A 70,997-nucleotide genomic window follows, 5' to 3' on the forward strand; every position below is an offset into this window, starting at 1 on the left:
AAATATATAAAAGTAAAATATGTTGGTGTTGATGAAAAGTGACGAATACGACGAGTCGTGTGCATGGAACATTGTCCCTTTGTTTTTCTTTGTTTCTGCATTTAATTGTGTTCTCATTATTATCATTTTTTGTGGATTGAACAAATCCACCATATGACAGTTACTATTTGATAACCATTGAGTTAGTGATTTCGTGTAATTTATTTTTTAGAACTATTTAGTTCTTGGTTTTGACGGTTGTTCAGATGATGCAACCATTTTTTTAATTAATCTAAATAATTTGGATATCTTTTGAATTTTCTAGACTTTCACATGGATAGATGTGTTTTCCCGAAATAAAATCGGCCAAATGCAAGGGTTCCAAATTTTTCTGTACATCACAAATTAGAAAATAATACGACTTTCTACAAAATTCTTAAGAATTTTTACTTATCAGTTTATCAACATATCCATTTTACGCCACATTTTAATATCTTCTTCTCTTTCTAATGAAACCAATTGCATATGCTGTATAATTATATTGCTACACTTACATATCAACATTGCTTGTACAATTGCTTCATGAATTAAGTCGTTTTACGTCATTATCTATCTTTGATACAGTCACAATGAAGCTTATTGATCAGTCCTCAAAAGTAAACGGCTTAAATTGCCAAAATAAATATTAAAATAGGTAATTTATTTAATAACAAACGTCCTAATTCATTTGACTTCAGAGCAAGTCATAGACTCATAGTCAAATATTTCTTAACCAAAAGTAATATACATATAATCTCTACAGAAGATTTTAATATATGGCTAATAAAATTAACCTGTATGATCTCAGTTACTTTATATTTTATAGCCATTGCCATTTATATGTATCGGTCTTCTATTTTATGTTATAACAGTTGTATACTACTGTTCATAGTTCGATATTAAAATTAATGCACGGAAGCTAGTAATATATCAATAAAAACTTTATTATATTCTGACGTACACGCATGGACGAGATTATAGCTATAATGAAAAATGGACATAATATTCAACGTGCATGTAATCAATATAAAAAGTACTAAAGCCAGAATATATATATGCGGGAATAAATACCCACATATATACTTTATTCAGAATGCCGATTTACTATACTATATAATATCGTCCTCAATTAAGTCCTGGTCTTCTTCCTCAAGCTTACTTCACGCTGCAATGCAAAACAATTCACAACCATTAAAAAAAAATTAATGATTATTTTTATAAACTGAAAAAAATTAATTGATTACTGATTAACGAAATTAATCGCTTAATAATCCATCTATATTAAGTAATATATAAAATCGTAGGCGGTTAATTTTTATTTTTTTTCGGTTAAGTATATAAACGTCCAAGATAATTAGCTAATAATTCAATTAAAAATAAATAAGAATGCCGACACAAGTCCTATGACGCTGAATTTTATATTTTGTTTTCCCAATTTTTTTAAAAACCTTCATTTTCCAATTAAAAAAATTATTCACCGAAAAGTCGTTGATTTTTCGCCAGAATTTCAACGATTTTAATTTTATTTTACACCAAATAATAATAATAATAGCAGTAGTAGTTTACGTGTTGCAGTTGGTGGAGGGGCTGATCTTGTAGGGAATGCTGAGACCGCACTTTCCGGGAAGTCCGGCGGCGAGGCCGGCGTTGACTCCTCCGCTGGCGGCTTTGATGCATTTGCATGCAGTCTGGCGGTCGGCAGTGGTCTTCGCGGCCGAGTTCAGCGACCGGATTCCACTGCAGCACTGCCCCGGAACCGCCGCCCCGCCAGAGGACTTCAAGTACCCCAAACACGGCCCGAGCCCTCTCGCCACGTCACCGCATGTCAGCGCTTCCGTGCTCACGGCCATCGCGGCTATGGCCGCCACGACACAGAGAAGCTTCACGGTGCTTGACCTGCTCATTATTGCCATTACTATTCTTTTGTAGTAAGAGAGTACTACGTCCGTACGGTAGGACAGGGATTGGTATTTGATTTTGTTTGTGGAAATCTATGTGTGAGATTGTGAGTGGATGTTGTTTTGAGGGGCTTCTTGAGAGGGGTTTTATAGGAAGGAATTTGTGGGGTATATATATGTGGTGGATGGTTGTTTGGTGGTGGTTGTGATAATTAATTAAATTTCAATTTGGATGACTAATTAGACACTACCATGACTACTATTTTGGTATTATTTCGGTTCGCAATAAACACTCTCAACTAGTTTGATGGCGATATACAAAATTATAGATACCACCGGATGTTTTGCGAAGATCCAAATTTCTTATGAGCATTTGTGTTTCTCATTTTTTGTAAAATATAAAAACTACATGCGTTCTTCACACAAAATTGATTCCCTTGATTTTATATATATGCTCAACTATTGCTGATTAAATGTTGTTCGTTATTAATTATGTTAATAAAGGTTTAAAAATGTGCATCATTATAAAAAGAGAAAAAAAATGTTTAAGCTACCATAAATTAAGCTCAACAAACATCTACTCTTCATTAATTATTGATTAAACGTAAATCACAAACACAATCACAATATTAAACGTAGACCACATATAAAAAAATATACGTTTTCAAATTATATTTACATCAATTTTTTCGTTGTAATTTTTATCGATCATATCAATTATTATTAGATACTGCAATTTTCACTAACAAATTTTTGTAAACTTTACATAATATTTTGTCGCAATTTTCATCAACCACCAAAATTTTAATTATCGCGATGTTGAATACAAATTCAACCACAGACTTTTTGATCATTTGATGTAACTACAAATAATAAGATAATCGACAACCTCTTTTGTATTCGCATGTTAATAAATTAATAGAAATTAGGAAAGTTTGACATTGCTAAATAGTCAACGTTTGGTAATAAATCTTAGGTAAATCATCACTTTCAGACGTAAATCTTATGTAAATAACCAACTTTTGTATATAAAGTGGTTATTTACATAAGAATTACGTCTAAAAGTGATTATTTATCTAATATTTACCCAATGTTAGGCTATTTAGCAATGTTAAACGTTTACATCGGCTATTTTACTAATGGACCCATAAATTTATAAATTAATGAAGGATAATTTTGATATTTATTAATTGATTTGCTTAGTATTTTTTTTTATATGAAATCAAGTCATTTTTACGATTTGATTTAAATGGAATGATACATTTTGAAATGTCTTTAATTTTTTTTAATGAATTTAGTTTATATTTTTATATATATAATTTATATATTCGTTATTTTACAAATATATATATATATATATATATATATATATATATATATATATATATATATTTATATTGTCATCCAGTTCCTGATTCCGCCCCTGATAATATAGTCCTCGATTAAGTCATGGTCTTCCTCCTCAAGCTTACTTCAAGCTGCAAATGCAAAACAATTCACAGCCAAATAACCTTCAAATGATAATTAATTAAGGACAATCACTTAATAATCTATATATATATATATATATATATATATATATATATATATATATATATATAAATAATCAATAATTATTGATCGAGCCCTCTTCACTCCGAAGATTCACTTCATTACCTGTATATTGTGATGCTCGATCTGCTTGTGCTCTTCTCTCTGAGGATCCTTTTCCGCTCGGTTCTACCGACGAACTTGCCAACTAAGTTTAACGTTGAGCTCCCCCTCTTTCTAGCGTCAAACTTTTTATGTCAAGAAATAAATACAACAATTTTCTCAGTCATCACACGTATATGCCGAACAAACTCGGTTTTGTAATGAATGTGAAGACCGGATTGCTCCAACATTAGACGAATCTCAAAATAAGTATAAATTCCAAGGAAATTCAATATAAAAGTTAATAAAGACGATAAGTTGCGTAGCGTAAGTATATTTTACGAAAGAGTGTCTAGCATTTCTTATTACGGGTCTTGTGCTTTTTATAAGCGGAGGTCATGTCTGGATGTGGGTTGATTAGGTCCCTCGTCTTAAACGGTTATTAGATGAGTGTTAAAATCGTGTGATATAACTGCTCTTTGATAACTATTTGTGGGTTATCAACACAGTTATTGGTACTTACGATACCATTATGAGTGTTAGTTCGACTAGTCTGTATTGTATCAAGTGTTTCTCCGACATTTTCGATTATGTCAGTCAATATTCTAAATTTGACTTATGTTTCTGGTCCTTTCTTACATATTCACACTTTAAACAAGTCTTATTCTGTGTTTCATGGTAGTTAATTAGGTGATAAATTCTCATAATAGCAGCTATATATATTAACATCTATGAATTTCATTTTAAAAATAAATTCATGATAAAGACGAATAACATGTCTTTCTTTTCTTATGTATCTTTTAATTAATATTTGACGTTAGGTTCTATTGTATCAAATATTTGCATGGTACCATATCGGTGCCTACGTAGCCTAGCGCTATAATGACGGGTCATATCAAATATCACCACGTGATGTGAAGTATTTAATTTTGTGAAGACTATGGCCAAAGCTGAGATAATGTGTCTTTGCCGTCCCTTGTTATGGGTCTACCGTGTATCTTATTTACAATGGATACTATTTGACATTTTTCGTTGAGTTTTTAACTTATTAGCAAGCACTTTTCTATTGGGACACGTCTATAACACCGACAACAGATAAGAGTTCCAATATGATGAAAAAGTGTTGTATTGATAACCACAAATTAAGCAACCCTTTCTTCTGGTCGGCACACAGACTGTCTGATGCAAAAGAGTTACATCTTGATTTATGGTAAACATAGGATATACTATATAGTTTATAAGTTTGTTTTAAGAAAAATAACTATTTTACGCCACATTTTAATATATCTTCTTCTTCTCTTTATAATCAAGATTCGAACTACCGTTTTTTATACTGTTTCGACTTTCCTGATTTATGAAAAATTGATACACCAACGAAAAATCGAACAGAAAATGTGGAAAAATAAAAATAAATGTCGTTTTCGATGGAAAACCACATGCCAATAGAAAATCGAATAAAAATAATGTTGCTTAATATGTTAAATATATATATATATATATATATATATATATATATATATATATATGTGTGTTCTAATTTTTTAACCTTATAAAATATATAGAATTTAAAATGTAGTTTAATATGTTATTTTATTTATATCATAATGTATATAACTTACTGATGATCTTTTCCCTTTCAAAATTTTTATTTTATTTTATATTTTTAAGTTTTGTGCTAGCAAAAACAATTAAAGAAATAAAGAAAAGATATGAACAACAAACAACAACACGTAACACACATATATATCTGTGTACAATATTATTCCTATAACCATTATTTCTTATATACCACATATGCAATAAGCCTTTGGACAGGAAGAGATTTAAAAATAATAAATATGTGGAGTTAGTGGTGGGTTATTGAAAAGAAGAGAGAGAATACATTGTAAAATTAAATTTAATATTTTATCTATCTCTTTCACTTCTTTCAGTCTCTCCCTCCATCTTTCTTCTTCTGTTTCCTTTCTCCATCGTTGTTCTCTTTTCAAAACATACAGAACCAAATCTGGGTTCCACTTAGTTTAAAAACGAAACCCCAATCTTGAAAAAAAAAACTATTACATTTTGGGTACTTAATTAATTAGAATAAAAGGCTATTTGTTTAGTCTGATCTGTGTTATTTCTTTTAGTTACTAAGCAGCTTCTAGAAGACTTTATAATAAGTTGACCATTGCGCTGGTATAGCTGGTTTTCTATTTTTTTTCTTTTTCCTTATACATTGTACCTACCTAGTAAGTAATTTGAATGTACTGAGAATCAAAATAATATCATTCCCCTAATTCGTTTTCTCTCTCTGGAGTTTTTCTCTCCTTTCTTCATCTTTTCTAATATGGTATCAGAGCAGTAAAGCTCCTTACCTTTTCTCATGGCTCGCGGCGGAGGAAATCAGAATACCGGTGGAGGAAATCAGAATAACCAAACTAACAACCGCTTTGGTTCCCTGAACCCATCGGGATCTGTGAATACGATGGCGGAGCAGTCATCTCTCTCTGATTCTGGAAACCCATTTCTCTTTCACAACGGAGACCACCATGGTTTGTCTCTTGTCAGTCATCTACTCACCGGCTCGAACTACCATACCTGGAGCAGATCTGTACGTATGGCGTTAAATGCGAAGTTCAAGCTCGGATTCATAGATGGATCTATCATTGTGCCTCTGTCATCTGACTCAAACTACGGAGCCTGGTCTCGGTGCAACAGTATGGCACTACTACAAATGTTGGATTATACAACCCACTTTCTACAACGCTTAACATAAGGGTTGTAGAAACTAGGGATTCTACAACGCTTAACATAAGCGTTGTAGAAACATAGTGTTTCTACAACGCTTATGGCTAAGCGTTGTAGAATCTCGGTGTTTCTACAACGCTTATGGATAAGCGTTGTAGAATCTGATGGTTTCTACAACGCTTAAAGCTAAGCGTTGTAGAAACTTAGTTATTCTACAACGCTTTTGTTAAGCGTTGTAGAAGTACATAAATTTCAGATTTTCCACAACGTTTACACTATCCGTTGTAGAATCCTCGCCACGGCACCACGTGATTTATGCCTCGGCGAGAACTTTCTACAACGCATGGTAAAAGCGTTGTAGAAGGATGGACCTCGCCGCGGCACAATTTCAACATCGCCGCGGCGAAACTTTCTACAACGCTTGTTACAAGCGTTGTAGAATCTATTCGCCGCGGCGATAAATATTTCTCGCCGCGGCGACATAATTTCGCCGCGGCTAGAAATATCCTCCGCCGCGGCGAGGTGGATACCGTGGCCAAGCAGTTTTTTAAGAAACTGTCTCGCCGCGGCGACTGAGGAATCTCGTCGCGGCGAGACGTTCCTACAACGGTTATAATATTCGTTGTAGGAACACCTCGCCGCGGCGAAGACATATGTTCGCCGCGGCGAGGGTTTTTAGGTTTTCACTATAAAAGGCCGTTTTCAGTTTTTTTTCTCATTTTTTCCAATACCCACACACGAGACAACCATTTTCGGCCGCATCTCTCCAGTTTTTTCTTTCAAAATCCCTCGCCACGTCCTCGCCGCCCCAAAATCTCGCCGTCGCCTTGTCCTCGCCGCCAACTCTCTCTCGCCTTGTCCTCGCCGCCATTTTTCTCTCGCCGAGTCCTCGCCGTGCTTCCTCTCGCGCCTCTCTCTCTCTCTAGCCGCCTCATTGTAAGGTATGATTTTAAAAGTTTTTTAAGGTGTATATTGATTTAATTTCGTGTTATTGATATGGATTTCTTGTTGTTTACCCGAATTGCATATAGTTTGATTTTTTGAATTCACAAATTTAGGGTTTTGTTTGATTTTCTCTTTTTAGAACAAGAAATTAGGGTTTAGGTTAGTGGAATTTGAATGAGTGAATTTAGGTTAGTGGAATTTGAATGAGTGAATTTAGTGAAATTAGAGTTTTGTTGATATGAATGAATTTGAATGAGAATTTGAGTTAAATTGAAATGTCCGGATTGTGTTTGACATATTGTTACATAGGTTAGTGGTTAAAATGGTTATGTATATTAATGTTGAGATTGAATTGTTTATGAATTTGTGATTGATCGAATTGTTCATGAATTTGTGATTGGTTGAATTGTTTATGAATTATTTGTGATTGTTGGAATTGTTTTAATTTGTCATGTTTAAATATATATTCTTGGAATTGATATATAATTTGTTATATGTTAATTGTAGAATTGTTTATGATTATGTTTTGTAGGAGCTTGAAAATGCGTCGAACTAAAAACACGGCTGTCCCCAAGGCTCCGAGCTCTTCCAGAGGTCAGAGTAAAGGAAAAGGCAAGCGACCTCGTCAACAGTCTCCCGAAGAGGAATACAACTCGAGTATCTTTACTAGCAAGGTCGCGGAGGAACGCTACAACAAAATCTTGCCGCGTAACATTATCCATGAGAGAGGATTCAATGTAAGCAATACGTCGGATATAGGAAAGCAAATCCGCAATAGCATAGTTGGTAATGATTGGTGGAGGTACTGTGATGTACCCGAGTTCGATTCGAACGTCAACTTCATGTACGAATTCTACGCAAACTTGCCGGACTCCCAAGGTGATGTTGTGACGGTTCGTGGGAAACCGGTCGATATGAGTATCGAAGCTATCAACGATCTTCTTGGGACCCCAGATGTGCCTTTCGAGAACGAGGGCTATCGAGAATGGATAAGAAGTTGCAGCCATCAGGAGATGTCGCGGGTGTTGTGCATTCCGGGAGAGGATTGGGTCACTGAAAAAGGAAAAAGGGTACTCAAGCGTGACCAACTCACCAGGATCGCTAAAGCGTGGATTTACTTTGTTTGCGCTCGTCTCTATCCGATCAAGCACTTCACCACTCTCGACAAGGATCGTATCCAGGTGTTGTTCTGCATTGTTAAAGGCCTTTCCATTAACGTCGGTCGATTCATCTATAATTGGATGAAGAAACTCGACTATACTAATGAACGACACGGTTTGCCATATCTGTCGATCATTACCGGCCTTTGTACAAATGCGGGGGTACCACGCTCGAAAAGGGATACGATCAACAGTCCAATGGGGCCTATTACGGATTCCATTATCGAGCGGTACAAGATTAGGGAGGATGCACAAGCGGAGGAAGCGGAGGAAGCGGAGGAAGATGGGGAAGCGGAGCCATTATTGCGCTTACCAGCACCTCCGGTAATCGACCCCGCCACCATCGACTACATTGCTCATTGCTCCAACTATCTCGTCGGCGGGTTCCAACACACGCAACAGTACATGCACCAACAAGCGGAGTATGCCGCCTCTCACATCAACCAATTGAACGATCTCTACTCTCGGTGGGACATCAACCAAGAGAATCAGGTGTTATTTCCTCCATATCCTCAGTACTCCGACTATCCGTACCCACCACCACAGTGGCCACCGCATATGGCACCTCCTCAATATCCGGAGAACCCACCACCACCACCACCGAATGACGAGTAAATATCAAGAACCAACAACACCGACTCTTCCATATAAATTTCAAACTCTTTTTAAATTTAAGTTTCAGTTTAAGACTCGCTTGGTTTGTTTGTTTATGTTTATGACTCGCTTGGTTTGTTTATGTTTATGACTAAATTTAAGTTTCAGTTTAAGACTAGTTTGGTTTGTTTTATTGATTGTAGAAATTTTAATTGAATGATCATTTTTAGTTGGAGAACATGTTAAATATTGGAAAAAAAAGTGAATGATTAGGTGATAGAGTGCTTCTTTGCCGCGGCTAGGTACCTTTCTCACCGTGGCGTGACTATTCTCGCCGCGGTACAGTATATTCCCCGCCGCGGCTAGTGCTCTACGCCACGGCTAAAATATTACTTCGCCGCGGCGAGATTTTGATTTTTTTTAATACCGAGAGTCTGTGTTTTTTAAGAACTTGTCTCGCCGCGGCGAGTTGATATTCCCGCCGCGGCGTAATAACCTCACCGCGGCATGGAATATACGTTGCCGCGGCAAGGTTTCTACAACGCTTGTTTAAGCGTTGTAGAAGGGTACTCGCCGCGGCAGGATTTGTATGTCGCCGCGGCGAGATTTTGATTTTTTAATACCGAGAGTCTGTGTTTTTTAAGAACTTGTCTCGCCGCGGCGAGTTGATATTCCCGCCGCGGCGTAATAACCTCGCCGCGGCATGGAATATACGTTGCCGCGGCGAGGTTTCTACAACGCTTGTTTAAGCGTTGTAGAAGGGTACTCGCCGCGGCAGGATTTGTATGTCGCCGCGGCGAGATTTTGATTTTTTAATACCGAGAGTCTGTGTTTTTTAAGAACTTGTCTCGCCGCGGCGAGTTGATATTCCCGCCGCGGCGTAATAACCTCGCCGCGGCATGGAATATACGTTGCCGCGGCGAGGTTTCTACAACGCTTGTTTAAGCATTGTAGAAGGGTACTCGCCGTGGCAGGATTTGTATGTCGCTGCGGCGAGATTTTGATTTTTTAATACCGAGAGTCTGTGTTTTTTAAGAACTTGTCTCGCCGCGGCGAGGTGATATTTCCGCCGCGGCGTTATAACCTCGCCGCGGCATGGAATAGACGTTGCCGCGGCGAGGTTTCTACAACGCTTGTTTAAGCGTTGTAGAAGGGTCCTCGCCGCGGCAGGATTTGTATTTCGCCGCGGCGAGATTATCCTGCCACGGCGAGAGTTGTACTCAGCCACGGCGATGTCGGAGAAATGTAATTTTAATGTAAATGACATTGTATAGAGAAATTTTGAATGAAAAATAACGTTGTCCACAGGAGAATAACATAAAATCCAAAATGAAAATACATTATCTAAATGTTCAATATCAAACAAAAATAGGATCTATATCCTTACGAAGTAGATGTGAAACATCGTCATCATCAAAATCATCCACCTCTTGATCAATTGGCGTTAATCCTGATGTGAACGGAGGAATGCTAGACATGTCTTCGTCTTCTTCTTCGTTACCGTTTCTCGCTTTCATATGAACCACTAACGATAACTCAGGATTTGCTGGATCCGAAACATAAAACACTTGACTTGCTTGCGAAGCCAAAATAAATGAATCATTCTCGTAGCCAATCCGTCTAAAGTCGACAATTGTAACTCCGTCATTATCAACTTTAACGTGATTATTGTCTGCCCATTTGCACTGGAATAATGCGACTCGCAACCCGCAATAATCAAGTTCACAAATATCTTCAATGTATCCGTAATACTTCATAAAAGCATGTTTTGGATTCTTATCTTTTGCCGACGAAACATGTAAAGCTTCAGCAAACAATGTAACACCACTATTTTGTACGGGATGCTTATTGTCTCGTTCCCTTGTGTAAAATGTAAAACCATTAACAGACCAAGCAGTGTACCTTGTAACCATTGAGGAAGGCCCGCCAGATAGTTTACTCAACGTAGATGAATGTCCTGCCTCTTTAAATATGCGTTTTCCAAGCCAGTTTTGAAACAAACGGTTGTGCTCTTCTTGCAACCATTTTTCATTTCTACCCTTCTTTGGATTATTCACTCTCAACTCATTCAAATGAATATCCACAAATGGCTTGACCTCGGAAACGTTGTGTAGCACATGGAGACTTGCTTGCTCCCATTCTTTTCGGTTGACGATCGAATAAGTACCTATAATGAAACAAATACTTAAAAATAATGTTCATATATAATTTAAATAAACAAATAAAGTGTTAAAAAAATACCTTTAGATATAGCTTTTGAATCAAAATTGGTATTCTTGGGTAACCCAATTTCGTCTGTTTTAGCTAAATACTCAGAACAAAACTCAACCGACTCTTCTGCTATGTAATTTTCAACTATGCTTCCTTCCGGCCTATTGTAGTTCTTCACGTAGCTTTTCAACACTTTCATATAACGTTCGATTGGATACATCCACCATAAAAACACGGGCCCTCCTAATTTCACTTAACGTACCAAGTGGACGGTTAAGTGGATCATTATGTCGAAAAACGAAGGTGGAAAGATCTTTTCGAGCAAGCACAGAGTTTTCACCAATTCTGACTGCATTAAATCCAATCGAGTTGGATCGATGACCTTCGAGCAAATCGAGTTAAAGAATACACATATCTTTGATATTGCAAACCTCACATCTTTTGGCACAATTCCTCCCAAAGCAAGAGGCAACATGTGTTGTAGCAGCACATGACAGTCGTGCGTCTTCATTCCAGTAAGTCTCAAATCTTTCAAAGACACGAACCTCTTATAGTTTGACGAATGACCTTCGGGGACTTTAATAGAAGCAAACCAGTTACACAATTTCTTTTTCTCCTTTCGATCTAGAGTGTACTTTGCCGGTGGTAATTTTGTTTTTTTCCCACCCCCCTCCTCGGGATGCAAAATGCTTCTTATATTCATCTCTTTGAGATCCAATCGAGATTGTATTCCGTCTTTCGATTTATTTGGATCATCAAGAAGTGTACCAATAAGCGATTCGCAAATATTTTTCTCGATGTGCATAACATCCAGACAATGCCGGACGTAGTGTGTCTTCCAATAAGGAAGGTCGTAGAAAATCGATTTCTTCTTCCAAGGATTCTCTTTGAACGATTCTTTAGTACTAGCACTCCGCTTTCTTTTCCCAAGCACTTCATTGATGTTTTTAACCATCTCATAGACATCTTCACCAGACAAAATTCTAGGAGGGGGTCGTTCTTCTGAATTTCCATCAAACGCTTGTTTCAATCTTCTATACGAGTGATCTCTTGGTAAGAATCTTCTATGACCCAGAAAAACAGTTTTCTTACCATGCTTCAAACGGATGGAAGATGTGTCTTTCATGCAAATCGGACAACCAATCGAGCATTTCACAGAGTATCCTGACAAGTTTCCATAGGCCGGAAATCGTTAATAGTCCACATTAACATTGCCCTTAAGTTGAACGAATATCCACGGTAAGCGTCTTTAACTTCCATCCCTTTCTCCCATAACATCTTCAAATCATCGACCAACGGTGCCAAATAGACATCAATATCATTTCCTGGTTGATTCGGTCCTGAAATCAAAAGCGTTAACATCAAGAACTTTCTCTTCATACATAGCTTTGGAGGGCGATTGTAGTTCACAAGTATAACCGGCCAAACACTGTATTTACTGCTCATCATGCTGAACGGGTTCATTCCATCAGAAGCTAGACCAAGGCGCAAATTTCGAGTATCAACACTGAAATCCTTATACTCTAAATCGAATGATTTCCACTGTGCAGCATCAGCAGGATGTCTCAACATACCATCATCGATACGCTTTTCGGAGTGTCAAACCATGTTCTTCGCGTGTTTGACACTATTAAACATTCGACGAAAGCGCGGCATTGGAGGAATGTACCATAACGACTGAAATATATTTAACGAAAATCAGTAATAAATAATGAATATGAGCTACATGTATTTTCTAATCAAGTGATGAAAATGTACGTACCTTAACTGGAACTCCTTTAACCCCGTTACATGGAATTTTACCCTTCTTCCACCGTGACTCTTTGCACGTCGGACATTCATCTAGATCTTCATACTCGTGTCTATATAAAACACAATCATTTGGGCACGCATGGAATTTCTCGTACTTCATGCCTAATGTACCCAAAGTCTTCTTTGCTTCATACATACTTAAAGGTACTTTATTGTCTTTCGGAAATGCTTCTTTCAGTGTTTCCAACAATAGAGTAAAACTAGTGTTTGTCCAACCCCCCGACGCCTTCAAATGAAATAATGTAACTAAAAATGACAACTTCGAATAGCTTGTACACCCTTCATATAATGGTGTCTCCGCATCATTCATCATGGACTCAAACAATTCCGGTCGCTCAACAAAATCGTCCTCCAAATCATTCATCATTCCGCACATATCATCAATATCATCTTCAACATCATCCTCATTTGCCGTAGAACGAAAAACCTCACCATGGTAGAACCATCTTTGATACGAGGTCATTATTCCATATGCAAACAAATGGGTCCGAACGACATCAATCGAAAAATGTCTATGATTTCCACATTTAATACAAGGACAACGAATAGATTTCAAATCTACCATGTTCTCTCTAGCAAAATCACAAAACTCATCTACACCTTTCCGATATATCTCATTCAATCTATTCTCCCACATCCACTTTCTCATATTCATAGAAAAATCCTAATTATACAAAAAATTGCCAATTCTAATTAGTAAACTATCAAGAGAACAACAATTAGAACAAGTTAAAGAAGAACTTACAAGATTTGAATGTGTAGATGAGACTAGTAAACGAGGACGCTCTAGAATGAGTAGGAAAGGTACTGGAAATATTTTTTCGAGTGAGGTTATGAGAGAGTTCAAAGTGAAAAACACTAGAAACGAGAATTTATATCACCATTCTCGTGTCACTCGCCGCGGCGACATTTCTACTTCGCCGCGGCGAGACATTCTACAACGCTTCCAAAAGCGTTGTAGAATGTCCTCGCCGCGGCAAAAATATGCGTTCGCCGCGGCGACTACATCACGCCGCGGCGAGGTACAAATCTCGCCGCGGCAGGAGTCCTGCGCCGCGGCGGGAACACGTCGTCGCCGCGGCGAAAATCTTACCGAGAGCACCATGTTCCAGACATATAGTCTCGCCGCGGCATCATAGATTTTACGCCGCGGCGAATGTATTCCTCGCCGCGGCGACAATTCGCTGTCGCCGCGGCGAGGATTCTACAACGCTCTTTTAAGAGTTGTAGAAAGGTGTCGCCGCGGCGAAAATTGTATACTTCCGCGGCGAGGACATCTAGGGTTACCTCGCTGCGGCGATGGCACATTTTCGCCGCGGCGAGAATTTTCTGGGTAACCCTCGCTGCAGCGAGAATTTGGTTTCGCCGCGGCGAGGCTCCTACAACGCTTATTATAAGCGTTGTAGAAGCATCTCGCCGCGGCGAGATCCTACAACGCTTAGAATATGCGTTGTAGGAGCGTTTTAAAATCTGAAAATTTCAAATTTTTTTAACTACCCGCCCATTTCATATTCTATACTTAGCGTTTTTTTTTTCAATTTTCCCTCATTCTCATTCCTTATTCTACTTCATTTCTTCTCATCTATCTCTCCACTACTCATCTCTCTCGTCCCTCTCTCTCTCTTCGCCACTCTCTTACCGCCCCGCCCCTCTCTCGCCACCACTCTTTCTCTCTCTCGGCCCTTCTCTCTCTCTCCGTCCCTCACCTCGCTGAGCCCCCGCGCCCTCGCCCCGCGCGCTCTCCCTCACCTCGCCGTGCGCCCACGCCCCCGCCCCCTCCCTCACCTCGCCTCACTCATCTCTCTCGGCCCCTCTCTCTCTCTCCGTCCCTCACCTCGCTGAGCCCCCGCGCCCTCGCCCCGCGCGCTCTCCCTCACCTCGCCGTGCGCCCACGCCGCCCTCCGGCCCTCACATTGCCGCGCGCCTTCCGGTCTCACCTCGCTCGCGCCCACACTCGCCGTGCGCCCTCACCTCGCTGCCTTCGGCCATTACCTCTCCGGCCCTCATCTCACCACCTTCTCTTCGCCGCCCTTGTGCTCGTCCAACTCCGGGTAATGTTTTTGAACATTTTTACATGGACTTATTTAGTGTGAATTCGATATTGATTTGAAATTAGGAGATATTGTATTGGATTTGAGTTTATTGAAATTAGGAGAAATATATTTGATATTAGATTGAATTGGGATTGAAATTGTGTTTTTGTTTAGAATCGGATTGGATTTGAGTTTATATTATGATTGGAGTTGAGTTTATATTGGATTTTTGTTACATTTTAGTTGAAATTTTGATTACATTTGAGTTGAAAATTGAAATTATGTTTTGAATTTTGTTTATTAGATTCAATGTCGTCCACTACTACTACTTCTAGCGGTAGTGGTAAAAGAAAAATTAGAAGACAACTAGCGTTTAACTCCGATGAACAAGGAAAACGAAGAAACACTCTTATGGGTCGGGTTAATAAGGCTAAAACACTTGGTAAAAAAATCCCGGTACGATTTGATGATAAAGGGCAACCAATCGGTAAAGAGGGTGATGAGTTGTCGAGTTACTTTGGCGTGTTAGCAAGAGAACACGTTCCACTTTCGATGCGTGATTGGAGATGTAAAGACAACGCCCAAATTAAAAAACGGATTTGGAACGAAATGCAAGAAGGATTTACGATTCCTATCGAACAAAAACACGATTGCCTTATGAGAGTCGGAGAAGCCGCAAGGTTATTTCGTCATGAGATATACAACAATCTACTCAAAGACATAATCAACGAACCAATCGCCTTAAAGAGACCGGCTTGTATTTTGAAATACTATACAAGTATCACCGAAGAAGATTGGATAGCATTTGTTGAGTATAGACGAACCGAAATGTTCAAACAAACATCGGAACATGGGAAATCAAATATCGGAAAAAGTGTGTACAAATCTCGAACGGGCCGAAATGGATATCGAAAGCTTGATCAAGAAAAGGTTAGATTCATTTTTTTCTTTTAGTTATTTCAAATGTTGCAATTATTTTTTAATTTATTATATAATTACTTCTTACTAGCATGACGAAACGGGGGAATGGCCTACGAAAGAGGAACTTTGGATTGACTCGCGAATGAAAGACGTAGATAACTACAAGGATGAGAAAGAAAAATTGATGGGAGAAAAAATCGTAAGTTCTTTACCTTTGTTATAACAATTAACCTTGTAATTTTATTTTTAAATAATTTTGTGTGTAGAAAACGTTATCACAACAAGCATCGCAAGGGAGATGGTTGCCGAAATCGGGAAAGAGTGTTTTGCAAGAAGCTTTGGGAACGTCGCGAGTTTGCGGTCAATCCAAACACACGTCGCGTTTTAAGTACTTTGTTACTCCAACGCCCAACGAAGAAGTAATGAAGATCCGTCGGGAAATGAGCGAGTTAAAGTCTTTGGTGATGAAGACCTTCGGTGGAAATGGTAGCATTAATGTCGAGTCGCCTAGTGTCGAGCAAGTGGAAGAGAATCTCAACGCGAAGGTTGTTGATGATAAAGAGATGGAAAATGTTGAAGAACACGTCAATGAAGCGGTCTCTTTAGGTATGTTTAATTTTTTTTTATCTATTTATTAAAGATAAATGTTTTGGTATTAAGTTATTGATAAAATTCTTGATTCGCTTAGAACACGACGATGTTGATGATCATCCGAAGATCGATCCTATCATTGTTGATGATCGTCCGAAGATCGATCCTATTGTTGTGGAAAAACCCAATAGTGTTCGTGCTAGTTGCTCTTTGAATCCAACCACGCCGGTGACACCGAGTTCGGATGAAAGCGTCGAGTGTCTTCTTTTCATTGATGACACCGAGTTCGGAGGCACAATTCATGTTGCAAATGGGCGAGCGTACATGAATGGAGGTGTAGTTCATTTCTCACCTTTGGAGGAAGGAAATTTACGCGTGGCCGTTTTGGGGGTTTTGATTAAAAAAGCAAAATTGTCAATTCCCACCGAGGAAGCTCAAACCATTGAAGATGCTATAGGCGAGTTTGTCTCGTGGCCGAAGAGACTCATGGAAATGGACACGGGAATAGAGAGTCGCGGTCCGGTTGTCAAACAACTCTCAAAGCTCGGTTTTGAGAGTGAAGCTAGCATCGATGATGCTAAGAAGATTCCGTACAAGGTGATTAATCCCAAGTATCGATTGCTCGCTCAACATGCCAACAAAGTAATGTTACCGGAAGGGGATGTGATTATGGTCAATGTTAGTCCAAGTCTCGCGGCTATACCGATTCCGGTGTCATTTGAAGACATTTCCGATTTTTTGCAATACTTGGAAATTGGCGCGGGGAGCATAACGGTTTATATGGAGTAAGAGTTTTCTTTATATGCGTTTTTTAATATCAATATTCAATATTTAGTGTTTTGATCAACTAAATATTTGTTTGTTCATAGCTATCTACACTCGAGGCTAGAAAAGGCGAAGAAGACTCGAAACTATTGTTTTATAAATCCGAGCTTAAGTTCGTATATCGAAAATGACGACGAGGAGGCTTATTTGTCAAAACGAGTCAAGGACGTTGGAAACGTGGTACGAGATTGCAAATTTGGTGAATTAGTTTTGATGCCGTATAACAAAGGTGCGCATTGGATGCTCGTTGTCCTCGACCTTTGGAGAAATAGCGCTTTGTTCTTTGACCCGTTGAGAAATAAAATCCCAATCGATTTAAATCGATTGATAAAAAGGTAATATTTTGATTTCTTAAATAATTTTTATTATAAATCATTCTAGATGTTTTTTCTCTTATAATCTCCGTGTTATATAGGGTTCTTGTTGATTTCAAGCTCGAGCATCAAAACGCCATAGTAACGGGCAATCAACGTACATCAAGGCTTGGGACGCTCCGAGACAAACGGGAAACACGGAATGCGGGTATTTTGTCATTTCTTATATGCGTGATATAGTCGTAGGAGGTGTAGGAAAAAAAATAAGAAATCCTATACAAAGGAGGATTTAGAGAGAGTTAGGGAAGAATGGGTAAGTTATGTACAAACATTCATTAACTGTGATGATTAGCTAGTTTTTTTTATTGAATTATGGATTGGTTGTAGATGTATATATTAGATTTTGAATGTTTTGAAGATGAGGATATTTGAAGATGAATGTATATATTAGATATTTTTTGTATTGAAGATTATTTTCAGGTGCTAGTATCGTGTAAAAACAGATTTTGGATTGAAAATAAATGATTCTCGCCGCGGCGAACTATACTTCTCGCCGCGGCAAGTAATTCGAGCCGCGGCGGGAAATATTATTCGCCGCGGCGAGAAAAGATACCGAGAGCAGGCAAATTAGAAATCTTAGTCTCGCCGCGGCGAGATTTTTTCTTCGTCGCGGCGAGTTTTAATAAAAAAATCCATCGCCTTCCTACAACGCATAATTATCTGTTGTAGAATAATCTCGCTGCGGCTAAGATTTGACTTCGCCGCGGCAAAGTGTAATATTCGCCGCAGCGAGTTGATTCTACAACGCTTGGAAATCCGTTGTAGAATGTTGTCGCCGCGGCTCGGAACGTACCTCGCCGCGGCGAGAAATATACTTCGCCGCGGTGAGATGTTTGAAAATATTTAAAAATTACACAATGGATTCTAACCGTTGTAGAAGCTTCTACAACGCTTAAAAATCCATTGTAGAATCTTAGTTTCTACAACGGATAATTAAGCGTTGTAGAAAGCTGTTGGATTCTACAACGGATTTTTAAGCGTTGTAGAAGCTTCTACAACGCAGGATTCTACAACGCTTAAGAAGCGTTGTAGAATCATTCTACAACTTTTTTTAAGCGTTGTAGAATCCTAGTTTTGTAGTAGTCTGGTCACCTCCTGACTACTCAATGATGTGTCGAAGGAAAGAGGTGACAGTCTTCTCTACCACGAATCTGCTCAAGCAGTTTGGGAAGATTTAGCAGCTCGCTTCCAAGAACGAAACGCTCCTCGTATTTTTCCGCTCAAGCAAAAACTCCAAAGCCTTTCGCAAGGTACTCTGGACGTTAATGGGTATTACACCCAGCTGAAAATCATATGGGATGAGCTGAAGAACTACCAACCAGTAATAACCTGCAACTTATGGAGGAATGTGGATCGGGATGCAATACCTCGAACAAGGGTACATGATGTAATTCTTGATGGGTTTAAACGAATCATTTGCAGCGATTCGTGCTCAGATCCCCATGGCAGATCCAATGCCACCCATTGCCAAGGTCTTCAACCTCGTCGTTCAAGAAGAAAGACAGAGAATCATTGGGGTTTTCTCATTGCCCTCGAATCCTTCTGCGTTCTACTCTCAATCACAATCTCAAACCCCATCTCAGCCTTCGATGGCATCTGTTGGAAAATTTCGATCTGGGAAACCAACCTTTGCCTTCAACCTTCTTAGCGTTAGCTCACTTACTCTCAGCCTTAAATGTCGCTTCATTTTTTATGATTACCACTGTTTCATCCAGGACCGTATTCAGGCCTTGACGATTGGGAGGGGTAGAAGACACAACAATCTCTATGTTCTAAGTTTGGGATCAGATGTTTTAAATTCCCCTGTTCTTTGTTCTGTTTTGTCTAAGACCGATTTATGGCATTGTAGGCTTGGCCATCCATCTCTTGTAAAACTACAAGTCCTTAATGACATTTTGAGAATTCCAGGATCCTTATCTCTTTCAAATTCTCATTGTTCTATTTGTCCTTTAGCAAAACAACGTCGATTACCTTTCCATAGTCAAAATAAAATGTCTGAAATTTTTTTTGATTTGATACACATTGATATTTTGGGTCCTTTTCATATCCAAACACATGAAGGTTTTAGATATTTTGTTACCATCGTTGATGATTGCAGCCGAGTCACTTGGGTATATCTCTTACGAGCAAAATCTGATGTTGTTTCCATTTTTAAAAACTTTTATGCCATGGTTCTCACTCAATACAACACAAAAATAAAATCAGTTCGTTCAGACAATGCACCTGAGTTATCTTTTCATGATTTTTTCTCATCTAAGGGAATAAACTCTACTCATTCATGTGTTGAAACCCCTGAGCAAAACTCTGTTGTCGAACGAAAACACCAACGCATCCTTAACGTTGCTCGAGCCCTCCATTTTCAGTCAAACATTCCTCTACAATTTTGGGGGGATTGTATCCTTGCTGCAATATACCTCATAAATCGTACCCCTTCACCCTTATTACACAACAAATCTCCGTTTGAAATTCTTCAAAAGAAAACCCCAGCCTATACTCATCTTCGTGTCTTCGGTTGTTTGTGTTACGCTTCCACACTTCATAAACATCGAACCAAGTTTAGTCCTCGTGCTCGAGCTTGTGTTTTCATTGGATACCCACCTGGATACAAGGGTTACAAGCTTTTGGATATTGAGTCACACCGAATTTTCATCACTCGCAATGTTGTTTTCCATGAGCACATTTTTCCTTTTAAATCTGTCCATGACCATAGTGATTCTGATGCTCTTTTCACTGACCGTGTCCTTCCCTCAATAACTCCAACTGATCCACATTTCTCTTGTCCATCTAAATCTCGAGACACCACATCTCCTGAGCCAAACTCACCTCATTTACCTTTCACTACCCGTCCCTCTCGAGTCTCACACAAACTTGCATATTTCTCTGATTATCATTGTTACTCGACATCTACTCCATCATCCTCTTCTTCCGCTGTCTCTCTTCTTTACCCCATATCTGCCTTCCTAAGCTACCATAGACTCTCAACATCACGCCGAGCCTTTACCTTATCCATTACCAATCACATTGAACCCGAACATTTTCATGAGGCTAATGAACATCAAGTTTGGCGTGATGTTATGTCTAACGAGTTGCAGGCCTTAGAAAGCAATGGGACTTGGAGCATTGTTAGTTTGCCAGACGAAAATCACCCAGTTGGTTGTCGATGGGTATACAAAATCAAGGTTCACGCTGATGGGAGACTCGAGAGACATAAGGCGCGATTGGTGGCCAAAGGGTACACTCAACAGGAGGGCGTTGACTACTTCGACACTTTCTCTCCCGTCGCCAAGTTTGTAAGTGTAAAACTCCTTCTGTCTCTTGCTGCAGTTTCTGGCTGGACTCTATCCCAGCTAGATGTCACAAACGCCTTCCTCCATGGCGATTTGAATGAGGAGATATACATGACTCTTCCTCCAGGTTACTCCGGTCGTGATGGGGAGATTCTACCACGCAACGCTGTTTTTTGCCTACACAAATCTTTATACGGATTGAAACAGGCGAGCCGGCTATGGTTTCAGAAATTTTCCAACACATTACTTTAGATCGGGTTCACTCAATCTTCAAATGATCATTCCCTTTTTACCAAAGTCCATGGTAATACCTTCTTAGCCTTGCTAGTATATGTCGACGATATTATAATCGCTAGCAATGATCAACTGGAAGTTGATTTGCTGAAGAAGACTTTGAGTGAAAAATTCAAAATGAAGGACGTGGGTGCGTTAAGATACTTCTTAGGTCTCGAAATTGCTCGATCTGCAAAAGGGATCTCTCTCTGTCAGCGAAAATATGCCCTCGAAATTCTGAATGATTCGGGTCAGTTGGCTTGCAAACCACAATCCATTCCCATGGATCCAAACCGGAAATTATCATAAGATGAGGGTTATTTACTGGAAGATCCACTGCAGTACAGGAGACTAATAGGAAGGCTACTCTATTTGACCCTCACACGACCAGATTTGTGCTTTGCAGTGAATCGTTTGAGCCAATTCATGGCAAATCCACGCAAACCACATCTTCAAGCAGTTTTTAAGGTGCTTCAGTATGTCAAAGGCACACCAGGTCAAGGTCTTTTCTTCCCATCCGATTCTGCTTTGGAACTGAAAGCATTCATAGATTCCGATTATACAGGCTGTCAAGACTCTAGACGTTCGACTTCTGGTTTTTGTGTCTTTTTTGGATCATCTTTGATATCTTGGAAATCAAAGAAACAGACAACAGTCTCGAAGTCGTCAGCGCGGAGGCTGAATATCGTGCTATGGCTGCTGTAACCTGTGAATTGGTTTGGTTAAAGTATTTGCTTCGTGATTTTCAGATTGATCACAAATCCCCAGCTATCCTGTTCTGCGACAATCAGGCAGCGTTACATATCGCTGTAAATCCCGTGTTTCACGAGCGCACCAAGCATATCGAGGTGGACTGTCACATAGTGAGGGAGAAGATACAAAGTGGCCTCTTGAAGACTCTACATATCAAGTCAATTCACCAACTGGCCGATATTTTCACCAAGGCATTACATCCGACACAGTTCAAAACGTTATTGAGCAAGATGGGAATTCTTGATATATTCTCTCCATCTTGAGGGGGAGTATTACATTTTGGGTACTTAATTAATCAGAATAAAAGGCTATTTGTTTAGTCTGATCTGTGTTATTTCTTTTAGTTACTAAGCAGCTTCTAGAAGACTTTATAATAAGTTGACCACTGCGCTGGTATAGCTGGTTTTCTATTTTTTTTCTTTTTCCTTATACATTGTACCTACCTAGTAATTTGAATGTACTGAGAATCAGAATAATATCATTCCCCTGATTCGTTTTCTCTCTCTGGAGTTTTTCTCTCATTTCTTCATCTTTTCTAATAAAAACCACGAAGTTTACCGATTTTTTTTTTGTTGCTTTTGAACTGAAACGTATCAAAATGACAATGATTGAACCGAATATCGCCGACTCTCGCCGGCATTCAGAAGCTCTCCTCGCTTCCTCCCGGACTCCGAAAGTCACCAAAGCAAATAATTTACCCCGTTTTTTCACGTTTTTTTTTGCTTTGACAAGAACGACATCTTTGCGTCGTTATCGAACTGAGCAACACGTCATTTCACCGATTTTCGAACAACATTCAATGTTAAAACAACAAAATATATATTCGTCGACCGTTGTTACTCTGGCAGCGGCTTCACCGACGAAAATTGTCGCTTTCGCCGACATTTAAAACATTGAATCAACCAATTGCATATGCTGTATAATTATACTGTTACAACTTACATTTACATGTCAATATTGCTTATAGAATTGCTACATGAGTTACGTGGTTTACGTCATCATCTACCTTTCATACGTTTACAAGCTTATTAATCAGTCCTCAAAAGCAAACGGCTTAGAATTAATGCGAAAATAAATATCAAAATAGGTGATATTTTGATATAACAAATGTCCTAATTACTTTGACGTCAGAGTCATAGTCAAATATTTCTTAATCAAAGTAACATACATATAATCTCTGTGAAAGTATCATGGGTTCCATCTCAAAACCAATTGGTAATGAGAGGAGTAACTCATGACCTTTATAAGCTCTTGTTAGTTTCCATTCACTTTCGATGTAGGATTCCTAACACGCCCACTCAAGATGGCGGCTCTTTGCGTTCGCTCATCTTGGGCCGAATCCCAACGATTGGATCGGATACCCGTTTGGACTTAATGGGCTCTGATACCATTTGAAAGTATCATGGGGTTCCATCTCAAAACCAATTGGTAATGAGAGGAGTAATGCATGACCTTTATAAGCTCTTTTTAGTTTCCATTCACTTTCGATGTGGGATTCCTAACAATCTCGCGAATTTTTAATAAATGGATAAATCAAGGAGTATTCTCAGTTAGGTTACCTTTTATAGGCTTTGCAATTTATATGTATCGGTCTTCTATTCATGTTATAACAGTAGTATACTGTTCATAGTTAGATTAAACTAATGCACGGAAGCTAGTAATATATTAATAAAAACTTTATTATATTCTGACGTACACACATGGACACGATTATAGCTATAATTAAAAACAGACATAAACAGTCAACATGCATATAATAAACATGTAAAAAGTACTCCATATAAGCATGAAACCAGAATCTATATGCGGGCATAAATACCCACATATATACTTTATTCAAAATGCCGATGTTCTATACTATATCATATCGTCCTCCGTTAAGTTTTGGCCTTCTTCATCAAGCTTACTTCACGCTGCAACGTAAAAAAAATCAAAACCATTAAAAAATTTCAAATGATTATTAATTAACGAAAATCACTTAATTAATAATTCATCTAACTAATGTTAATAATCATACAGCGATAAAAACCAAGCCTTAAAATACAAAGAAAACCCTTCGTTCCCTCGTAAGAATTATTTAAAATTTTACAATTTATAAAAAAATTAAAAAAAATTGACTACATTTTTTTTATATAATAATAATAATAAAAATAAAAATTATATTATTAATAATAATAATAATATATTTACGTGTTGCAGTTGGTGGAGGGGCTGATCTTGTAGGGAATGCTAAGACCGCACTTTCCGGGAAGTCCGGCGGCGAGGCCGGCGTTGACTCCTCCGCTGGCGGCTTTGATGCATTTGCATGCAGTCTGGCGGTCGGCAGTGGTCTTCGCGGCCGAGTTCAGCGACCGGATTCCACTGCAGCACTGCCCCGGAACCGCCGCCCCGCCAGAGGACTTCAAGTACCCCAAACACGGCCCGAGCCCTCTCGCCACGTCACCGCATGTCAGCGCTTCCGTGCTCACGGCCATCGCGGCTATGGCCGCCACGACACAGAGAAGCTTCACGGTGCTTGACCTGTTCATTGCCATTACTATTCTTTTTTAGTAAGAGAGTACTACGTTCGTACGGTAGGACAGGGATTGGTATTTGATTTTGTTTGTGGAAATCTATGTGTGAGATTGTGAGTGGATGTTTTTTTAGGGGTTTCTTGGGAGGGGTTTTATAGGAAGGAATTTGTGGGGTACATGTGTGGTGGATGGTTATTTGGTGGTGGTTGTGCTAATTTAATTTGAATTTGGATGGCTAATCGGACACTACCATGACTTTTATTTTGGTATTGTTACGGTTCGCAATTAACACTCTCAACTAGTTTGATGGAGATTGACAAACTTATGGTCATTGCAAAGATGCAAATTTCTTATGAGCATTTTGTGGTTCACCTTTTTTGTAAAATATAAAAACTACATGTATTCTTCACATAAAATTGATTCCCTTGATTTTATTTATATTCTCAATTATTGTTGATTGAATTTTTTTATTTATTAATTATGTTTATATATATAAGACCTCCTCGTGAGAATATGTTAATAAAGGTAAAAAAAAATCGTTTATCATCGAAAAAAAGTAAAAAAAAAAAATGTTTAAATAAATTAAGCTCAACAAAAATCTATTGCTCATTTCAAATACTATGGTTAATTCTTTTACTTTGGACCGTCATACTATGCTTAATTTTTTTACTTTAGAAAACAAATGTGGAGAGTTTTTTTTTTAACATCATTTCAAATATTTATAAAACGTAGACTTTAAAATAAACCAACTTTGAAAATTACCACGATATTTAAAATCTTACAAAAACATTTGATGAAAATAAGAGAAATACTTAATTCGGAATTCCAAACCAAAGTAGATGGTTAGAATACTCTACGGAGATAAAACCATGAAAATTCAACTTGAGTTTTGCAAAACTAATTAAACTTGAAAAATATGTTAAGCATAAAAATCTCAAACCGAGTATTTAGAAATTTGCGTAATGGAAGTCTTTTAAATAAACGAGCGGAACCACAACCCGACCCCTTAGCCATCGAACGTTGCTGACCTACCTTCCTCACTTGTTCAAGTGTTGTTTACCTACAACGCGGATGAATACACATAGAATGAGCTACGCTCAACGAGAATAATTTTTTTGTTGTAATTTTCATCGATCATATCAATCATTATCGGATACTGCAATGTTCGTTGACAAATATTTTTAAACTTTTCATAATATTTTTTCGCAATATTCATCAACCACCAAAATTTTAATTATCGCGATGATGAACACAAATTCAACGACATAATTTTCGATCATTTGATGTAACTAGTAATAATAAGAGAATCGAAAACCTCTTTTGTATTCGCATGTTAATAAATTAACAGAAAATTATGAAAATAACCAACTTAAACGTTTGACATTGCTAAATAGCCAACGTTTTGTAAATCTTAGGAAAATAATCACTTTCAGACGTACATCTTATGTAAATAGCGAACGTTTGTATATGAAGTGGCTATTTACATAAGAATTACGTCTAAAAGTTGTTATTTACCTAAGATTTACCAAACGTTGACTATTTAGCAATGTCAAACGTTTAAATTAGCTATTTTCCTAATGGATCCATAAATCAATAAATTAATGAAGGATAATTTTGATATTTATTTATGGATTTGCTTAGTACTTTTTTTTTATACGAAATCAAGTCATTTTTACATTTTGATTTAAATTGAAGAATACATTTTAAAATGTCTTTAATTTTTGTAATGAATTTAGTTTATATTTTTATTGATGATAGATACAATTTATATATCGGTTATTTTACAAATATATATATATATATATATATATATATATATATATATATTGTCAGTCACCGTCAACTCTGATTCCAGATTCTGCCCCTGACAATATCGTTCTCGATTAAGTCCGGATCTTCTTCCTCAAGCTTACTTCACGCTGCAACGCAAAACAATTCAAAAAAATTCCAAATGATTAATGAAAATCACTTAATAATCCATATATATATATATATATATATATATATATATAAAGTAATAAATAAAATCATTTATTGATTTTGATCGAGTACTCTTTCACTCCTAGGATTCACTTAATTATCTGTTGTGATGCTCGATTTGCTCGTGCTCTTCACTCCAAAGATTCACTTAATTATCTATTGTGATGCTCAATCTGATCGTGCTCTTCACTCCAAGGATCCCCTTCCGCTATAGGTCTCGCGGCTGCCGACGAACTTGCCATCTAAATTTAAGGCTGGACTTCCCTCTTTTTAGCGTCAAACTTTTGATGTCAAGAAATAGATACAACAATTTTCTCATTCATCACACGTTTATGCCGAACAAACTCGGTCTTATAATGAGTGTGAAGACCGGATTGTTCTTATATTTGACGAATCTCAATACAAGTATAGATTACAAGTAGGGTTATTAAGTTATATAGCCACACGGATATAGTGGATTGAGATATAGCCCACCTTTGGTTAATTTCTTGTAAATAGCCAAGTAAACTTATTAACAAATTAATAAAAGCCTTATTTAACACAATCAAACATATATTTTAGGTAGTTAATTGGCTGCCACGTATGCAAGTTGGCTATTTACAAATTATTTACCAAAGGTTGGCTAATTTACAATTCCTATAGTTTAGATGGCTTACGTAGCCAATTTTTTGTTACAAGTAATTCAATATAAAAGTTAATAAAGATGATAAGTTGTGTAGCGTAAGTATATTGTACGAAAGAGTGTCCAACCTTTTTTATTGAGGGTCTTGTGTTTTTTTATAACCGGGGTTCATGCATGTTTGAATGTGGGTTGATCAGGTCCCTCGTCCTAAACGGTTATTAGATAACTTTTCAAATCGTGTGATATAACTGCTCTCTGATAATTGTATGTGGGTTATCAACACAACTATTGGTACTTAGGTGGTCATTGTAAGTGTTATTTCGACTAGTCTGTATATATCAAGTGTTTCTCCAATATTTTTTATTATGTAAGTCGGTATTCGAAATTGACTTATGTTTCTGATCGTTTCTCACATATTCACACCGCAAACAAGTCTTATTCGGTGTTTCATGGTTGTTCGGTGATAAATTCTTATAATAGTAACGATATATATATATATATATATATATATATATATTAACATCTAAGAATTTAATTTTAAAAATAAATTCATGACAAAGACGAATAACATATCTTTCTTATGTATCTTTTAATTAATATTTGACGTTAGGCTCTATGGTATCAAATATTTGCATGGTACCATATCGGTGCCAACGTAGCCTAGCGCTATAATGACGGGTCATATCAAATATCGCCACGTGTTTTAGGGGAACATCATGTGAAGTACTTAATTTTGTGAAGACTATGGCCAAAGCTGAGATGCTGTGTCTTTGCCGTCCCATGTTATGGTCCAGTGTATGTTTTTTACAATGGATATTATTTGACATTTTTCGTCGAGTTTTTAACTTATTAGCAAGCACTTTTCTATCGGGACACGTCTATAACACCGACAATAAATTCAATAGATAAGAGCTCCAAAATGATGAAAAAGTCTCGCATTGATAACCACATATTAAGAAACCCATTCTTCTGGTCGGTGTTGGATGAAAAAGAGCTATCTTAATTTATTGTAAACATAGGATATACTTTTCAGTTTATAAGTTTGTTTTAAGCAAAATAACCATCTTGATCAGTTCTTGAAGTGGCTATATGATTAAAGGATCGTAGTTCACCACATATTCACTAAATTATAAAATAATATTATTAGTTGTTTTCTTTTCAAATATTTGTTAACATTAAACTATAGATTTATATTGTGACGAATTAGTAGTTTGGAAGAGCTCAATTAAAATATAAGAATCAATTTAAAGCAACTAATTTAATTGAGATAGTTAGTGTTTTAATAAATTAAATTCAACTTAATTGTGATTTAATTTATAAATATTTATTAATTAACTTAGAGAGAGAACTTATTGGCACTCGACTTTAGCGAAACCGTATAAAGTTTTGTTTAAAGTGTGACATGTGAGTGACACTTACATAGGCTATGAACTCAAGTGTACTAACGCAAATATTAGTAACGGTGATATAATAAAGAACCTTGATTCAAAACCAAGTAATTGTATGAATTTTGCTTTTTTTTAAATATCAAAGTATTTTAGGTTAAGTTGAAAAAAAATTGTGGAAATCCAACTCAAAACTAATTGGTATTAAGTGGAGGGTACCAACCAATATATAAACACATGTCCATTCACACACACAATCAATGTGAGACTCATTTCCCACTTCAATAAAATTGTATACTTTGATGATAACAAAATATACAAACAACTTTTCGAGTTAAATATCCACTTACATCGTTCAAAACAACTTAGCAAAGCTACATTTTAAACCCCGTCTCTAAAACAGATGAAACTATGGTAAAGAGAAAAGGTAAAAATGTTGAGGGTATTGATAGAATATGATGAATCTGATGAGTTGTGTATATGGAACATTGTATACTTCTGTTTTTCTTTGCTTCTTCATTCAATTGTGTCATCGTTTTCATTTTTTGTGGGTTTGATCAAATCCACGACTAGTCAGTAATTTGTTGATAACTATTGGATTTGTGACTTCGTGTGATTTATTTTAGAACTATATGACCGTTGTTCATATGATGCAAATATTTTTTAATTAATTTATATCATTTGAATATCTATTAAATTTTTCAGATTTTTACATCGATATATGTTATTTTGCCCGAAATAAAAAGACCAATGCAAGGGTCCCAGATTTTTCTGTACATCATAAATTTAGAAATAATACGACTTTCTACAAATTCTTAAGAGATTTACTTATCAACATATGATTAAAGTATATTCAGAGAGAAAAGACTGATAGAATAGTGAGAGAGAGAATTTGATTCTGTTATTCTACACAATGATTAACATCCGTACACAGGGGAATTTATATGGAATGTTATTAAGTGATTGAGGTCAGATTAGCTGACTCATCAATCTTACACGTAAGCAACCTAATGTAATACACGTAAGCAATATCTCAGTCTAACAGTCCCCCTCAAGCTAAACTCTCGCCACTGTAGAGGTTAGCTTGTTGCACAGATCTTGAAACCTTGGAATTGCCAACGCCTTCGTGAACACGTCTGCCAGTTGACTCTCAGTGGGCACATAGCGAATGTCAAGTACTCTCTGCAGCACCTTTTCATGCACAAAATGCACATCTACCTCAATGTGTTTTGTTCTAGCATGAAATACAGGATTTGAGGCTAGTGAAGCAGCGCCGACATTATCACACCATATAACAGCACTTTCTTTGCTCTGCAGACCAAGCTCATTCATTAGGCTTTGCAACCACACTACCTCAGCAGTAGCATCAGCCAAAGCTCTATACTCTGATTCACAGCTTGATCTTGACACCACCTTCTGCTTTCTTGAACACCAATTAACAAGACATCCACTCAGAAACACGCAGAACCCTGTAGTCGACCTTCTATCGTCTAATGACCCAGCATAATCAGCATCTGCATATCCCACTATGTCAAGTCTATCTCTGGCTTTGGCAGCAGTAAACTCAATGCCCTTGTCCAGTGTACCCTTCAGGTATCTGAGTATGCGCTTGTAGGCACTCCAATGCTCAACTGTAGGCGCTTTGAGAAATTGACTCAACTTATTCAAAGGAAAAGCAATATTTGGCCTTGTCAAGGTCAAGTACTGCAGTGCTCCTATGGTGCTTCTGTAAATTTGGGGATCATCAAGCTCAATTCCTTCAGCTCCAAGCTTCTTACTTTGACACATCGGAGTTGGACTGGAGTGAGCAGTGTCCATGTTGGTTTTGGCTAGCAGATCAAGTGTAATATCCCCATGTACACTTGACAGCTTCAAAACCAAGAAATAAGTTGACATGGCCCGGGTCTTTCACCGAGAACTGAGCATTCAGTGAGGCCACTAAGGCACTGAGCTTGGCCTGGTCACCCCCAGTAATCAGAATATCATCAACATACACCAAGATGAGAATAAGATTTTCACCCTGCCCTTTGAAGAACAATGAAGAATCTGAGGTGGAGCTGTGGAAATTTAAACCTTCAAGGGCACCCTTTAGCTGTTCAAACCAGGCTCTAGGGGCTTGACGAAGACCATAGAGAGCCTTTTTCAGTAAACACACATGATTTGGCTTGGTGGGATCAACAAAACCTTGAGGTTGTTCCATATGCACTGTTTCATTGAGAACACCATTCAGAAACGCATTGTTCACATCTACTTGATGAATTTTCCAACCAAATTGAGATGCAACGGTGAACAGAACTCGAATTGTGGAATGCTTGGCCACTTGACTAAAGGTGTCAAAGAAATCAACCCCCTCATGATGTTGAAAACCTCTGGCTACAAGTCTGGACTTGTACTTATCCAGTGAACCATATGCCTTAAATTTAGTCCTGAAAAACCACTTGTTAGTAATCACATGCATGTCCTCAGCCCGAGGTATTAGAATCCAAGTCTTATTTCTCTTAAGTGCATCATATTCCTGCTTCATAGAGTTGAGCCAATCAGGGTTACCTAAGGCATCTTGGACATTTTGTGGTTCAATGGGTAGCTGGTTTGACATAAAATCTGCTAATAGAGCTCGTGGTTTGTAGATGCCAAGCTTGGAACGGGTGGTCATAGGATGAGTGTTTTGACTAGGGAGTGGTGGAGGGAGGGAAATGAATATGTCAGAGATAGGTATGGGACCAGACTCAGACATTTGACCCCCGGAGAGTGACTCAGGAGTACAATGTGACTCAGGTTCAGGTGACACATGACTTTGAACAGAAGGGCTGGACTCAGGGCTTTGATAAGGCTCAGGAGAGTGATGACTTGAGGAGACAAATTCATTGTTTGAAGTTGGTTGACCTGAGGTGGTTGACATAGGCAAAGGTGAGATAGGAAACAACCACTGAGCTGGAACAAAGGCATTTACTGGTAAGACTTGCTTGTTGAACAAGGTAGGATATGGAAATTCTGTTTCAACAAATTTGACATCCTTGACAATGTATAACCTTCCTGAGGGATCTAGACATCTATGACCTTTATGGTGACCACTTGATCCTAGATAAACACACTTTGTTGACCTGAATTGAAGTTTATGAGAGTTGTATGGTCTGAGGAATGGAAAGCAAGCACAACCAAAAACTCTAAGTTTAGATAGATCAGGATTGTGTTTGTACAAATGCTGTGAGGGTGACTTGTTTTGTAAGACTGTAGAAGGTAACACATTGATGAGTGAGACAGCAGTAAAAAAAGCATCCCACCAGAAATGAAAAGGTAGATGAGCCTGAGCCATTAGAGTTAATCCTGTTTCTACAACATGTTGGTGTTTGCACTTAGAAATGCCATTTTGCTGGTGTATGTGTGGACATGATACAATGTGTTTAATACCTAATTTTTGCACAACAGATGAGAGACTCCTGAATTCACCACCCCAGTCAGAGTGAAATGTTTTGATTTTCCTGGAAAACTGACGCTCTACAAAGGCATTAAACTTGAGAAATGTGTTTAGAGTGTCAGATTTTTGTTTTAAGGGAAAAATCCAGGTGAACCGGGTTAAATCATCCACAAAGATCACATAATACCTGTATCCATCTCTTGATACATGTGGAGATGGCCCCCACAGATCAGAGTGGACAAGTTCAAGGACATCTTTGGACTTTGTGGTTGACTTTGGAAAAGGTGTTTGGTGCATTTTTCCTAGTGTACATGAGGAGCACAATCCTGTTTGTTTTATGTCATGAACAGAAAAAGGGCTTACACGACTCAAGATAAATGGAGATAGATGACCAAGACGTCTATGCCACTTTTCAATTTCTGTTTTATTTCTAGGAACATTTGTTGATACAAGAGTCTGAACTGATACATGCACAGTCTTTTTATCACAAACATGTACAGATAGAGATGTGTGTTTGGTACAACAGTCTTTTTGATCTACAGCAGAAACAGAATTACATACATTGACACTCCTATTACAATCAGAAACTATCTCCTTGGTGTTGGCTTTTGTATTGTTCTCAGGTATATGGTGAGGACTTGACTTTGACATTGAGAGCTGGTACAGACCATCTTTAAGGCTTCCTTGAACTAAGACCCTCCTTGACTCCATATCCTTAATATAGCAAACATCATAATGAAACTCAATCACTACATTGTTGTCATGAGTAAACTGAGATATGCTCAAGAGGTTTTTAGTGATTTGTGGAACATGAAGGATATTTTTGAGCTTCGACTTACTATGTATAGCAGGAATATGAATGATTGAGTCACCAATATGAGAAATAGAGAACAAGGATCCATTACCTACTACAAGTTTTTGCTTGCCTTTGTAGTCAGCCTGTACTGAAAGATTCTCAAGCTGAGCAGTGACGTGGTTTGTGGCACCACTGTCCAAGCACCACGATGTGTCACTGGTACTTGCAGCATGAGCTTGATGAGGCTGCTGAGACATTGAAGCGAGCTGAACTTGTGGAGCTAAGCCATAGGACTGAGTGTATGCCTGACTTTGACTGTCAAAGCTTGGTGCATAAGCTTGCTGAGCATAGTTGAAGTTGTAGCCACCAGTCATACATTCCGAGGGAGCACAAAAGCTTTCTTCAAAGTTCATCTGCTCAGTCTCGTCTATGTAGCCTATGTCAGACTGCACATTGTAGTAGTCATTCTCATACAGCTGTGTCTGATGAGCTTGAAAACCTTGCTGCTGATGTTGAAGACCTTGAATTTGAGGCTGAGAGGCTTGTTCTGGTGCTTCAAAGTGAACATCAAATCTGTGAAAGCACCTTATGGCTAGGTGATCTGTTCTTCCACAAATTTGACACGGTACACGTCCACGTCCTGGACTAGGACCACGTCCACGTCCTCTGAAAACAAAGCCTCCTCTGTTGTGGCCTCCACGACTGAAGCTTCCTCTATTTGAAGAAAATCCAGTGCGTCCTCCTCTGTTGAATCCGCTGCGAGTCGATCCATGAGCAGCATAGTGTGTAGACAAGAGATCTGAATTATCAGGAAGAGATAGTGCATTCATTGATTCAATTCGCATCTCTTGAGATTGAAGCATGAATTGTACTTCTTGAAGGTTAAGATCATCTTGTCGCGATGTGAGATTCACCACTACGGACTCGTACTCTGGTTCTACTCCTCCAAGAATGTAGAGAATTAGCTCATCATCAGAGATTGTTTGACCTGATTGATTGTGGTTATCCGCAAGGTTTTTCATCTTGAGTATATAATCCTCAATTGACTGATTTCCTTTCTTTGTGGTCTGTAGAAGAAACTTTAACTGCAGCGATCTAGCTTTTGACTGTGTAGCGTTCAACCTTGCTAAAGTGAACCAGACTTCTGAAGAGCTTCGACAGCGATTCACATGTCCTAGCATCGACTCCGATATTGAAGCAAACAACCAGGAGAGAAGAAACTGATCGTACCTCATCCAATTGTGAAAAGCTGGATTTGGCCGTCGAATTATAGGTTGAGTTGGATCTGGTTGATTTTCGATGAACGGAGTTGGAATCGGCGCTGTGCCTTCAAGAATCGTGTCGAATCCATGAGCTCTGACTGTTGGAAGTACTTGTGAGCGCCACAGAACATAATTGTTCCGATCTAGCCGCATCGGCAGTGGATTGAGATGAGGAGCAAAATTCGGCGCTACTTGAAACATTTCCTTTCCCTGGACTAATGGCTGAGCCGCCATTGAAGCTCTGACTAGTATTGAGACCTAGAGCTCTGATACCATGATAAAAGTATATTCAGAGAGAAAAGACTGATAGAATAGTGAGAGAGAGAATTTGATTATGTTATTCTACACAATGATTAACATCCGTACACAGGGGAATTTATATGGAATGTTATGAAGTGATTGAGGTTACATTAGCTGACTCATCAATCTTACACGTAAGCAACCTAATGTAATACACGTAAGCAATATCTCAGTCTAACAACATATCCTTTTTACGCCACATTTTAATATATCTTCTTCTTCTCTTTCTAATCAAACCAATTGCATATACTGTATAATTATATTGTTACACTTACATGTCATGCTTAATACACTTGCTTCATGAGTTAAGAGGTTTACGTCATTATATATCTTTGATACGTTTACAACTTATTAATCAGTCCTCAAAAGCAAACGGCTTAAAATGCTAAAATAAATATTAAAATAGGTGATATTTTGATATAACAAATGTCCTAATTACTTTGTCTTCAGAGTCATAGTCAAATATTTCTTAATCAAAGTAACATACATATAATCTCTATAACGAATTTTTAATAAATGGATAAATCATAGAGTATTCTCAGTCAGGTTTTTCTTTTATAGCCATTGCAATTTATATATGTATCGGTCTTCTATTCATGTTATAACAGTGGTATATATACTTCGTAGTTAGATTAAAAATAATGCAAGGAAGCTAGTAATACATTAATAAAAACTTTATTATATTCTGACGTACACACATGGACACGATTATAGCTATAATGAAAAACAGACATAATTAAACAGTCAACATGCATTTAATAAACAAATAAAAAGTACTCCATATAAGCATGAAACCAGAATCTATATGCGGGCATAAATACCCACATATATACTTTATTCAAAATGCCGATGTTCTATACTATATCATATCGTCCTCCGTTAAGTTCTGGCTTTCTTCATCAAGCTTACTTCACGCTGCAACGTAAAAAAAATCACAACCATTAAAAAATTTCAAATGATTATTAATTAACGAAAATCACTTAATTAATAATTCATCTAACTAATGTTAATAATCATACAGCGATAAAAACCAAGCCTTAAAATACAAAGAAAACCCTTCGTTCCCTCGTAAGAATTATTTAAAATTTTACAATTTATAAAAAAATTAAAAAAAATTGACTACATTTTTTTTATAATAATAATAATAAAAATTATATTGTTAATAATAATAATATATTTACGTGTTGCAGTTGGTGGAGGGGCTGATCTTGTAGGGAATGCTAAGACCGCACTTTCCGGGAAGTCCGGCGGCGAGGCCGGCGTTGACTCCTCCGCTGGCGGCTTTGATGCATTTGCATGCAGTCTGGCGGTCGGCAGTGGTCTTCGCGGCCGAGTTCAGCGACCGGATTCCACTGCAGCACTGCCCCGGAACCGCCGTCCCGCCAGAGGACTTCAGGTATCCCAAACACGGCCCGAGCCCTCTCGCCACATCACCGCATGTCAGCGCTTCTGTGCTCACGGCCATCGCTGCTATGGCCGCCACGACACAGAGAAGCTTCACGGTGCTTGACATGCTCATTATTGCCATTACTATTCTTTTGTAGTAAGAGAGTACTACGTTCGTACGGTAGGAGATGGATTGGTATTTGATTTTGTTTGTGGAAATCTATGTGTGAGATTGTGAGTGGATGTTTTGTTTAGGGGTTTCTTGAGAGGGGTTTTATAGAAGGAATTTGTGGGGTATATATGTGGTGGATGGTTATTTGGTGGTGGTTGTGCTAATTTAATTTGAATTTGGATGACTAATTGGACATTATGACGATTATTTTTGGCATTGTTACGGTTCGCATTTAACACTCTCAACTAGTTTGATGGCGATTGACAAAATTATAGTTACCACCCACTGTTTTGCGAAGATGCAAATTTCTTATAATCATATTTTGTTTTTTCCTTTTCTGTAAAATATAAAAATTACATGTGTTCTTCACACAAAATTAATTCCCTTGATTTTATCCATATGCTCAATTATTGTTGATTAAATATTTTTATTTATTAATTACGTTTACATACATATATATATATACATATATATATACATATATATATATAAGAGCTCCTCATGAGAATATATGTTAATAAAGGTAAAAAAAAAAAATCGTTTATCATTAAAAAAAAGTAAAAAATGTTTAAGCTACAATAAATTAAGCTCAACAAAAATCTATTACTCATTAATTATTGATTAAAATTAAATGACAAACACAACCACACAATATTATAATTTTATTTAGCTAGCTAATTTATTTTAGCCTAAAACATTTTTTATTTTTTTTATTGATAAACATTTTTTTTTTACTTTTATTAAATTATTATCACGGAATCGAATACATTGAAAATTAGTGGAAAATACGATAAAAACTACAATGCATATATAAACATTGCCGACCAAAGCAGTGGTGCACCGTGCAATATTAATGGTGTGATCGTGAGCGATCACATGTGGTCGAGAATTATTGACCCCATTCTCTTGACTTGATCATTATATTGTTTAGTACCACGAGCACGACACCAGGTATGGGATCCATTTTCATCTACTTTATTGTGATGCTTGTTGGAATATTAGAGAGGAAAATGGACAATATTGAGTATTTATTGTCTATTAAGCTGCTGCTTTTAGGCAAAGTCTTGAGTGGGGTCCACTCAATGGAATTTGATAATTCTTTCGTATTATTCTTCCTTGCGGAATGGGGTATAATATCGATTATAATTTTGCCAAAAACGAAGCTAGAATGAATGAGAAATTGATGTGTGAAGTATGTTGTATGTCACATTGAGAAAGTGGGCGAACTGACTAAGTCAGTCCAGCTCGACTGGACGAGGCGAGCTCAATTAGACGAGCTCGACTGGTCCAGCTCGACTGGGCGAGGCGAGCTCAAGTGGGCGAGGCAAGCTCGACTAGACAAGCTCGACTGGATGAGCTCGACTGGACGAGCTTGACTGGACTTAGTGACGAAGTCAGTTCGACTGGACGAGCTGGACAGGGAGAGCTCGACGGGACTAAGTGTCGAAGTCTCTCCAGCTCGACTAGATGAGCTCGACTGGACGAGCTCAACAGGACGAGCTCGACCGGACGAGCTCGACTGGACTTAGTGACGAAGTCAGTTCGACTGGACGAGCTCGACTGGACGAGCTCGACTAGACGAGCTCGACCAGACGAATAGACAGAGCGTACATTTGAGACATAAAGCCAACAGTTTGGATTCATCAATCCAATGGTTCTTTGAGCATTAAGTACTCTTTATGGCTGTGTAACAATGCCATTAAGGCTGAAAACGTTTGACTGTTCACTTGGCCGTGAACTCAAGACCGTGTATTAAATGGTTGCAATAACCTGATTTGATTGCCTTTAAGGCTGGACAGTTTTGGAACTTCAAACAACTCAGCCTTGGCCTTTATATATAGAGGCTTGCTCTTCTCATTAGGGGACACACGAACACATACAGAAACACACAGTTTCCTCTGCTTCTCTCAGCTCCTTCTCTCTTCCAGAAATTGTTTTTCCTTTTTTGTAGTCGGTGATCAGTTTTGTTACAGGTTTAGTTCGCCGGAAAAGTCAGTTTGGTGCAACCTCTTCTCATTCCGCCGTTGTATCCTGGAAGGTAAATTGCTCGTCGTTTCCGGCACCCACGGGGAGGGCAATATTACTTTAAGCAGACCGTCGAACGGTCCTCGGCGTGGCTTCCTTTTTGTTTATATTCTTTGTTCATAATAGTGTTGTGTTGTATTCTTATTTCCTTTCCTCAAGCTGTCAGTTTTATTTTCCAAAAAAATAAATATTTTCTAGTAATATATCTAACAATCTTAAAGTAATATTTGCTCTGAGACAGCTTGCTCGTGGAAGGAGTTTTTGTATTTATTTTTATTTGTGTTGATTGTTTCAACATTTTGATTTGGGTGTTTTCTTTTGTAGTAATGGAAAACAACAACAACAACAACACCTTTGTGAACGGAGTGGATGCGTCGGAGAATCCGATCATCCCGCTGCCTTCCAACGTGGAGGTATTGACGACCAACGCCTCAAACCCGAGCATCGCGTGCAAAACTTGGCGGAGGCTTCGGCCGGGAACGGACCCGAGGGTCTTGTTCATTCGATGGCGGCTATGGCCGTGAACGGACCCGCGGGTCATGTTCAAAATACGGGCGCGGTCCGAGGGCCTCCCGTGATGATGCCGGTCGAGAAACCGGGGAAGTTCGATGGCTTGAACTTCAAAAGATGGCAACAAAAGATGCTCTTCTATTTGACCACCATTGGTCTTGTACGGTTTTTGACCGACGATCCTCCGACTCTCCAAGAGGACGAGACCGATCCGAAAGTGAGAATGGCGTTTCTCGCTTGGAAGGATTCCGACTATTTGTGTCGGTATTATGTGATGAATTGTCTAGCGGACTCCCTATACAACGTGTATAGTTCCAAGGCGTCTTCGAAAGAGCTTTGGGAATCACTAGATCGGAAATACAAGACCGAGGACGCGGGCTCGAAGAAGTACATAGTGGGCCGCTTCCTCGAGTTCAAAATGGTGGAAAATAAGACGGTCGTGAGTCAAGTGCAAGATTTACAACTTATCTTTCACGAGATTCAAGCCGATGGAATGACCATTAGCGAGTCTTTCCAAGTTGCCTCCGTCATCGAGAAGCTACCTTCGGGTTGGAAGGAATTCAAGAACTACCTTAAGCACAAGCGAAAGGAAATGAGTCTTGAAGATTTGGTGGTTCGCCTTCGCATAGAGGAAGACAACCGTGGCTCCGACAAGAGGTTCAAAACCACGTCCGAGAGAGCCAACATCGTCGAGCATGGTGAAGGCTCGAGAGGCAAGAAGCCCGCCAACAAGCTTGGGGCTAAAGGGGCTGCCTTCAAGAAGAAGAACCAACAAAAGTTTGTTGGAAAGTGCTTCAACTGCGACAAAGAAGGTCACCGCGCCGCGGATTGCCGAAAGCCGCAAAAGAAGAAGAAGAGTGAGGCCAATGCCGTCGAGACCGAGAAAGATGACCAATTTCTCGTCGCCGTGGTCTCCGAAGTAAACTTGGTCAATTCAAACCCCAAGGAGTGGTGGTTAGACACTGGAGCTACCCGCCATGTTTGCTCCGACAAAACCGCGTTTTGCTCGCTCGACATGCGCCCGACTGGGGAGAAGTTGTTCATGGGAAATTTGGCCACCTCCGACGTCATGGGGATTGGCCACGTCATCCTCAAAATGACCTCTGGGAAGGAAATGAAACTTACCAACGTTCTCTACGTACCCGACATTAGGAAGAATCTTATTTCTGGAACTCTCCTTTGTAACCATGGGTTTAAGATGGTTTTTGAGTCTCAAAGGATTGTTCTTAGTAAAAATGGGATGTATGTGGGTAAAGGCTATATTAAAGATAATATGTGGAAGATGAATGTAATCGCCATTACTGGCAAGAATGATAATGAGAATGCTTCCTCTTCTGCGTATATGCTTGAGTCATCTAATTTGTGGCATGGTAGACTTGGTCATGTGAATTATGATACTTTACGCAAATTAATTAATTTGGATTGTATACCAAAATTTAATATTGACTCTAAACACAAATGTGAGATATGTGTTGAAGCCAAATTAACGAGAACATCATTTCATAGTGTTGAAAGGAAAAGTGAGTCACTTGAATTAATCCATACCGATTTATGCGATTTAAAATTCATGCCTACGATAGGTGGTAACAAATACTTTGTGACTTTTATTGACGATAGTACGAAGTATTGTTATGTGTATTTGCTTAAAAGCAAAGATGAGGCAATTGAGAAATTTACCATATACAAATTGGAAGTTGAGAATCAACTTGGTAAAAAGATTAAAACGGTGCGTAGTGATCGTGGAGGTGAATATGTCGAACCATTTGGTACATTTTGTGCTCAACATGGAATTATTCATGAAGTCACCCCACCATATTCTCCTCAATCGAATGGCGTTGCCGAACGAAAGAACCGGACTCTTAAAGAGATGATGAATGCAATGTTGCTAAGCTCGGGGTTACCACAAGAAATGTGGGGGGGAGCCATTTTGGCTGCAAATTATCTTTTGAATAAGATACCTCGAAAGAAAGAGGATAAATCCCCGTCTGAATTATTTAGAGGAACGAAGCCTTCCTATAAATACTTGCGGATGTGGGGGTGCTTGGCCAAAGTTTTGGCTCCCGCACCTAAGAGGATGAGGATCGGTCCGAAGACCGTAGATTGTGTATTCATTGGCTATGCACATCATAGCAATGCTTATCGCTTCATTGTACACGAATCTAAGAATCCTGATATAAACAAAGGTTCTATTATTGATCCTAAAAATGCATCGTTTTTTGAACATGTATTTCCGTATAAGACTAAGGAAGATGAGCCGAGTTCGTCAAATCAACAATTTGAGAATATAGAAGATATATCTCAAGATTTTGATGAGGAATCCGAGGATGAGATAGAATCTGAACAACCTCGAAGAGGTAAGCGAGCTAGGGTGGAGAAGTCATTTGGATCTGATTTCCTTACCTCTATATGTTAGAGGCCGAACCTCTAAGTTATAAAGAGGCTGTAAATTCAGTCGAGGGTCACTTATGGAAGGACGCCATAAGAAGTGAAATTGACTCGATAATGCATAACCACACGTGGGAACTAGTTGACCTTCCTCCTGGAAGTAAAACTCTTGGTTCTAAGTGGATCTTCACAAGGAAGATGAAAGTGGATGGCTCAATTGATAAATACAAGGCGAGACTTGTAATTAAGGGTTATAGTCAAAAAGAAGGTCTTGACTATTTTGATACTTATTCTCCCGTGACGAGAATAACATCTATAAGATTTATTATAGCCATTGCCAATTTGCGCAACCTTGAAATCCATCAAATGGATGTCAAAAATGCTTTCCTAAATGGTGATCTCGAAGAAGAGATCTACATGGACCAACCCGAGGGGTGTGTAGCACATGGTCAAGAGAGGAAAGTATGTAAATTGATTAAGTCATTGTATGGACTCAAACAGGCCCCAAAACAATGGCATGAAAAATTTGACAATGTAATGATGTCAAATGGCTTCAAGATCAACGAGTGTGACAAGTGTGTCTACATTAAAACGACCGAACGCGGTTATGTAATTTTGTGTCTATATGTAGATGATATGCTTATTGTTGGGAGCAATGAAAACATGATTAAATCCACAAAAGATATATTGAATTCGAGATTTGATATGAAAGATTTGGGATTAGCCGATGTTATCTTGGGGATCAAGATTAAAAGAACATCAAATGGACTTGTTTTGAGTCAATCACACTATGTTGATAAAATTCTAGACAAATTTGCAAATGATGATAGTGGAGTCTCTAGAACTCCTATCGACGCTAGTCACCATTTGTCTAAGAATAAAGGAGATAGCGAGTCTCAAAACGAGTATGCTAGAATAATAGGAAGTCTAATGTACTTGATGAATTGTACTAGGCCTGACTTAGCTTACTCTGTAAGTAGACTTGCGAGATACACGAGTAATCCAAGCTCTGAGCACTGGAAAGCAATCGTGAAAGTACTGAGGTATTTACGATTTACTCGTGATTATGGTCTACACTATACTAGACATCCCGAAGTCATTGAAGGTTTCACTGACGCGAGTTGGATATATGATATACAAGACTCTAAAGCCACAAGTGGACATGTATTCACTTTAGGTGGTGCAGCTGTGTCTTGGAAATCCTCAAAACAAACCGTGATAACTAGATCCACGATGGAATCTGAGTTTGTTGCTTTGGATAAGTGTGGTGAAGAAGCTGAGTGGCTAAGAAACTTCGTAGAGGATATTCCAAATTGGATAACACCTGTGCCTGCAATATGTATATGTTGTGATAACCAATCTGCTATTGGTAGAGCACAAAGTGTTATGTATAATGGTAAGTCTAGACATATTCGTCGACGACATAACACCATTAGACAACTTCTCTCGTCTGGAGTCATAAGTGTTGACTATGTAAGGTCCAAAGACAATATTGCGGATCCGCTAACCAAGGGGTTAAATAGGGATCAAGTAGAGAAGATGTCAATAGGAATGGGACTAAAGCCCATGAAATAAAAGTTGTAGCAAAGGAAACCCAACCATGATGACTGGAGATCCCAAGAACTTGGTTCAAAGGGACAACCTAACTGCTAGAATGAAGTGAGGTCACTGTGGGGGAAAACCCCGGTCTTATTCCTATGATAAAACCAGTGACACCCGTATGAGGCTAAGCATTGTGCTTTTAATGATTCTTTGAAATCGGATCTTTGAGATTCCGAACGAGTAATGCGGGATTACTCTTTGTCGTAAGGATCACCTATGTGAGAGAGAAGTGAGGCCGCTTCGAAAGAGAATCAAAGGGGCGTAATTCTTTAGAAAATCTTACAGAACCAGGCGCATGTTCAGGGCCGAAATGAACATAACCATGAGAACTAAAACCTGTGGCAGGAAAATATCAGCGAGATATATGCTCATCGTTTATATACAAATGACTAACAGTTCAAGGACATCGTGTCTACTGAGTAGTCCTTAAATATGACATACTTCTACGAGGGAAGGTTCAAGGACTTTGTCTACCTATCCTATACTGGTATTGACCTCAGAACTGATCACCATATTGAGTCGTGTCGAGTCTTTTTGTTGTCGTCATGCAATTTCATTCATGTGGGGGATTGTTGGAATATTAGAGAGGAAAATGGACAATATTGAGTATTTATTGTCTATTAAGCTGCTGTTTTTAGGCAAAGTCTTGAGTGGGGTCCACTCAATGGAATTTGATAATTCTTTCGTATTATTCTTTCTTGCGGAATGGGGTCTAATATCGATTATAATTTTGCCAAAAACGGAGCTAGAATGAATGAGAAATTGATGTGTGAAGTATGTTGTATGTCACATTGAGAAAGTGGGCGAACTGACTAAGTCAATCCAGCTCGACTGGACGAGGCGAGCTCAATTAGACGAGCTCGACTGGTCCAGCTCGACTGGGCGAGGCGAGCTCAAGTGGGCGAGGCAAGCTCGACTAGACAAGCTCGACTGGACGAGCTTGACTGGACTTAGTGACGAAGTCAGTTCGACTGGACGAGCTGGATAGGGAGAGCTCGACGGGACTAAGCGTCGAAGTCTCTCCAGCTCGACTAGACGAGCTCGACTGGACGAGCTCAACAGGACGAGCTCGACCGGACGAGCTCGACTGGACTTAGTGACGAAGTCAGTTCGACTGGACGAGCTCGACCAGACGAAGAGACAGAGCGTACGTTTGAGACTTAAAGCCAACAATTTGGATTCTTCAATCCAATGGTTCTTTGAGCATTAAGTAGTCTTTATGGCTGTGTAACAATGCCATTAAGGTTGAAAACGTTTGACTGTTCACTTGGCCGTGAATTCAAGACCGTGTATTAAATGGTTGCAATAACCTGCATTTGATTGCCTTTAAGGCTGGACAGTTTTGGAACTTCAAACAACTCAGCCTTGGCCTTTATATATAGAGGCTTGCTCTTCTCATTAGGGGACACACGAACACACACAGAAACACACAGTTTCCTCTGCTTCTCTCAGCTCCTTCTCTCTCCCAGAAATTGTTTTTCCTTTTTTGTAGTTGGTGATCAGTTCTGTTACAGGTTTAGTTCGCCGGAGAAGTCAGTTTGGTGCAACCTCTTCTCATTCCGCCGTTGTATCCTGGGAGGTAAATTGCTCGTCGTTTCCGGCACCCACGGGGAGGGCAATATTACTTTAAGGAGACCGTCGAACGGTCCTCGGCGTGGCTTCCTTTTTGTTTATATTCTTTGTTCATAATAGTGTTGTGTTGTATTCTTATTTCCTTTCCTCAAGCTGTCAGTTTTATTTTCCAGAAAAATAAATATTTTCTAGTAATATATCTAACAATGCTATACATATATGCCTGTTAATGGCTTATGAAAACGTTAATATATTTTAATTCCATTTCTCATTATTAATTTATAATAATATTATTTTACTAATTTTCTTAATTTATTCATATTTAGCGAATTAGTTCCCAAAGTGGTACATTATATCACTAATTTGTTTTTCTCTGGGGTGTTTCCACTTCTTAATCGATCTAGTATTACTGGGTAGTTTAGCAAAATAGCCAACTCAAATATTGAAAATTTCTATATAGTCAATGTTTGATAAATATTAGGTAAATAGTCATTTTTATATATTTACAAACGTAAATATCAAGTAAATAGCCACGCCATATTAAGTCACGTCATCATTTATGGCTATTTATCTAATATTTACCAAACATTGGCTATTTAGCAATATCAAACGTTTAAGTTGGCTATTTTTCTAATTTTTTTTTTTTGTTGTTGTATTTATTTCCTTTCAAATTTATCATTGGTTTATTCACCTTCAATTTATTTTAGTCTAGTTCGCTCATTATATAGCCTATATCATGAATATATATACTCCTCCCAATAAACAAACACGTTCAATAAAAAGAGAATTATTTTTCAAATTTTTAAACAAAACATCAATGCGCATTTTAAGTCGGATTGAAGTTTTTTTTTATTCATTGAAAAGCAAGCTTATTTATTTTGAATTCTAAAATCTTATTTTAGAATTAGAAGTTTACTTATTTCATTCAAATTGTTTCTCCTTATTAAGAAAAGATAACAAAGATAAAATACGAGTTTGTATAGCAATGATAATAAATCATTGTTGTTTTAAAGTTACCCATGATATTTTCTATTTTGTCGAGTCCCGCTTTAGTCTTTGTTTTGATGGTTGGACGTGCTAAAAATTCGATACATTCCATTTTGTTTCCCATTCTATCTTTTGATATTCAGTTTAGTAATTTTCACGTGATCATCAAAAGTTAAAGTTAGTATGTAATAAAGCCTTTTTTCCAATAGCCAATTACATACTACAATAATTTTTATCATAATTCTGCCCCTTCTTGAGATAATAAGAGATTCAATTTGTTATTGACGGACTTATTCTTGAACTTGTCTCTATATTCTAGAGATCTTCATCAATGACAGGTTCAAGGAAATGCTTTCAACGAACGTGCTTTATTTGTACATAGTTGTTGAGTAACATGCTCCCATACTACATGCTCCGAGACTGACAAGTAGATATCTAATGGCTCCCTATTCTGGCACCTTTCTTAAGGTTGGAGCCCAACTGAGATTTTTCTTCAGAGCTTCGAAGTCTTTGTTACATAGTTTGGTCCATTCAAAATATTTCAATCCTCTTAAGGCGTCGAAGAAATGAATGCTCTGATAAGTTGAGATTGATATGAAACGGCTCAGCACCGCTATGCATCTTGTCAGTCTATGGACTTCCTTTATGCTCCAAGGTGGCTTCATGTCCAGGAGTGCCGTTATTTTCTCAGAATTTACTTCAATTCCTTTTTTGTTGTGGACGACGAAACCTAGGAACTTTCCTGCAGAGACACCGAAAGTACATTTCAAATGATTAAGTTTCATGCGAAATTGACGTAATATTTCAAAAGACCTTTTTAAGTCTTCAGCGTGATCGCTTGTTTTTCGACTATTTACTAGTAGGTCATCTATGTAAGCTTCCATCGTGACTCTGAAAAATTCTGCAAACACTCTACTAACTAATTTTTGGTACGTCTCTAACGTTTTTTTTTCGAAAGGCATTACTGTATAACAATATAATCCTTGGTCTGTTATGAACGTTGTTGATCTTGATCTGGACCATACATAGAGATTTGATTATATCCCGAGTATATGTCCATGACGCTTAAAAGCTCGTGTCCCGTCATGGCATCGACCAATTGATCAATCCTTGGCATAGAAAGCTATCTTTTGGACAGGCTTTGTTCATATCCGTGAAATCTACGTAAGTTCGTCATTTTCCGTTTGGTTTCTTGACCAGGACGGGGTTGGCTACTCAGCTCGGATATTTTGTTTCACAGATTAAGCCATTCGAAATTAGCTTATCTATTTTCTCTTTTAGGGCAGTGTATCTTTCACTGTTTAATGCTATTCTTTTTTGCCTAATAGGTCTTTCTTTGGGATATATATTTAGCCTATGACAAGTTAGCTCGGATCTATTCCTACCATGTCAACTTGAGACCACGCGAAGATATCTAAGTTATTTGACAGAAGAGTAATGAGTTCATTTTTAATACCTAAATTGAGATATGTTTCGACCATGGGCTTCTTTTATGGTTGCCCAGTCCAATTGCTCATCTGCTCGGTAGACGTGGGTCGAGGTCGGTGTTTACCGTCATCACCTTATGGTCGTGCTTGTCTTGACTACTTTTAAGGTAATCACTGTAGCAACTTATCGCGAGGGTCTGAGTGTCTTGAACTTCCCCGACTCACTGGCTTGTTGAGAACTTCATATTCAAGTATTGGACGGAGGTGATCGCTCCGAGCTCTTGCTGGGTTGGCTTCCCACTTGGTGTTGACGGTTTCGATCTTCGGATGCTCCCCGAAAGTGATAGGGATTGGGATTGTTCCTTGAGGCTCAATTGAGTCTCATGTGAAGCCATAGAGGGGCTTTCTGGGGACATTGATAGAGACTCTTTATCACTACTACAAATACAGTTTTCCGGTGCGGATGACTTTTGGGTGCGACTTTTCGCACCTAAAAGTCGCACCAAAAATTACTTTCGGGTGCGACTTTTCGCACCCAAAAGTCACTGAAGTAACCAAAAAATTTCGCTGATTTTTTTTTAAATTTGGGTGCGAAAAGTCGCACCCAAAAGTTCATCATACCATTAGGTGCGACAAAGTCGCACCCAAAAGTCCAAAACATTTGTTCCCCTCTTTTTAGCTTACTCTGCCAAAAGAAAAGAAAAGAAAAGAAAGAAAGAAAGGAAAGGAAAGAAAGAAAAGAGAGAAAGGGAAAGAGAGAGATCGAGAGAAGGAGAGAGAGAGCCTTGAAAGAGAGAGCCGAGAGAGAGAGAGAGAGAGAAAGAGGTCGAGAGAGAGAGAGAGAGAGAGAGAGCGAGCGAGAAACGGAGATGGAGCCCGAGATCTAGCGCACGACGGAGCGCGAGCGGGATCGGGAGTCGTACGAGGAAGAGCGGCCGAGGTTGGGCATCGCACGAAGAAGAAGGAAAAGCATGCGGCGAAGTAACTCTGACATGGGCTTAAACACGAGGAGCCGAGGTAATTTTGATCCCAAAACCCAAATTTTCTAGGGTTTGGAACTTGAATTTGGGGCTTTTATGGAAATCAGTTGAATCTCTCGTTCTATGCCCGATTTTTGCTTGTTGAGTAGTGGATTGAAGGATATTATTTGGTTTCGATGATGATTCTGTGAGGTTTTGGTTTGTTCTTGGTGTTGGCCGTGTGTTTCTGGTGTTGGCCGTGTGTTTTTTACGCTGGCCGTGTGTTGATTTTGATTTTGTGATGTGATTATGAAATTGTTTAATGTTTGTGAATTCTGGATATTTGGATTGGGTTGTGTTTCGACCGAGGGATTTGGTTATTTGACCGTGTGAGCATGTCTTGGCCGTGTGAGCATGTCGCCATTTTTTTTTTGGTGACTTTTTAGGTGCGACTTTAGGTGCGGAAAGTCGCACCTAAATGTCTTGCACCCGAAAGTCAAGACTTGTGGGTGCGACTTTTCGCACCCAAGACTTTTAGGTGCGGACTTTCGGGTGCGGAAAAGTCGCACCTAAAGATATCTTTAGCTGCGAAAATTGACTTTTGAGTGCGAAAAAAGTCGCACCCAAAGGTCTTTTTTGTACTAGTGTATTAAGGCCCATCCTACTGATGTTTCTCCGTAGAGAATGTCGGCTGCGCTCCCATTATCCACCAAGATTCGATGAACCGTTCTGTTTCCATCGAGAGCCGAGATTACCAAGGGATTGTTGTGCGGAAACATTACCCATCATGCATCTTCAGCAGTGAAGGTAATTGGTTCCGAGCTTGGTTTGGTTACCTTGCTCGGTCACTGTTCTACCGCGAACAAAGAGGTGTCCCACCTGCAATTCCCTCATGTAGTTCTTTTGAGCACTTCTTGTAATTTCCACAATGTGTGTTCCTCCCACGATCAAAGAAATGCCTCTTGATGCTTCGCTCTTCTGCTCAACATGTTCTCCAAGATGAGCTCGGAACTTCTTCAGTGATCCTCTTCGGGTAAGTACTTCTATAGCTTCCTTTAGGTTGAAGCACTTTGAGATCTTGTGACCGATATCATGATGGAACGTGCAATATTTGGCTTTATCTCTCTTGATGATATATTTCTTGATCTTGTTCGGCTTTGGAAAATCTTCTTTGTCCTGAGCAAGACTGAATATTTCCTCTTTAGGAGCATTTAGATGGTGATATTTATCGAACTTAGTAGAGAAAGGCTTGGAAGGGCCTGCTCCTGAGCGACTTTTCTTTGGTGGCCGGGGGTCCTCGGACTGCTGCCCTCATCGCTCTTCCCGACGTATTTATGGTGGTTCGACCTTTCGTGCTGCCAGTCTAGCTTCCTCGACATTTATGTACTTCTTAACTCTCTTCAAAAAAATCATTGTAGTCCCGAGGGTTGGTTTTTTGGAGGGACCACCAGAATTATGATTATGTTCGAACCCCAGAGGTGATGCCGAAGAACTTGAAATCTTTTTTGAGATCATCTACTTAAAGAGCTTGCTCCGAGTATCGATTTATGTAGTCTTTTAGTGACTCATCATGGACCTGCTTGATTGCCAACAGCCTCTCCTTCGGGGTCTTCCCGAGTCTAGATCCGATGAACTGTTCCATGAATGCTGCTTTCATGATCCCACCGAATTCGGCCTGAGCTTCGGTACCACCTTTTGACGGTACATTACTTCAGATCCGGCTCCTTGTAGTAGCATCTACGAAGTAAGCGTATCAAGGTGATCGCGCGGGATCCGTCTTCCCATAGGCCGGGATGCTTGGCATCTGAACCGCTCAGGTAAAGGATGTTCTAACAACTGTGCCATGAACGAAGATACAGAATCCCCGATTTTAGGGGTCTGATCTTTCTGACCCAGTGCTACTATTGGAATTGATCTAGGGTTTAAGAAAAAGTTTAACGCTTCGGTAAGCGGCGGAATTTTAAAAAATTTCTTTTAACAAGTAAAACGATTTTACTAACCTAGACAAAGAGCAAGCACATGTAAATAAAAACTATTATGAGCATAAATAATTTACTAACCTTTTAGAAGCTTGAACGTGGATGAGCCTTCGGAAGGTTGCAACGTTCATCTCCCTCGCAGCACGTCTCTCTTCTTTCCTCGGCAACACGAGCAACCACGATGGTTTCTATCACAAGAATCACTCAAGAAAAAAGGAATTAGTGAGTGGGAACTTTTAAACACGACGACTCGAGAACAAGTCTCAAAGTCGAAGAGCTAAAACCACTAGGTCAAATGAGGACCTAGGTGCCAAAACAAAACGAAAAATAACTAGAGAGAGAGAGGAGAAATCGGCCACAAGGTCTAGAGAGAGAGTCTCTCAATCTCTAACTTATGTGGAATGACTAGAATGAGAGGAATGAGGTCTCTATTTATAGGGGAGGCATGAGAAAATCTTATTTCCTCTTTTCTACCCATGTTGGACGTTCATGACATGTCATGCAAGTCCTTGGATTTGTTTCCTCATTCGTTCTCTCTTAGTTGGCCGAAAATGCACTTTCCTTCTAGAGGAAATTTGTTTCATTTTTTTTCTTTTGGCAAGTATCTTCATACATTAATGCACAAAATAAACTCTCTTTCCCACTATGGCATGAACGAAATTCAGCCTTATTTTCCATGGGTTGGACGAAATTTGAGCTTCTAGATGTTTCTTCATTTGTTCATGACAACATAAGAAAAGCCCATTAAGAATTTTCAAGTAAAATTCTATGAAATGAAATTAATCCTCAAGGCCCAAATTCTTTAAGTTGGCCGTGTTATTTAAATTTCATTTTTCATCATATGACAATGTCAACAAATTTATTGACATTCATTTCGTCATATGTCTAAAAAGACAAAAATACCCTTTAGACAATTTTCACAAAACTTGTCTCGTTCTTGTTTTGACTTAGCTGCTAGTTTAATTATTTCTACTCGATATGATTTGTGACAGTGACCTCATGGACCCAAATGAACAAAGCTTGAGCTAAACACTTGGACTCAAAAGTTCACAAACCTTTTCCAAGTTTAGCTTAATGTCAACTTACTCCACTAAAGAGTTGACACTGAAAATCTCTCGGTTCAAATGAATTTATTTTCTACTCAAGAATTCAACCAAATTATGATGAGCGGATCCACTGAATATTATCTATGTTTACCCTTCATGAATATCATCAGCTAGTCGGGATTTACAAAATTACCATTTTACCCTTCTAGCTGTTATTTTCTCAACTCATTTGTCGCTTGTGAATAAGTTAGAAACAATGTATTGACGAGGAGCTAACAAGTCACATTGTTTCATCCAAAAGAGTCAAGACTCAATTTGGACACAAACCAGTTCATTTATTCACATTCCAAGGAACAAAACATGAGGTGATATACATTGCATTTCAGCAATCTTGTACATGAATTCCATATCTATGAGAACTTCACAAAGTTACTCATGACATTCTCACAACTTAGTACTTCACCAATAGGCCTTGTTCAGAATCACATAGTGAGTCCGAACTCCGACTTTCTCAAATGAGAATATGTAAGGTATGAAATGGCATGTCTCATTTCAGGATTAAGGTAAGCACGATGCAATTCATACGTAGTGACTTCGAGACATAGGAGGTTAAGTGGTTTGTTCTTATCTTGTCTCTAGAAGTGCACTGGTCAATTCAGTACCTTTGGAAGATACCTAGAAGAACTATAGAGTCTCCAACTCTCAATGCCTCATAACCAAACATCATAGATTCTTCTAACAATCATACTGAGGTCAATAGTCCTTTGACCCTTAGATTGCGAACATATCGTTTTAAGCAAACTACGAAGAGTTTGTTCATGCAAATCTACATTTGTCTCTTCGTAAGTTGTTTAGTTTGTTTATGGACTAAAGACTAATGTTTTATCATAAAGCTTCAAACAGACAAGGAGGAATGAATGAACGTTTCAACTTTTTATTAATGAATAAGCAATTACAAGCAAGAGTCTTCATGAGACTTTATTACACCAAATGTATAAAATAAAGGCTACAACTCTTCTTGTGGGCACCATTGACAACAGCTACTTCCTCAATGTGACGCTTTAATCTTTTGAAATTGGTTTGAATGGTACTTGCAATGTCTCCAGTTTCTTTTGAGTTTTCCTCGAGACCTATCATGGTCTAAGACTTAATCCTTTCAGTCGAAAGCTGGTACTGATCAGGAATCTTTTCCTGGCTAACTTGGTTGCCTTTGGAGCTTGAGTCATTTTCTTCTCTCTCATACCGATCTTTGGCATGCTTCCTGGATTTCTTAATCCTTGGCTCATGCATGCTTTATAGGTACTTTGCCTGGTCGGTGTGAGGGTTCTTCATCGGGAATCACCACTGTGCTCTGCAGTGTTACCCTTTTCGCTCGTGATTTCTCCTCCAAGTACTTATTGTTAGCTTCCAAGGCCAAAAGACGTTCTTGCATCTCTTTGAAATGTTCAGCCAGACTAGGAAGAGATAGGTATTTAGTGAGCTCATCTGGGGTGAGTGGCAAAGTACGATTATGGTGTTCGATCTGAGGATCAGCTCCAATGGTGTTGTTGTCTCCAGTTAAAGTTGACAAACTAGAAACAATCTTCAACGCTATGCCCTATTTCTAGCGCCAAACTGTTGACACACAAAATTTGTACAGCAATTGTCTCAAGAAGAGCATTTGGTTCTGAGCACGCAGTCCCGAGAACTTTGAGTATCTAGGCAAGATTAACTCTAAATACAGACGAATCTAGTAAAATGAGGGTGTTGAATAATATGTGAAGTTTCTGGCGTATGCTTGTGTGCGTGAAAATGTGAATTGTCCTTGCTTTATTTATGTGTTCCTCTATTTATAGATCATCGGGTTGAGTATGTGGGGTGATCAATCGCACATACTTGACAGTTGCCGAATAATCGTTCCTTTAACGTGCGTAATGGGTGGTTATTTGCTCTTCTACTCGGTATAACCGTCAACGTTAGCGTTTTACTTAAGTTTGAATTTGCTTACACGTGTTTATGTCTGTTTTTACTAGCCTTTGACCTATCATCTTTTTTTCTCTCCAAAATTATGCTCGGTAGGTTTCGTTTTTACTTTATAAACGAATCGTTCATTAACTTTCATGAGCCCTCGGGCCTATTTGACTCGGGCACGACGTTGGATTTCTGAAGTTCTCGGTGTGTCCGAGCTCTTGCTCGAACCTTGCCAATTTTATGAGTAGCATAATTCATTGAAGATTCTTTATGCCTTTTTAAGGAAAGTGTAATTTAGACGAAATTTCTTAATAAAATTTGAAATTTAAAATTCCAACAACGAATTTTATTTGACATTCAAAATGGCAAAATTTTACGAAAATGTTGACGATAAAAGAAATCAAAATTTTAAATTTGAATGAAATTTTTTTACCGAAAATCGGCAACCGGCATTTTGAATCCTTGATTACGAATAATTATTATTTTTTATTGTTATGATTACACCGTAACTAGATGAGAAAATTATATACATTAGAAATGTTAAATCTCAAGAAATTGTTTCTATATATTTAATCATATTATAATATACTACTTTTATATTTAGAGACAATTAGGTCAGTAGCCCAATAGCCTATTTATGTTTTATTAAGAAAATAGTCCAACAAGCTGAAGTAAATTAAATTAACTGTTTTAATTAATTTAATTTATTTCGGCCTAATAAATTATTTTTTAATAAAATGAAACTTTTGCTAAAAGACTGGCTAATTATAACACATTGTTCTAATATTTTTTTATTTATATGAGTGTATATAATGAGGTCTTGGGTGATCAAACCCGGACGTATATATCCCATAAAAACATATCATTATTTAAAGTGAATCATCTCTTAATTTTTCAAGCAAGTATTAGATCAGTCTTTGGAAAGAATATTTTATAAATAGAATAAAAGACATATTTGTCCCCTGAATTATGGCGGTGACGAAAATACATCCCTAGAACTTTAAAATCTCGATCTATTCTCCATAATCTATGGCATTGTTTCAGTGTGATCCTTCTGTCTATTTTTTTGGCTTACCTCAGTTAAAGTAACCACGTGGGTCTCACGTTATACTCAAAATAAGGGCATTTTCGATAAGTCCAACCTCCACAATTGGCACTGGTCTGAGACACCAAACCCATCTCCGGGCATATCCTCCTCTCCAGCCAAGCCAACCTCTTCGCCACCAAACCCTTTGCTCCGGCGAAGCCAACCTCTCCAACGGAGTTTTTTACCCTTTGCTCCGACGAAGCCAAACCTCTCCAGCGAAAATATGAACATAAGTTTTTTGAAAAAGCAACAGAAAAATCAATCCCATGAAAACCTTCTCTAATCTGTGGTTTTCTCAATTTAAAATCAATCCCTTGTTTGACGCCAACGGTAGGCCCAATGTCAACGAGCAACACGCCTTCGATTTCGTCGTCATCGCCATCATTATGCTCCTTGCCATCTTCACTTTGCAATAACAGGAGAACGACTTCGTCTAAGACCTCCTGCAGAAGCTCATCGTCGGCCCAACCTCGCTCTTTGACCGAGGATCAGATGACATCATGTTTAGTTCACATAATTCGTCGAATATCTGGTGGGCATCTTCTATCATTGACACTGACTCATCGTAGTCAATCGAAGCCCCAAATCGCTGCTCTTCAGATAGATCCGAGTCGTCTCCAAATCTCCGGTCTCCGGTGAAGGGAATAAAGAAAGAATGAAAAAAAAAAATATACATCCATGGCTTAGTTTGGTTATTTTATTCATATTTTAATTATATTTAAATTGATCATCAATGGCTCCAGTTTTATAAAATTGTAGGGGAGAGACATGAGAACTCAACCATGTGCGTTGAAGATGTTGTAGGAGAGAGAGGAAGAAGGGGGTGGTGGAGATTATTTTGATTCTTTTATTTTATATTTTTATTGTTTTTCCAAGGAAATAAAAGGGCATTAACGAAAATTGTCTTACTTTACCCATCACGTCACATAAGTGTGAATATTTAACTGATAGTTTAAGTTTAAAATAGATAGAAGAACAAAAAAATGTTATAAACGCTTATACTAAGAGATAAATTGATCGATTTAATAGTATAAAAGATATATTTTCATCACCGTCATAATTTAGGGGGTAAATAGTCTTTTATTCTTATAAATATTTAGCCAAGCGCTAGTGTTTAACATATGAGGATTCCATAAATTATGCCAATCACATATTCCTAAACAAACTACCCTAATAATGAAAATGTTAAAAACATTGTCACGTACAATAAATTTTCTTTGTTCCAATCCAGCATTACAAAGAGGGGGTCTTGGAAATGTGTGCCATGAAAAAACCAAAGCTTGTCCATTTCACGGATTTCGATGTTATGACTTTCGTTTCATGAAAAAACCAAGAATGTCACATCATTATTTTGACAAATTTACGAAATATTGACTTGTATAACAATTTCAAACGTTTTAGTTAGTTAATTACCTAATATTTTTTTTATTAAAATAAGTGTCAAAATTTAAATGAATGTAAAACCTACGTACAAAGTTAGACTGGTTACTAAAGGGTACACACCATTATGTTGTCATGCTTGTTTTGATTTAGAACTAAAACCAATAAGATGCTAAAAGTGCTTAAACGGGTGAATTAGAAGAGCGGATTATTATAAGAAAATATGGGGGATTTGTGGATAGATATTCTGATAATGCTTTACTTGAATAATTTTATATGGTTTAAAAAGTCTCCTAGGTAATTATGGTACGAAAAAATTGATTCATTTGTTTTGAATATTTTATTTTGATGTGAATTAGATGTTAGTTAGTAGCTCAGTAAACAAAATCAATAAACTGAGATCATACCTGAGTTATGAGTTTAAGATCAAGAATTTAATGTACCAAAAAAATTTCAGTACTGATGATTATATGAAGAGAGAGAAAATAGTAAAGTAAAATATACATAGAAAACTATATGTAAAAAACTTGTTTCTAAGTTGGAAATGTAAATTGTAAGTTTGATCAAATGTTATATCAGTTTGTTTTACGTAAAATAAGTACTATAAAAAAAATCCTTAAATGTATAGAGTACTATAACATGTATGTGATGATTAGTAGTAGACCTGATATATCTTTAATTTTACAAAAAAAAATTAAGTAATTAGTCAACTAAAACGTTTGAGATTGCGCGCTATATAGCCAATGTTTCGTAAATCTTAAATAATTAGCCATAAAAATGATTTGACATTTTTTATTTGTTTTTTTCATTGAAATAAAATTATAGGGTATTTATGTCAATTTACACATATAAATATATGGACGTGGTTATTTACCTAATATTTACGAAACGTTGCTATATATAGCAATGTAAAACTTTAAATATGGACTCTTAATTTTATAGAGTACTATATCATATATGTGATGATTAGTAGTAGACCTGGACTCTTAATTTTATAGAGTACTATATCATATATGTGATGATTAGTAGTAGACCTGATTTATTTTATGCCATTATCTCTGTTGAGCAGATTTATATCTAATTTTGAATGTTGGGCTGCTTTGAAATGAGTTATTGGATATTCAAACAGTACTCTTGATGTCCGATTGTGTCATAGCAATATGAATGTGCCTTTCATCTTCAGCTTATTGGATGTGCTTTTATTCGAGAAGATGATTTAACCAAAAAAAATAAAAAAAATTATGAGCTAGCTTTTTTTTTTTGTAAAGTTAGAAGCAACTCAAGTTTTGCGTAGTAGCAACATTCCGCGACGGTTCTTCCTGTAATTGTCGACGGAGCTGCTTCTTCTTCTCCTTGAGGATGACCTGCCTCGGCAACACGTCAACCAAGAAGCTCCCTCCGTTCCAAGCGGCGGCGGAGACTTTGAGTATTTGGAACACGACGTGTAACTTGTACGACAAGAAAATGGGGACGCCGAGCGCCATGGTCGCCACCGTGAACAGCCCTTGGAGCAAAATGTACATAAGCATTCGGTTATGGTCCCCAAGCAATCCGCTCAATCGCCACCACACGTTGTTCGCTCTCTGGGCTTTATTCGAAAGCTCTCTGACAAATAGTAGTTTTCTCTCCACTTGTCATCAATAACATATATATTCCAAACATTGGATGAAGAGAGAGAGAGAGAGAGAGAGAGAGAGAGAGAGAGAGAGAGAGAGAGGAGAGGGACCTGTAAGAAGTCATGACTTCGGGGTCTCTCAAGAGTCTCTGGCGGCGAAGAACGTTGACGATGAGGAAGTAGAGAAGCTGCCAGAGAGAGTAGACGCACAAGGGAACGGCGAAGAGCCACGTCCAAAGGTATGCCTTGCGAGAACTCGCTTCCGAGTGCATCGCATCAAATGCAGCCGGGTCCCACCATCGAATTGTAAAGAATACTATTCCTATATAAGAGCTCAAAATATATAAATGTATAGTAAATTAAAAAAAATTGGAGAGAACAAAGTGCGCAATGCTAGACTCTAAACTTATGGGGCTAAAGAGAAAGTTATTTTTAGGAATGCTAATTTGTAAATTTTGAGGATAAAAATAAGAGGAAGAAATAGATTTTTGTAAAAAAATGTAAAAAATTATAAAAATTTGAGGAGGGGTTTATCTCTGCTGGGCCTTAACTGGCTCCGTCCCTAGTGCAAATGATACTGAGGAAAAACTTACCGGGTAAAAGATGGATTAGAACACTGACAAGTTTGTCGAGCGAGCTAAACACGAGGCTACAACGCCAGACGATCAATGCCCACGCCAATGGTCCCTACAAATCTCATCGATTACGATTTCTTTTCTAGATGATAAGCATTACAATTCCCTCAACTGACCCCACCAACATTTATGGAGCTTGAAACAATGACAACACTAGATGAATATTTCTCTTCTAGGGCTAGAACTACAAAGCTTTTAGAAATAAACCAAAGGCCTCACCACTAGACCAACGATTCTTAGGTAGATAAAAGTTAAAAATTAAAGTTTTATGATTTGCAAAGAAAACCATATATATGGGTGCAACGAGGGTACCTCGGCGAATGAGAAGCAGATCATGAAAAGCTTTTCGTTCCTCGGATACAGCACGAGGTGCGCCAAAAAAATTAGGTTTGCGTAGTAACAAAAGTCCTAAGCAAGAAGGGAAAATATGCTTGATTTTGAGAGTATGCCATACGAGAGACTATATAACTAACCAAATATCATTACGTAGGTTAAAGAAACATAAGAGATTTGACAAAGGCTTACCAAGAGATAATAATGGCATTTCTTGAAACGGTAATATATCCACCTCATAGGGATGAAGATGACATAAACTAGACAATATACGTAGCGTATATCTTGTGGTCCTAGCAAAAAAAAAAAAAATTAAAATAAAAGAGAAAAAAAAAATTATTAGAGGCCAATTTAATACTATAATTCACAACTTTCATTAATAACTCACTCGCTCCCAGAAGAAAGCAAAACCCTCCAAACGAGAGGACTCCGAGAAGATGAGTCACCTAAGACATTGAACAGTTATGTTTCGACTCGCATTCTGACAATAAATTGATTACTGAGGAAAAAGAAAAGGAGATACCTTGGTGATGAAACTTTCGTGTTCTTCGGCTTGTTTAGCAATGTTGATGGCTTGTTTGGAGATGATTTCCTTCGTCTGAGCAACTCTCTGTTCAATCCAACAGAAACTAACTCAAGAGTGGAAAATTGTCACACACACAATGCTTAGAATTGCACAAGTGAAGTCTGTAGGATTGAACAACATCAAAATCTAGTCTGACTCTGATATAATCTTAGAAGTGTGAGTCTACCATATATTATGAGCATGTTACTTAGATACCGAATCTACATCAAGACTTTTGATCAAATGACAGCTACAGAGAGAGAATCCGCTATTTGCCTTGGACTGGTCCTTGATTCGCTGTTTTACTTGCTGAAACGAATCACCGTTCGACTCTTTTGGGTTATCTTCGCTCTTGGACATTGTGTGTGTGTGTTTGAGAGAGAGAGAAAGAGAGGGAGAGAGAGAAGTGGTGAGTTTTGGCATATAGAATAATATTTATAGAGAGACAAAGAAAAGAGCGAGTTATAAGCTGTTATTATATTTATGAGTAATGCTATTCGGCCCGATTCACGAGCCCGAACGATCCACTCACGTGATGACACGTGGCAGTTTGTTACCACGTGTCATCACGTGAGTGGATCGTTCGGGGCTCGTGAATCGGGCCGAAAATCAATTTCCTATATTTATAGAGAGACAAAGAAAAGACATGATCACCTGTCTTTCTGATCATGTCTTAATGCTTATTTGGCATTCTTCAATGTTGATCATCCCTAGACCTGCAATTTAAGTGCCTAGCATCAGAGGAACGATAAACGATGTGATCTCTCATGACGACATAAATATGATTCTCAATCAAACTATTTTCTATGCAAATCAAATTCGTGTGCCTCTCAAGTCTCAATCACCAAAACTCGCCCATTTCATAGCTTTTAATTTTATGACCTTCGCTTCGTCGGTGGCTATAAGAGATGAAATGAATCCTTCAGAAAATAAATAACTGTACATTAATTAAAATTCCTAAACACAAAATATTAATTTAAATAAAGTTGTAATTAAATTTACAAGTTTATTTGATCTTCCAAGGGTCGTTTCCAGATCAGTAGTTGAAACATGCTTGGTACCAGCTAACCCCGGACCGTATAATCGCACGTGAGTCAAACAGTGGAGTCTTTGAACTTGTCTTCTTTTCCTCGTAGGAATTTGATTTCCATTATCCTTCACCTAAAAAAAAATCTTGGGATTTCCCAAAATATGCGCTCCGTTGCTAACACTAGTGTAATTGTTGGCAAAGCAGAGGAGTAGCCACAATCATTTTATGTCAAATAATATCCACTGTCATAATTTAAAATAACTCTGTCGTAGAAATATACTAGGAAGCTTATATCACACATAAAACAACATTGTAACTACAGGCACAAGTCAGTTTAAAGTAATCTAGTTTATGATCATAACTTAGTATATCCCCATAGCAAAAAAACAATCAACATTCAACACAAACAAAAAAAATCTCGAGCTAATCAATTGTATTGGAGCAGTCTGTAGAACCTCAACAGATTTTTAAAATAAAAGGAAACAAAAACTGGATTGCCATTTCAAGTCCTCGGAGACAACTAGGTTGCAGAGAGGGTCTTCACTTGAGAGGAATGAACCTAGAGGAATGGGTGGCTCCGATACCGGGCCTACCGTGCTTGACAGGCTTGTACGAGATCGAGAACTCGGCGAGGTAGTGTCCGATCATCTCGGGCTTGATCTCAACTTGGTTGAAGGTCTTTCCATTGTAGACTCCGATCACGCTTCCGATCATCTCTGGAACGATGATCATGTTGCGGAGGTGGGTTCGCACCGGCTCCGGCTTCTCGCCCGGCGGGGCTTCCCTTTTCTGTTTCACATCATCATAGGGCAGGAATATTCATATCATACGAAATAAAAAGGGCTCGACTTTTTATTGCAATATTAAGATACTACCCCTTTTGAAGCAATACCAATAACATCTTCCCATTATAATTAAAGCATGTCCGCACAACTCAATTGCTTTCAAATTCAGAGTTGATCTACAAACTGGGATTTTCATTGTTTACCTAGAACACAAACTCCAAGGGATTGGTATAGTGGTAAGGGTGATTTTTGAGACCTTAAGGGTTTGTTTGGAAACCGGAAAATGAGAGAGTGAAAATTTGAAGGGAAATTAATATAGTAAAGAAAATATATGGGAAAATCAAAAATTATTTGTTATGTTTGAAAATGGTGGAAAATACAAGGGAAAGAAAATGGAAATCCCTAATATTAAGATACTACCCCTTTTGAAGCAATACTTGTAACATCTTCCCATTATAATAAAAGCATATCCCCACAACTCAATTGCTTTCAAATAAAGAGTTAATCTACAAACAGGGATTTTCATCGTTTACGTTTCTCTAATAAATCAGCAATCCAAAGATTACCAGGATGATTCTTGAGACCTTTTCTGCTTCGCCTCATCACAGGGCAGGGACATTTATACCACACGAAATAAAAAAAAATGGCTTGACTTTTTATTGCAATGTAATGAATTTCTAGCAATATTAAGATACTACCGCTTTTGAAGCAATAACAATAACATCTTCCAATTTAAACGAAACAATAAAAGTATATCCGCACAACTCAATTGCTTTCAAATACAGAGTTAATCTAAAACAGGGATTTCCATTGTTTACATTTCACTAATAAATGAGCAATCCAAAGATTACCAGGGTGATTCTTGAGACCTTAAGGGTCGCCGGTTCAATAATTCAGAGCCTCGTGGACTTAGCAAAGTATCCACTTAGTTGTGGACAGAAATTTTGTTATAGGATTCAAAAACTACCTACCTAATTTAAATATGAGAAAACTACCCTATAGTAAAATCCTAAACTCAGTAAAAACAAAGTAATAGCAGAAGCAAGTCTCATTTTAAAAACACAGCAACAAGACACTCGTGGTAAAATGCATATTTTACGAAAGACCTATCTCGCCAGAGAAAACAAGAGCATCATTTCAGTTATCCAACTACCACTCAAACACTGTGGGCTCGTGAAAATCAGTCTCAATGAAACACTATTTCGCAAAACAAACATTACATTAAACTCATTTACAGACAAGTTATTGAAGGAAAGCTTACCGCCTTGCGGAGCTTTTTGATCAAAGCCATGGGCTTGCGCTTCAAACCCCTCTGAAACCTAAAAAAAAAAAAAAAAAAAAAATCACCAAAAAATATACATTTTCATTCTAGAAAACAAGACAATTCTCAATAACGTGACAAAGCTTAGGAAATACCTTCTGCGAGCACGGGCAGTGAAGAGCTTGACGAGCTCGTCGGTGGACATGTCCAGAAGAGAGTCCAAATCGACTCCTCTGAAACTGAACTTCTTGAACGTCCTCTTCTTCGGGACTCCGGCCACAGCCACTTCGGGTTCAACATCCGCCTGCGAGATAACACCGTAAATATAGAGAGAGAAAGAGTGAATCGGAAGAAGAAGAGTCGGAAATCATCGCCGGTCTCACCATGATTGGTTGTTGAGCTCTGTTAACCTATTTCCCCGAGCGAAGCGATCGATCGTTTAGACGTGAAACGAAACCCTAAAAGCAAAATATATTGAGTGGGATGGCCTAGTTTCCGTTGGGCCAAACTTTGTGATATCAGTAAGCCCAATTTTCTGGCCCAATTGTTCGCATAGGCAGTGCTTTTTGTCAACTTATCCCAGGAATAGAATTTCTAAAATTTTAGAGAAATTGTCTCAACGACAGTGATAAATTTTTTCCGATTTTCCACCAAAAAATTAATTGGACCAAAAATACTATTAAATCACTTATACAAATACAATTTTACTCTCAACAATTTATGTCACTTGTTCTCATAGATGTCAACAATAGATGTCAATTGTTGACATCATGTTGAGGGTAAAGTTGTATTTGTACAAGTGATTTACTAGTATTTTTGGTCAAATTAAGTTTTTTTTGTAGGAAACTAAAATAAAAAAATAAAAAACTTATCAAATGATAATAGTTGAGACAATTTCTTAAAATTTTATCACGAAAATATTGTCTTTCAAATTTGTAAGAGAATCTTTACAAAAGATTTACTCTACTTAAATTTTTTTTTTACTTTTTTTTAAAGATAACCCCAATAAAAATTTATATATATGTTCAAAACACGTTATTTTAAAAGGGATTTAAAAACATCTACTATTGTAAAAAATAAAAAATAAAAAAAATGAACTTCAAAAACACCATTCTTGTCAAATTCTCGTTTTTAATTAGGTTCCTTTTATTTTTATATGTGATAATATATTTTTATATTAGTCATAAGAATACTGTTTCTAAAGTTTTTATTTCAAAAATAATATTCTTCAATGTGTAAAAAAAAATCATTTTTTTATGTTTACAGATTTTTTTTTTTAAAAACTTTGTTTATTGTTTTTTTATTTCATCTATAAAAAAATTTAAAAAAAATTTAAAAAAAAACTTAATATTTTTGAAGAGTTTAAAACAACCACTAATTATTAATATTACAATTTAAATGCACTATTTCTTTAATTTTTCCATATAAATTTGTGGAATCTCTGAGCATGCCAGTATTTCAAAATTTATTTTACAAATAATAAAATCTCGTAACAGATGATGTAGCTAAATAGTCAATTTAAAATTGTGAATTTACAAAATAACCAAAGTTTGTCTGAATTTATTGAAATAGTCAAAATGTGCAATAATCTGGTGTCAATATATTTTTTTGCCTCAATATTAGTTTTTTCAAAAGTGATAAATTTCTTATGATAATCGTCAAAAAATTTAATCTTAGTTGTAAAAAAAAATTGGAAAACGTAAATTTGACTACTTTTCTGAAAAGTTGAAAATTTGGTTATTTTGCTAATCAATATGTTTCAAATAGCTATTTTGTATAGTTTTTCCATTTATAAATTGTATATAATTATTTTCTCTAATGTTTACAGTTTCATTTATTTTATTAATTATAATTTTATTTAGAAAAATCGTCATATATAATGTTAGTTTTATACACTACAGTTTGTGAAATCTTGATGTCCGTATTCTTGAAATGAGTATTTAAAAAGAGAAATTTCATTAAGTGGGCTTAAAAATTGATTAAATATCAAGATTAGACCCTAACTTTTTAAAATATCTAAAAATGGACTTTTGGACCCAAAACGGACAAATATACCCCTCTCCTCTATTTGAACTCATTCGCGCCTCTCTCCCTCTCTCCTCCATTTCACTCGTTCAAAACAAAGAAAAAACTGAGAACTCCTACGATATTGTACGACGGCATACGATCTTGTACGAGCCAGTACGATATAATACGATAGAGGACGATGGCGTACGATGGAAACGCTTCAATCTTCGGCGGCGGTGAAACACAGAAATCCCGACCTCAAAAGTCATCTAAAAAGGTAAGTTTTCAACTAATTTGTTGTTAAATGTCTTTGGAAATAGTTAGAATAGGGTTTATGAGTTAGTATTAATCTTATTTGAGTTGATTTGAGTTGATTTGGGTCGGATTTAGAATGTTAGGGTTTGAAATTAGGGCCAGTGTACGATGAGATTGATGCATCGTACGATGTCGTACGATGCTGTACGATGTCGTACGATGAAATTCATAGAGCTCTACGATGCGATACGATGGTGTACGATGGGTTTATGTTTTCTCAAAAATTGTCGTACGACTTTGTACGATGTCGTACGATGCGGTACGATGCTATACGATGATTTTTAAAAAACTTTAATTTCTTGTTTTACGATGATATACGATGCTGTACGATGCTATACGATGATTTTTTTAAAAAATTTAATTTCTTGTTTTACGATGATATACGATATTGTACGATGCTATACGATGATTTTTTTAAAAAATTTAATTTCGTGTTTTACGATGATATACGATTCGGTACGATGCTATACGATGATGTTTTTAAAAAATTTAATTTCTTGTTTTACGATGATATACGATGCTGTACGATGCTATACGATGATTTTTTTTTTAAAATTTAATTTCTTGTTTTGTGATTCTGATTTAATTTTGTTGTTTTTTTTAGGACAATTTAAACTACATATACAACGTCTCATTCCCGGGGCGTATCACGTACGGTGGGACGGGGATCTTGAAGCTTGTACGGAGTAGATTCGATGAGCTCGGGATAAAAGAACGAATCCTCGGGACTCCGTTCGAGCAATTTTTTACGGAGAGCGAGTTTGGTTTCTCACCGGTGCTCGTACATACTCTCCTTCAGAAGAAGATCGAGGCGACAGTACGCGGCGAGATACATTTTGGTATCGGAGGCAAACGGGTACGATTTGGACGCCTCGAGTACGCACTCGTCTCGGGGATGACTTATGAAGACGGTCCGACCAAAGCCGAACAAGACGAGCGAAAGAACGATGGATTGATCACGGATCACTTGAACGGCGTTGCCGGAAGCAAGTTGAGCGCGTTGATCAACGCGTTCACCATATGTCGAAGCCCTGACGCTGCGTTCAAGCTCGGGCTGCTCGTATTCGTCTACGGGTATCTTCTGGGGCAGCCGGCCAACAAAGCCATCGAAGAAAGGTGGCAGAAATTTCTATACATCGTTCAAGACCTCCCCTTCTTCTTCAAGATGCCTTGGGGAAATTTGAGTTGGGCAGAGACGTATTCCAGCTTGTCGGTGAACCTACGGCGTTATCACGAAACGCTGCAAAAGAAGTTGAAGGACAAGCCGGATGTGGCACAGAAAGAGGCCAAGTACACATTGACGGGTAATCTCCATACCCTTCATTACTGGGCGTACGAGGCTATCCCAGAGATCGGGATGAGGTTCGGGTCGAACCAGGGGATTCGTGTGCCCCGGATGCACTCGTGGTCTAGTAATGTGCTCATAATGGGCAAAGACATCGAGGCGGTCTTGAATAAAAAAACGGTAACTTTTTTATTATTTATCGTTTATTAATGTATTTTACATTATTTTGGAATATTGGTAACGTTTATTAATGTATTGTAGGTGGGTGTTCTTCAAATGCTGAGACCAAGGGCACCAGAGAAAGAAATGTTCACTCTCCTCGAGACACAGACGAGCAAATGTCTGTATCCCATAGACGTCGAGGGCGAAGATGCGACAGAGCCGCGAGACATCGAAGAAGAAATAGATCGAGTCGCGACTGTTGCAGAAGATGCCATCGTCGGAGACTCCGACGACGAACACGTGTCAGACACTCCACGTGTTAGTCTTGCTAGTCCGACCACTCCCGCAATGGGATCGAGGCCTACAGCGACCTCTCGCGCCGACATTCCCGAGGCCTTTGTCATAACACGGGAAATGTGGGGAGAAATGCGAGCTTCCCAAGAACAACTGCGAGCATCTCAAGAACAACTGCTAGCATCCCAAAAACGAATGATTCAGTCACAGGGGATAGTCTTACGTTCTCTTGCCACGACCGGCCGTAGAGTTGAGCGCATGAGTGTTAGACAGGTTAGAGTTCAAATTTAATTTAACGTTTTAAATTTGAGTTTAAATTTAATTTAACGTTTTAGAGTTAAGTTTAAATATAATTTAACGTTTTAAAGTAGAGTTTAAATTTAATTTAACGTTTTAAAGTTGAGTTTAAATTTAATTTAACGTTTTAGAGTTACGTTTAAATATAATTTAACGTTTTAGAGTTAAGTTTAAATATAATTTAACGTTTTAGAGTTAAGTTTAAAATTTAGAGTTGAGTTTAAATTTTAGAGTTGAGTTTAAATTTTAGAGTTGAGTTTAAATTTTTTTGACAAGTTTAAATTTTGTGACATATTTTATTACTTTGACTTTCAGCTTTCTATGTGGAGGAGGCTGAACATTTTGTTCGAGGACGCAACGGGCTTGCCTGGGGGTGAAATTCCCACGACCCAAGATGATGGTCGTAAACGTCGGACCCCTCCTCCTCCTCCTCCGGCGGCTAGTCAAAAGCCGGCGTCTCCATCGCATGAGGCAGAGCCGTCTTCTACGCATCGCGAGTCATCGAAGAAGTCAGAGCCGTCTTCTACGCATCGCGAGTCATCGAAGAAGTCGAAGAAGCCATCTTCAACGCATCGCGAGTCGTCGAAGCGATCGGAGATCAGGCCGGTGACTTCTCCCAGGTTGTCGACGTCTTCGTCGAGTCCTCGTAGAGAAGACATTTCGGATAAGCTACGCCCGCTCACAACTCCTCTAAGGAAAAGACAGAAGGCACAGCTTACTCCGGCACGTCCACATCGGCAAGTGCGACAGAAGACGTCGCGTTGGTCCGAATTCACTGATCCGACGAGGCCCAAGTATTTGGAAAAGCCGATCCCCAAGTTCAAGCCGTTGAAGGACGCGAAGCAAAAAGAGTTTGATAATTTCGTTAAGTGGTTGCGGATAAAAAAGTGGGACGGCAAATTCATGGAGTCTGTTCGACTGAAGACGTGCGACGCAGACACGATTTTCTTCGACACGATATTGACAGAAACCAAATGGCTACATGATTCGGTACGTTATTATATAATTTCACTTTTTCCAATCAATTTAAAATAACGCTATATGTTTGTAATGTCTCAGCATATTGATGCTATGATTCACATGGTTCGGGCTCGCCAACGAGGTCTCGACGGTTATCGGCAAGACGTCTGAATCATGGATTGTCGGTGGGTCCAGCACGTGTACGGCCGATTCAGAACGGAAGAAGCGAACATCAACAAGGCCATCGAACTGGGAGCAGAGCCCGAACCCGTGGACTGGGACATGAGGGCAACTATTAGCCCGATGACTGGGTATAGGGACGCCGATATTTTGCCTTGGGATGGTGCTCGAGAGATCCTGTTCGTCGTGAACTTCCAGAACCTTCATTGGTTCACATTTCGGATCGACATCGAGGCCTGGACCATTACCGTCTTCGAGTTATTGACAAGTTATTTTAGAAGTTTTTTTTTTTTTTTACAAGTTTTAATTGACAAGTTATTTTACTAGTTATTTGAACTTTTTTTTGACAACTTTCTCTAAACAATCATGTTTTTATTGACAAGTTATTTTAGAAGTTTTTTTTTTTTTTTTTACAAGTTTTAATTGACAAGTTATTTTACTAGTTATTTGAACTTTTTTTTGACAACTTTCTCTAAACAATCATGTTTTTATTGACAAGTTATTTTAGAAGTTTTTTTTTTTTTTACAAGTTTTAATTGACAAGTTATTTTACTAGTTATTTGAACTTTTTTTTGACAACTTTCTCTAAACAATCATGTTTTTTCAAGTTATGTTTCAACTATTTGTGACAACTTATTCTTGTGTTGTAGCGGTGATTGCGGGATGTTCGCATTGAAGTATGTCGAGCACGTAGTACTGAACGAATCATTTGACACTCTTCAAAGTGAGAATATGAGAATGTTCAGGAAGAAATGGTGCGTGGACTTATTCTACAACCACCTTATCCCGTGATTTTGTATTTTCGGATGTTTATTTTTTATCTTTTTGGTTTTCTATGTAATAGTACCTTATAAACATATTATCGAGATGGTTTGTTGACTATTGTGTTTTTTATTGTACCTTATAAACATGTAATTCAATTAAAGAGATTCACAAAAAAAAAACATCAAAAATTCACACATTCACAAAGGGTTTAGAACTCGAGACATTTATAAACAACTAAAGTTGCATCTTGACGCCATTAAACAAGATAAAAAGGTGACTCAAATAAACGTTAAAGTTTTAAACTTAAAAATAAAAATAACACACAAAGTCTAAAGTTTTAATCCCTCCAAGTGCATGTTTTTCTGTTATGTCCCCTACCACCACATTTCCCGCATTTTCGCTGCACGACAATCTTTTCGCCTTGAGATGGGTATCGATTAATTCTTCTTCTTCCTTGTTTACTTTTCTTCGGTCGACCGGCTTGCTTCTTTTCAACGGGTTCCGAAACTTTCATGTTTTTTATCTCATCCGGGACATCCCATTGATCTTCATTGCCAACCGGATATATGGCTTCCTTGTACATCTCAATCCACGTCTCCTTCAAATAAAAGTCACTGCATAACGAGTACACGTCCACGCTTCGATGTTGGGCTGCTGCGATAGAATGCTCGCACGGGATATTCAATTGTTGTGGTAGTCCGCAAGTGCACGTCTTCGCCATAAGGTCTACATCGAAATCACCTCTTACGTCTTTGACATGACATTCATATAGACCAAGTCCGTACGCATTGACGAACTGTGCCTTATTATTTAGCTGTGCGAGATCATTTTGCCACGTTGGTGTCAATTTTGTGTTCAACTTGTTCGCTATCTCTTCTCGTTCAAAAAACCAAGTTTGGAGTGTGAATCGAATAAACTCGAGCAACGTCGTAATGGGAAACGTCCTCGCATTCCTTGTTTTGTTGTTGAAGCTTTCTGCGTTGTTGCTCGTCATTAGGTCGTACCTATATAAAACATACTTGATTTATATAATCAACGACATAAAAAATTCAGTATAAAAGAAGTTCTAGACTCTTACCGTTTTCCAGGAAAGAAAGCTCTGGCCCACCGATCGACACCAACTTCTTCAAGATACTTTGCCATCTCGACATCCTTACGTCTCAACTGTCTAAAATTAGCTTCGAATGCTGTTTTACTGAAGGCGTAAGCCGCATCGTAAAGTTCAAAGCGACAATGGTCTGTCTTGAACTTGTGTTGGACATTCAGTTGTAAATGATGGTAACATGCTCCGTGAGGGATACCAGGAAACACAACCTCGACACCATGTATGATGCTAACGTGGCGATCGGATATGAACGCCAAATTAGGTACGTCTTCACCGATAGCTTCTCGCAATCTTCTCAAAAACCAAATCCAAGAAGCACGACACTCGCTATCTACAACTCCGAATGCAAGTGGATATAATTGTGAATTCGCATCCATTGCAATTGCGCAAAGCAACTGTCCCCCGTATTTTGTCTTCAGAAATGCACCGTCCAATGCTATGACCGGCCGACATGCTTTGAAGCCTCTACGACACGCCCCAATGGAAAAGAAAGCATACTTGAATTTATCACCATCTCGCACAAAGTCTGTTAACGTCCCAGGATTCTTTTGCTTCAACATGTACAGCCAAGACAGTAACTTCTGGTACGATTGTTCCGGCGTACCCCGAACGTACCCAATAGCTTTCTCCCTGGATCTCCAAGCTTTCAAATACGATACGTTCACACCCCATCTTGTCTTCACTTCTTCCCTGACGTTATGCGCCGAATACTCCGCCATAGAGTTAATTGAGTACTTGTCTTTAAATACGTGACCGATGACCCATGGTGTCGCTCCTCGATGGCCCTCTGTTCGAACAACACGCCCACATGAGTGTTTACCCTCGTACGACGTAATCTCCCACATCTCAGACCACTGCACGACACCCCTCAACCTCCATGTGCATCTCTCGTTTTTGCATAGAACATACCATCTCTTTTTCGAAGAAGATTTCACTCTAAATTCGAAATTATGTTTCAACGCGTACAAGTGGATATGTTTCTTCAGTTCATGCTTGTTTTCAAATTGCTGCCCAATATATATTTCTTCTGAGCTACCTGTTACTTTCAAAGGTTAGTTAAACAATATGTAGTTTCATATTATACTTGAATCTCATTTTAATCCACTTAAATTACCTGTAGAAGAATGACTTGGATAATGACTCGGGTTTTCCTTCACAACATCATCGGCGCTGAACTCGGGTGCTTTCCATGAATAAGGAACGATAGGTGATCCGATCATCGGAGGCTCACGCTGACATTGACCCGATGGTTCACAATGACCCGTTGGTACCGTAAACGTTTCCACAAATTCTTCATATTCTTCGGGATTGGCAAATTCTTCAAATTCTTCACCTCTACCATTGTTATCTCCGTCATATCCATCACTATTCTCTTCATCACCATCGCAACCTTCGTTTTCATCACCTTCGCCACCTTCGTTTTCATCACCTTCGCCATCTTCGTATTCATCACCATTGTGTCCATCATATTCGTCACTGTTGTGATTACAATCTCTATCACGTCTGTATACTTCGTCACCGTTTCCGGCACCCTTGTACTCGTTAAACAAGTCATCGTCACAGCCACCGTCTTTGTTTTCAATTATAGGATCTTTTTGTCGATCCTCGATAACAAGAGTATTCCGTTTCTTCTTCGGTTCATTGCGAGACACCATTCCAACTTCCACATCTTTCCCTTTACATAGTCCTCGATACGCAATAGGTGCAATGACCTCGATCTGTTTCGGTACCAAACTTACACAGAGTGGAAATCTATTACGATATTTGTGCTTCATAAAATGCGAAACATCACCATTGTCCTTCAATACGGCAGGACCTACTGGAATTGTACCGACTTCGTATGGGACTTCGAGTTTTAAGTCGAACGCGAATCTGTCTAACTCGAACTTCTCGTATAAGAAATCTACTAACTCCGTGTACGTTACCTCTTTCGGAATTACGAATGCACGAAATTCTGCATTGGTGAAAACCCATTGGTGTCCTTCCTTCTCCCAAGTGCCGTTAATCATGACAAAAACTGCAAAAAAACAGTCAAACTATGCAAAATAAGCTTCTATATCGCACACCATCGTACTGCATCGTACAACATCGTATACCATTGTACACTATCGTACATCATCGTACATCATCTTACTGATAGACATCGTACTGCATCGTACAGCATCGTATACCATCGTACAGAATCGTACATTGTAAAAGAGGCATCGTACGGCATCGTACAACATCGTATACCATCGTACACCATCGTACAGCATCGTACAGAATCCAATTTTTTTTCTAAATTTCATCGTACACAAATTTAAATTTCATCGTATACCATCGTACAAACAAGTTAAACCCAGATTTTGGACTTTGTTTTCAGATCTGATCGATTTTTTATGCTACATTCTATCATATACATTCATAAACTTTGTAAAAATGATTAAGTTAGTAATCTTACCCATGATTCTTTTGAAACCCGCTTAAGTAGAGAGGATTTGAGTGGATTTGAAAGAGTTTGAGCGAGTGTGAGAGTGAGAGTGAGGCTGAGCTGATATAGTCTCAGGGGCATTTTTGTCCATTTTCGGTACAAAAGTCCATATTTAGATATTTTTAAACATTAGGGT

General features: G+C 38.2%; 8 protein-coding genes across 11 annotated transcripts; 2 read left to right on the forward strand and 6 right to left on the reverse strand.

The window, feature by feature from the left end:
- Window positions 1-941: 941 nt before the first annotated feature.
- On the reverse strand, window positions 942-2,047 carry LOC149405301 (non-specific lipid-transfer protein 1-like). Its single transcript, XM_089607039.1, has 2 exons — window positions 1,585-2,047; window positions 942-1,183 (listed from the first exon to the last, which is right to left on the reverse strand). The coding sequence occupies exons 1-2, from the start codon at window positions 1,929-1,931 to the stop codon at window positions 1,174-1,176; spliced, it is 357 nt and encodes a 118-aa protein (XP_089463165.1). The 5' UTR covers window positions 1,932-2,047; the 3' UTR covers window positions 942-1,173.
- Window positions 942-24,716, reverse strand: LOC149405302 (non-specific lipid-transfer protein 1-like). Of its 2 annotated transcripts, none has more exons than XM_089607041.1 (2): window positions 24,248-24,716; window positions 942-1,183 (listed from the first exon to the last, which is right to left on the reverse strand). In XM_089607041.1, the coding sequence occupies exons 1-2, from the start codon at window positions 24,589-24,591 to the stop codon at window positions 1,174-1,176; spliced, it is 354 nt and encodes a 117-aa protein (XP_089463167.1). In that variant the 5' UTR covers window positions 24,592-24,716; the 3' UTR covers window positions 942-1,173. The 2 variants fall into 2 exon arrangements, with proteins under 2 accessions (XP_089463167.1, XP_089463166.1); XM_089607040.1 differs by lacking the exon at window positions 942-1,183 and adding an exon at window positions 23,716-23,970 and having other exon boundaries at window positions 24,248-24,713.
- A 1,723-nt stretch (window positions 24,717-26,439) lies between these two features.
- Window positions 26,440-35,979, reverse strand: LOC149405303 (non-specific lipid-transfer protein 1-like). Of its 2 annotated transcripts, none has more exons than XM_089607043.1 (2): window positions 35,512-35,979; window positions 26,440-26,489 (listed from the first exon to the last, which is right to left on the reverse strand). In XM_089607043.1, exons 1-2 carry the CDS (start codon window positions 35,856-35,858, stop codon window positions 26,480-26,482), a joined length of 357 nt encoding a protein of 118 aa, XP_089463169.1. In that variant the 5' UTR covers window positions 35,859-35,979; the 3' UTR covers window positions 26,440-26,479. The 2 variants fall into 2 exon arrangements, with proteins under 2 accessions (XP_089463169.1, XP_089463168.1); XM_089607042.1 differs by lacking the exon at window positions 26,440-26,489 and adding an exon at window positions 34,990-35,245 and having other exon boundaries at window positions 35,512-35,975.
- Window positions 35,980-55,907: 19,928 nt separating this feature from the next.
- LOC149405304 (glycerophosphocholine acyltransferase 1-like) lies at window positions 55,908-58,416 on the reverse strand. 2 transcript variants are annotated; one of them, XM_089606490.1, is made up of 8 exons: window positions 58,162-58,416; window positions 57,904-57,990; window positions 57,769-57,826; window positions 57,573-57,673; window positions 57,360-57,455; window positions 57,006-57,099; window positions 56,524-56,734; window positions 55,908-56,402 (listed from the first exon to the last, which is right to left on the reverse strand). In XM_089606490.1, exons 1-8 carry the CDS (start codon window positions 58,366-58,368, stop codon window positions 56,066-56,068), a joined length of 1,191 nt encoding a protein of 396 aa, XP_089462616.1. In that variant the 5' UTR covers window positions 58,369-58,416; the 3' UTR covers window positions 55,908-56,065. The 2 variants fall into 2 exon arrangements, with proteins under 2 accessions (XP_089462616.1, XP_089462617.1); XM_089606491.1 differs by having other exon boundaries at window positions 58,133-58,414.
- An 807-nt stretch (window positions 58,417-59,223) lies between these two features.
- LOC149405305 (small ribosomal subunit protein uS19x-like) lies at window positions 59,224-61,501 on the reverse strand. The gene is made up of 4 exons (XM_089607052.1): window positions 61,405-61,501; window positions 61,177-61,325; window positions 61,022-61,079; window positions 59,224-59,764 (listed from the first exon to the last, which is right to left on the reverse strand). The coding sequence occupies exons 1-4, from the start codon at window positions 61,405-61,407 to the stop codon at window positions 59,516-59,518; spliced, it is 459 nt and encodes a 152-aa protein (XP_089463178.1). The 5' UTR covers window positions 61,408-61,501; the 3' UTR covers window positions 59,224-59,515.
- Window positions 61,502-63,227: 1,726 nt separating this feature from the next.
- LOC149405306 (uncharacterized) lies at window positions 63,228-65,122 on the forward strand. The gene is made up of 4 exons (XM_089607807.1): window positions 63,228-63,305; window positions 64,143-64,808; window positions 64,890-65,066; window positions 65,114-65,122. Exons 1-4 carry the CDS (start codon window positions 63,228-63,230, stop codon window positions 65,120-65,122), a joined length of 930 nt encoding a protein of 309 aa, XP_089463933.1.
- Window positions 65,123-65,628: 506 nt separating this feature from the next.
- Window positions 65,629-66,763, forward strand: LOC149405307 (uncharacterized). The gene is made up of 2 exons (XM_089606985.1): window positions 65,629-66,371; window positions 66,441-66,763. Exons 1-2 carry the CDS (start codon window positions 65,703-65,705, stop codon window positions 66,510-66,512), a joined length of 741 nt encoding a protein of 246 aa, XP_089463111.1. The 5' UTR covers window positions 65,629-65,702; the 3' UTR covers window positions 66,513-66,763.
- A 413-nt stretch (window positions 66,764-67,176) lies between these two features.
- Window positions 67,177-68,679, reverse strand: LOC149405308 (uncharacterized). Its single transcript, XM_089606865.1, has 2 exons — window positions 68,365-68,679; window positions 67,177-68,290 (listed from the first exon to the last, which is right to left on the reverse strand). Exons 1-2 carry the CDS (start codon window positions 68,427-68,429, stop codon window positions 67,624-67,626), a joined length of 732 nt encoding a protein of 243 aa, XP_089462991.1. The 5' UTR covers window positions 68,430-68,679; the 3' UTR covers window positions 67,177-67,623.
- Between the last annotated feature and the right edge of the window lie 2,318 nt (window positions 68,680-70,997).

This window comes from Urtica dioica, chromosome 2 (genome assembly GCF_054948205.1).
Source record: "Urtica dioica subsp. dioica isolate 48M chromosome 2, U.dioica_male_clone48M_v1_H2, whole genome shotgun sequence".
In the NCBI taxonomy this organism is placed as follows: domain Eukaryota; kingdom Viridiplantae; phylum Streptophyta; class Magnoliopsida; order Rosales; family Urticaceae; genus Urtica; species Urtica dioica.

Coding starts and splice junctions, on each gene's coding strand:
- LOC149405301 (XM_089607039.1), bottom strand. CDS start 1,931: ATGGCAATAATGAGCAGGTCAAGCACCGTGAAGCTTCTCTGTGTCGTG.
- LOC149405302 (XM_089607041.1), bottom strand. CDS start 24,591: ATGGCAATGAACAGGTCAAGCACCGTGAAGCTTCTCTGTGTCGTGGCG.
- LOC149405303 (XM_089607043.1), bottom strand. CDS start 35,858: ATGGCAATAATGAGCATGTCAAGCACCGTGAAGCTTCTCTGTGTCGTG.
- LOC149405304 (XM_089606490.1), bottom strand. CDS start 58,368: ATGCCAAAACTCACCACTTCTCTCTCTCCCTCTCTTTCTCTCTCTCTC. Junction 57,674..57,768: donor TTGCTTTCTTCTGGGAGCGA/GTGAGTTATTAA, acceptor TTTTTTTGCTAG/GACCACAAGATATACGCTAC. Junction 57,456..57,572: donor AATGCCATTATTATCTCTTG/GTAAGCCTTTGT, acceptor CTTCTTGCTTAG/GACTTTTGTTACTACGCAAA.
- LOC149405305 (XM_089607052.1), bottom strand. Junction 61,080..61,176: donor ACTGCCCGTGCTCGCAGAAG/GTATTTCCTAAG, acceptor TTTTTTTTTTAG/GTTTCAGAGGGGTTTGAAGC. Junction 59,765..61,021: donor TCAAAAAGCTCCGCAAGGCG/GTAAGCTTTCCT, acceptor GATGTGAAACAG/AAAAGGGAAGCCCCGCCGGG.
- LOC149405306 (XM_089607807.1), top strand. CDS start 63,228: ATGGCGTACGATGGAAACGCTTCAATCTTCGGCGGCGGTGAAACACAG. Junction 63,306..64,142: donor CTCAAAAGTCATCTAAAAAG/GTAAGTTTTCAA, acceptor ACTCTCCTTCAG/AAGAAGATCGAGGCGACAGT. Junction 64,809..64,889: donor CGGTCTTGAATAAAAAAACG/GTAACTTTTTTA, acceptor AATGTATTGTAG/GTGGGTGTTCTTCAAATGCT.
- LOC149405307 (XM_089606985.1), top strand. CDS start 65,703: ATGTGGAGGAGGCTGAACATTTTGTTCGAGGACGCAACGGGCTTGCCT. Junction 66,372..66,440: donor CCAAATGGCTACATGATTCG/GTACGTTATTAT, acceptor GTAATGTCTCAG/CATATTGATGCTATGATTCA.
- LOC149405308 (XM_089606865.1), bottom strand. CDS start 68,429: ATGGCAAAGTATCTTGAAGAAGTTGGTGTCGATCGGTGGGCCAGAGCT. Junction 68,291..68,364: donor GCTTTCTTTCCTGGAAAACG/GTAAGAGTCTAG, acceptor TGTTTTATATAG/GTACGACCTAATGACGAGCA.